The sequence below is a fragment of the Plectrocnemia conspersa genome, unplaced genomic scaffold (genome assembly GCF_051122295.1).
Source record: "Plectrocnemia conspersa isolate PC_06_02 unplaced genomic scaffold, ASM5112229v1 ptg000001l, whole genome shotgun sequence".
NCBI lineage: Eukaryota > Metazoa > Arthropoda > Insecta > Trichoptera > Polycentropodidae > Plectrocnemia > Plectrocnemia conspersa.
The window spans coordinates 10,763,794-10,833,256 of NW_028277165.1; the positions used below are offsets into that span (position 1 = coordinate 10,763,794).

Below are 69,463 nucleotides of genomic sequence, written 5' to 3' on the forward strand. Positions count from 1 at the left end.
TGTAGAATAAATACTATGTCATGCATAAGCTGTAATAATAGTTACTAAGTATGAAAATATATTTCAAAGATTTACAGACTGTTCAGTCTGGTGTCTTAATACTTGCTTAGAGTCGCTGCATGTGTTTACTTTGGTGTAGTTGTAACGCATTGGGCTGTCATTCTTGCAACGGAATATTTACATGTAATAAAATTAATATAGACAAATTTTTCTCAAACTTGATCAGTTTAGAAAACATTTTCTTTTTTAATTGAAAATAAACTTAAGACGATCCTTTATAATGTTATTCGCAAATATTAATATATTAAGTTTGTATAAATATTTTTTTAGAAAGCAATGCTTATCATAGGTATCTAAAAAATTGTTTTAGTTGAAAATGCAGGTAAATAAAATATATTTCATTTCATTTCATTTCAATATTAATTACAAAATTTCATTATAGACAAATCAATACGAGATAAATTGAAAATAAAAATTATGTACATTAAAAAAATTGAACAAAAAATACATTAATACTAAACTCAGATGCTTTGTTACAAGGTCAATTCGAAATGATTTTTACCCAAAAAACGAATAATAATACTTGGAGGATTTCATTATCGTGTTGTTTCAAGTTCATTGTTGACATAGGCTCAGTCGCGAATAGAACACATTCAAAGTGTACACGTATAAATATCTGAAACATTTCCAAAAACAGTTCAAACGTTCTAAAAGCAATGTCGAGTATATACAGAATATTTTTGTTCACTTTGACGTTGTGCTATGTAGTAAACGTGGCAAAACCAGCATGGTTAAACAACACAGACACAGCTGGGATAAAAAAGGAAGATGCCTATCTGTCGATCGTGAAGCTCGTGATTAATGTTGTGTCTTTCAACTGTAAATATTAATTGTATATATATATATCATTTAGAATTAGGTTTTAAATATAATTTGCTGTTCGTATATTACTGAAATGCAATAAACTCGTTATTAAAGTTTATCTCACAAATGCAAAATTCTCAAACGAGTTTAATGTTAAAGTTAATGTATTCAGATCAGGAGTATACATATGTGTGTAAGACTATATTTAGTTTTAAAAACGCACAAATCATAAAGAAAAGTTAAACACAATTACAAATCATAAAGTACAATTCTATTGCTTTCGTTGCACGGGCGGATTGACCATAGTGGTAATTGGTCTAGCTCCAAAGAGCCTGGGCCAGAGACCATTATGGATCGAATTGTATTTGAAACACTTTAAACTTCAAAATCGCAGTACGCAGTAATCATATATTACGGTTTGCATTCAAATTTTTAGTTGAGATCAATGTTACATATGGATAAAGGTACACTTTTTTGTTTCTCCGACGAAAAACTAAGATTCCAAATAAATCAGAGGAATTTAATTTTGTTTATCCCATAAATATTATCTTTCATTGATGAAAAATTATGAAAATAAAAACTTATCTTTACAAAGATATTGAGTCAATCTAACAGATAATATAATATATGTCAAAGTGTGTTTTATTTGGTATATAGCGGTTTTTGAGGACACAATAACTGACATAGTTTTAATATAAGCGCCATCAATATTTTCTAATAAATTTGTCATTTAAATACATGTATATTGATCGAGATATTAATTGACCGAGATTAGTTAAATTTATTTATTCCCATCTTCCTTCATCCGAAATTTTACTTAAAAATGGCGGCTTCTAAATTCTATAAAAAGTAGTAAAGAGTTGTCATACATACATATGTATTTTATTTAAATTCCGGGATTCATCGCGATGAGAACTTACTGTTCGATATTTCGACAGTGATACTCCTGTCATGGTGTTTGAGGACTTTCGTTGTTTTAATCAGGTGGACATTAAACTTTTCTAAAAACAGATAGCAAATATCTCAATTAAGTTTGTTAGACACCCTAAACCGCAGTCTTGTTTCAAAATGGCGGCTATTAAGATATTTAAAGAGATAGTAAAAAGGTGAAAAATGAAATAAAAGAAAAACTTTTATACGCAATTTAATATGCAGAAATCTATCTCATATAAATATTCATTTTTACTTTACTTTTTCAATCCTGATATCAGTAGGATACATGTAATCAATAAAAAGCATCTGTCATCCTCGAAGATTTAGTGCAGTTGGTAGATGATCTTTTTAGATTTACCTACTTTTATTATGACTACCGTTAAATAGCAGGCGTAATAATTACTAATTAATATACATATATATTTTTGTGTATTTATATATTGATTTTAATTCTAGATAATTTAAAATTATTTAAAATATTAACCACTGCGTCTGTGATTGCTACTGTGATCAAAATTAACTTTTATGCTCCATTTAAACCAAAATGATCTCTATGTAGATAATTTTATACAATTTCGTAAGCATCATTACTCTAAAATAATGTTATGAAGCAACATAATATACTCATTACATGCATTTTTTAAACTGAATCACGTATAAGACGTTTACAAACCTAACTACTTTTTACATTTCCATGTCAAATCACACGAAAAAGATCTAAAACCACATAAAAGCATGTAACACAAGGTTGACGCCAAGATTTGAACCACCGACCTCGACTTTCATAAGCACGCATCATCTCATCTACATACACGGTATACATATCAAAAAACTTCACAAGCACAAAATTAATACTATATTATAACTATGATTTTTTAATTTAAGGTGATTTTTTCAACTACTTCAGAAAATGGATTCTGCCGAAAGCAGTCACTAAAGAGAGCTTGACTATGATGCTTTATAAATCGGGCGTGTTATATAATTATTCGATGACTACAGCGTTGAACGATATTACGAGTTCTCCGATGTTCAATATGAACGCTAAAACTTTGATTTATGTACATGGATTCAAAGCTAAGCCCGATTCTGATGGCTTATACATCATAGGAGCTAAATTGGGAGATACCGATGGATATAATATATTATCTTTCAATTCAAAGAATTTTACGTGGGGAACTGATTACATATACATATCAGGGACGATATCTTATATTGGGGTTGAACTGGGAGATTTCATATCTGGTTTGTATTTGAAAGGTGTTCCTTTGGCTAACATGTACGTGGTGGGTCTCAGTCTCGGAGCTCAGATTGCTAGTTTCGCAGCTAGAAGGTTTACAACGATCAATGGTGTTTTGTTGCCAAGGATAACTGGATTGGATCCGGCTGCTCCGTGTTTTAGTAAGAATGTAAATGTCGGTCTTAAACCTACAGATGCTACTTATGTGGACGTTATAAGGACAAGCGTCTTAAGTTATAGCAGCAATATTGCTGGACATGCTGAGTATTATGTGAACGGAAGAAGCGGAGTACAGACGGGATGTAGTAAAACAGATTACTTTTGCAGTCATGCGAGATCGATTAACCTGTATGCAGATACGGTGAAGAATCCCAGTGGATTTATAGCTAAGAAATGTTCAGACATCACAGTGTATGATTGCCAAGTTTCAGTTACTTCACTCATGGGATTCGGTTCGGATCCTTCGACAAGAGGGATCTACACTCTTAATACGTATGGTAGTTCTCCGTATGCTATGGGAACTGCGGGTATCTAATATATAATAAAGTAAAAATAAACCAAAGATGTTGTCTAAATTTATTGTAAGGAGTACTTTTGTGATAATAAATAAATAAACCGACTAGACACAACAAAACGTTGTAAATGGACAAAAGGGACTTTACGTTGAAAACTTTGAGGACATGGTTTAAGAAGACTAATCGAAAATGTAAATGCCAAAAAATGTTATATTCATTTCTGTATAATAATATTAATGTATGAAAAGCTAATCTAGTCATTTGAAACCATATACCAATAAGATTTTAAATACTTTCTTATAATTATAAATTGTAATCTTAGTCTTATTAAATTATTAAATAAATATTATACATGGTCATCGGTTTGTTTTCTTACGTAACAACATAACTCATTATGTATTTATATTATGATGATTAGGTTGAATAATTTTTGAAGATCAATAAATACGACCGTGAACTCGATTTTTATATGCAGAATATAGTTTTCAGATTTATTAATTTATTAAAAACACTAAACTACCTTCAGAAACAGTGTTTATATAGTTAACATATTCATTGACATTTACATCATATATTTTTAATTATGTTACCAGTATTAGTAGATTTTATAACAATTATGTCAGGCCAGTTCGTGAATTTTTGGACCTGTAAGCCAAAAAAATAGAGAACTAAAAGAAAACCTATACACAATATAATACAAAAAGAAAAATAGAGAACTAACTAACAGTGGTATAGTTAGGTAACTAATACTTGAAAGTCTATGGTTCTAATGCCATTTAAACCCTAATGTTTTTCAATGTCTATTGTGGCTGGCATAAAGTTAGAAACCATAATAATATAGAAAATAAAAAAATCCTCAAAAAAATATTGTCATTTAATCATTAAATGTTCATTAGTTATTAGATGGTAATTATTACATATAATGGATTTTATATGACATATAATCAGTCATTTGTGAATAGCGATTCTCAAACTGTTAACAGATACAAAAAAAAGAATACTGTTATTATATTTAGTAGTATTTATTGCTATGAATTTACGTGTCTATATTATTAAATAAGTGCGTACGTAGAGCTCTATAATCAGAGGCGTAGCTAGGGTATGTGCCGCCCAGGGTGATCCTTAAATTGCCGCCCCCTCCCCATACATATTTTGCAGGGTCATAAAATCAGCATTTCTTAAAATAATAAATTGGTTATTATTAAGCTCTTGTTATTCGTGAATTTATATATGTTAGTGAATTCAGGGTTAAGAACCACACTAGACGATCCCATCGCGAATATGCCGCCCCCAAGAAAGTGCCGCCCGGGGCGCCCCCCCCCCCCCATAGCTACGCCACTGTCTATAAGACCACATGATCCCCAGGTTGCGAATGAGGGAATATTCTTACGAGTCAATTAATATGGCGAAGCGGTAGCCACGGACAAAGAGACGATCAGGGGACGCGTAACCTCGTAGCAAGGCTCTCCTTATAAAATATCACATTGATGTTACGATTTCAGAATAGTGACGAGTAAATGATAATAAAATAAGCACAGCTATTACACGACAATATAGAGGGCCTAAGTTCTATCAGGCCAGGTGATAGAGACGTAAAACCGTTCAAAATTCTTTATTGAAATCATCAGCAGTACTAAGCATTGAAGAATATCAAACAAAAAATACCTATATACAGAGAGGTGTTGTCAGGGATGTGTTCTTTCTCCTACTCTTTTCAATATATAATCCGAAACTATATTCAAAAAATCACTTCAGGGACAAAAATAAATAAAAGTCAAAGAAGAGACCATTAATAACATTCGTTATGCTGATGACATGGAAATATTTGCTGAGACTGTAATGACCCTCAGAGATTCCTGGATAGTGTAAATATAGAATGTATAAAAATAGATCTACGATAAACGTTAAAAAAACAAAATTTATGGTAATAAGCATGCCCCCCATAGGCTCGGTAAACTTATAATTTGACGGAAAAAGAATTGCAAGGGTGAAACATTTGAAATACTTGAGTAGTGGAATAAACGGCAAAATTGAACCTAGCAAAAAAGTTAAGTTCGCATCGTAATTACTAGAAGCGAGTTTTTAAAACTTCAAATTGGTCTCGCAAACCTAGCCAAAACTTTTCAAACCAAATTTAAATTTAATTTAATATTTTTAATTAACATTTCCAAATTTAAAAGTGCTATGTCTGGTCAGTCCTATTGTACGGACGCCTCACCTGAACTTTAAAAATGAATACAATTATAAGATTGGAAGAATTTAGTTGTGGCATTATATGCGTATGCTAAAAGTTTCATGAACAAAAGTCTTCAATTACAAAATTCTCTTCATGATAGGACGCGATTGAGAAAATGGAATACCTCCTTCTACTTATACATTAATAATGGGAAAAATTGATCGAAGATATATCTTGGTTGCGAAACATAGGCATATGCACGGGGATGACAGCCGAATAGTGTTGGGATATACAATACAATTCCAGACAACGTCTGGAATTGATTGACACCAGAAGGAGGAAATCGTGTCCGAGAGGTCGGAATTAGTAAGTATTATATACTTATAATTATGACCGATCACCACATATAAGGGAGCCTAGAGTGTCCTGATCTCACAGATGAATATAATAACGACAAATTAAAATAAAATCGAGCTAGGTCATTCATAGTGACATATGTATATTGCTTGTAATCTATAATAATAGTTTATAATTAATAAAAAGGATGTTGCTGATTTCTGCCTGGTGGCTCACTATTTACTTATTAGTTGTTGATTGTAGTTATCCCGTGGTAACGCATTGGGCTTACTACTGTCATGATACAACGGAAGATTCGGACAAATATCGTATGTATGTGAGAGAAGATTCCGTTTTTTAAAGTTGGGATGGAACACTGGATTTTTTCTTTTTTATCCAATATTATTTTAAAAAATTAAACTTAGACGAGAACAACTTTTCATACAAGTTTAATCGATAATAGGATATATCTTCATATAAACTATAATTATATTTTTATTTGGACACGTCTGAAATTTGCTTTTTATATATTTTATTAGTGTTTATTTACTTTATATCTAGGCATATATAAAATTTATTACTAAAAACACCATAAATAAATAGACCCTGTGTGATATTGCTTTATTTAAGGTGTCTCATATAAATATATTCAATTTTTTGACATTTATTTTCGCAAAAATTCAACCCTTAATTTGAGTGCCTTAACATGCTTAAAATAATCAGGTCTTCATTGATCCAATAATAATACGTTTTCTAAAAAGTGGACATTAGTTGTTATTCAAGGGGATCTTCAATTTGCAAAAAACTAGTTTTCCAAATGATGCTCTAACAAAATAAATTAAATCCTAAGGTTAAATAACAGAAAAAAAAAAATATTAAGTCAGTTTAGTTGTATCTGTTTGACATGAAACATGTTCTGAGTTACACAAACCAAGCACAAATAGACACATATTACTCAGCAGTGCTATAATGAATACGCGTCGCTTATTGTTTTTCCTTGTGAGTGCTTCATTCTTAACGGAAGTGACCATACACGGACTGATTCGGCCACTATTTTACTCAAGGCGAGATGGAATCCTATCTTTAATAAAACTGGCCACAAAATTTGGAACCAATTTGTGTAACTTAAATAACTGATTATATATTAAGCAAATAAAAATGTATATGTAAAATTAAAACATAATATTTTTTAGGTGATGGAGTAAATCGCAATTTTTTATATAAGTTTCAAAATTCTATGAAAAGAGATCGCATAAGCGTCATGTATTACTCTTCTGATGGATTTCTGAACTTTCCGTTAACACTAGCTCACGAACATATATTGAGAAATCCAGATTTCAACGTCAACGCTCGCACAATGGTTTATGTGCACGGATTCAATGCAAGACCGGCTCCCGTTCCTATTCAAGAAATGGCAGAGATCCTTTCAAAGCAGAGATATTATAATTTCATATCAATCGATATGAGACATTATACATCTAAATTGGACTATTTATATGTGAAACGAATATCGCCCAAACTGGGTTTTGTGATTAGTGAATTTTTAGTGAAATTGTGTAGCTATGGAGTCTCTCCTGATAACATACATATAGTCGGATTGAGTTTGGGTGCTCAAATCGCGGGGCTAGCAGCTAAAACTTTCAAACAAACGTATAATTATCCTTTGGGTCGAATCACAGCCTTGGATCCAGCCGCATTGTGTTTTTCGGTGAATTCAAACTTGGGATTGAATAGCAACGATGCTTCATACGTAGACATTATTTATACGAGTGCCTTAGGAATAGGAATTGATTACACAGTAGGACATGCAAATTTTTATGTAAACAATATATACGGAAACCAACCAGGTTGTAGAAATTTGGATACATTTTGTAGTCATTATAGATCTCTATCACTGTTTGTTGAATCCGTAAAGAACGAATTTGGATTTCCAGCAAAGAGATGCCAGAACATCAAAGCACATATTTGTAATTTAAATGATGTTTCTTATTTAGGATTAGCTTCAGATTCAAGGTCTCGTGGTAATTATTTATTAAGAACTAATAATATATCTCCATATGCACTTGGCTATATGGGAATTGTATAATGATTTTTATAAGTACGTTAAGAATTCATATTATATCATACATCGGAGAGGTTTCTTTTACTTTTAATTCTTAGTTCGCAAATTAAACTGACTATTAAATATATGCAGATAATAGTACAAATAAAATGTGCCAAAATATAAATAGATTGCTTGTATATTAAAATTTTAATTATAATTTAATTATATGTACACCAAGACTTTTGCCACGGTGAGATAATTTGATTTGTAGAATTGCACACTGTTTTCTACGTTTTTTCCTAAAAACCTTGTTCTTTATATTTTTAAATGTAAATATTATTTATCTACAAATTATTTCGTATAATCTTTCGAACATAGTTAACTTAATTTATTTATGTTTTATTTCATTGTGTAATTTATAATATATTTGTAATAATATCTATGTAAAAAATCATATCTTCTTTTTTACTTTTCCCTCTTGGTTAAATAATACAAATTACTATTTTTCACAAAAAATCTATCAATATACTTAGGTATTTGGTACTCATACATAAAAACTTACTCTTTGTTGGAATAAGTTATAATTTAAAACTTGAAAGTTGTGTTTTATTGTATTTTTCCAATTTATAATTTTTATTACTTATCACATTCTTAATGCATATAAATACGAGAAGTGTGTATTTATTTTAAATCATAAACAAATTTTCTTTTAAATCTTTTAAATTGACAAAAAAATATATGATATTTCCTAGCGTTTTGCTATAAATTTGACAACCCAACAGAGTATTTTTTTCAAAAATGCCGTAGCAATATTTACAATGTGACCCATTGTTTATCGTTCCCCTTCGAGAAGAAGTCCATGATCTTCCTATTCGCGCAAAAACCGTCATACCGGAGCTTCGAAGGATCAGCAAACACTTATCAACGACTCAAAAGAAAGCGGAAAATTTGCGTTTAAGTTGTTTAGCCATAACATAAGTTTTGTATGCATGTTCCAAATAAATCAGAGCACCTTTATGAATTTTGATAATTTTAAAAAATAAAATTTAAATCTAAATGTAATTTTACATATACCTAGTAAATTAAATGTTTTGTAGCAAAAATGTCAAATATGTTTTTTTTTAATATTGAAAAATTAAAGTTACGACGGATATCTCTGTTGAATTTAACTCATAATAATATTTATATGTATAGTCAGCTACTATCAAATTAGTTATTAAATAAAATTCCTAAGTTATTTTCATAATTTAATTAATTCTTAAAATATTATGTACAAATTTATAATATATAATACAGTGGATACATATGTGATTATGCGCATAAAACAATTTATGTAAAAAAATATATTGCGCTTTAAAGTACATACGTATGGAAATATATAAGTATAAATGAAAATAATCATTGACAGATCGATTGTAAGAGTCCCAAAATATAACTCCCTAAGTCCTCGTCCTGATTAGTCCACGAAACATAAACACTTTTGTTCACATCTTCGTCTCCTTCTATTTTGATTAGAACCGATTCTACGGAAATATTGTTATCGTTGAGGTGAACGTTCCAAGCCGGCAGCCGCTCTTCCAAGAGTTGCAGAAGCTTCTGAGCCGTGCGAGAGGCCGGTCCTGGCGCTTCTAATCGAACCGTGCTCGTAAATCTGATCGTGTGCCTGTTAATCCCTGCTTCTTCGCATATTTCATCAATGTCTACGACTGATAATTTGTTTTCTTTAACGCAAAGCACTCCGTGGACTATGCGTTTACGCTTTGGATCCGGCGGTTGAGCGTTGTATCTGATAGCTTCCGCTTTCAACAACCTCAAGGATACGTCGACTGGAATCTTAATCGGCGTGTTGATCACGCAAGTTTCTCCGTTTGCCGGATTGTAACAATTGATGTTGAACTCTTCTTTGATTTTATGCATTAAAAATTCCATCTTTTCCGCTTCTCCGTGAACTAACATAACGTTTTTCGGCTCGCAATACTGAATCAACTGCATGATACCCTTAGCGTCGGCGTGCGCCGAAAAGGACATGTATTCGACAGCCATTTTTACTTCGACCGCTTGTCCGTTTTCGAATTCCACTTTTTTGGCTCCGTTCAGGATTTTATGGCCGACTGTGCCTTGTACGCAAAATCCGGGCATAATCACCATGTTGTTTTCATTCGGAGCCCATTTTTTAAAGATGGATAGCGAAAGACCCGCGTGTAGCATTCCGGGAGTAGCGAAGACTACCATAGGCCCGGGATTATCGATATTGGACTTATCGAACGGTTTGATATGCTTGAAATCGAACATGTTCCGCTGAACGAACGTCTTGCGGATCTTTTGATTGGTCCAAGTGATGAACATCTTGTAGTAGTTGTTAGCTTTTTCGGTAAGTCCTACGGCAAAGTATACTGGAAACTTAAGATTCATTCTTTCCCAGTAAGTCTCTAATAGAATGCAAAGCTCTTGAGCGCGCCCCAGTGCGAATACGGGGATCAAAACTTTGCCTCCGTTATCGACGCATTCGTGTACTTTCTTAAGGAAATCTCTTTCGCGGCACCGTTTAGAATCTCGGATCGTCGTGGCGTAAGTAGACTCGGATATGAGCAAATCGGGCCTACATTTATCTATCCAAGCCGCTCCCAAATGGCGATCGGGCGTCATGTTATAATCGCCGGTGTAGACTACAGATTGAGAGCCCACTTTTATCCAAAACATGGCAGCGCCCAATACGTGTCCGGCGTAATACGCTTTAATCTCCAAATCGTTGTCCACCATCACCGATTGATGCAGCGTCACAGCCGTAACCTTTTTCATGCAATCTTTTATATTTTGCGAAGTGAAAAAGTTGGATTCGCCCTTGCGCTCGACGGCGACTTTCCTCATGTCTTCCAAAAGAATGGGAGCTATCGCTTTCGTGGGATGAGTCATGTAAATCGGTCCGGAGTATCCGACTATTTCTGACATGTACGGTAAGGCTCCGCAGTGGTCGAGGTGGAAATGAGATACGATCACGCAGTCGATGTGCCCGGTGATGGGTCCTTCGGGGACTATGTATGAAAAATCAGGGAAACGCCTCTCGTCGTTGAAGCCCATGTGCATACCGCAATCCAGCATGATGTTTTTACCTCCCATCGACAGTAATATGCAACTCCTTCCGACATCTTGGCCCGCTCCGAGCGGAGTTATTTTCATATCGGGCATTTTAGCGGCTTGACGCGAACGCCAAAAGTAAGGTTACAGCAAACTGTCAGTGTAACGACCTAAGTGTAAGCACCTAGAAATTTGACCAACTACGCAATTACCTAATTAAAAAAACACTATTGCAACTAAAATCATTTACGTTTGCAATGTTCGAAAAAAATTTTAAATCTAGAAAAGTGAAAAGCTGAGAAATGTATAATTCGATAATTACTTAATGACGGAGTTGATCTAAGAAACAAAATGACTTGTGAATATTTTTGCACACGGGCGACAGAAGATTTATGTAGCTCATTGATATTATGGCTTTCAGTGCCTAAATATTCTGAGTAACGAATCAACGATCGATGCAGTCGAAAGTATTTCATACGACTCCTATCGGTAGATTTAATAAAAAAAACGTAATTTAACGTCAGGAGAATGTTTATTTGCATAAATCGTAAAATAAATCTTACATCGTCGTTGCCCAGTAGTACTCGTAATATTGGACGAAGACATACGTGTAATTTTTATTCTAGCAATAAAATTACGCGTGTATCGTGTTTTGTTTGTCACAGAGCTGTGTGGTAAATGCATAAATTAATAAAATGCTAGATTGCTAAGCATTTAGAATTTCTGGTTTAAAATCAGGGAAGTCATTTCAGCTTTTTCCAAGGGAGGGGGGGTTCAAACGTTCGTCTGTCTAATATGTGTAGTATTTTAGTATTTTAATATGTGGATTTCAATCCATTAAAATTCATAATATTTTATTTAATAACATGCACTTTTCTAGCAAGATTCAAGAGTTTGGAAAATGCTTCCTAGCCCCCTTCTTTAATGACGTCCTTGGTAATTACGAATTATTTCGCATAAAAATTATTTTGTAAAAAAACATTAAATAATATATTTGAACGCTAAAAATGTATATCAACACTAGCTGCTAGAATGTATAATATGCAGTATTTAGAATATAATTGTATTAGTAGTTACTGCGTCTTTAGGTTTATAAAAATAATTTTCGATCGCTTTGTTTACAAACTCGTTTCGTTAGGTTGGCAGTAGTGACCGTCAGAATGACAGTTGTCCAATGACAAGCAGAGGAGATATTATGCGAACCGATTGGAGCGACTGCGTCAGCTGCGCTAACCGTCCCCAGTGCGGCCTCTGCAAGAGAGCCAGGAACGTATTCTACTGCGAGCTATGCGTGCGTCGCGGAGACTTCTACCATTCCACCACCCTTTTCCCCGACAGGTACGTCGCCATCGCTGCATTAATCAATCGTTTTACGCGCTTCTTTAATTCCCATTGCGAATGTCTTAACGTCGTTTATATAAATACAAATTATTTTACGTTTTTATTATTGCATCATTCGTAATACTTCTTTACGTGTACGTTTTACCTCGAGACTTGTCTTACACACTTATGCTATTCTTCACAGATTACTACATTTGAATAGAAGGGCAAAGTGAAAGCCACTCTTACTCCTAGTTGATGTATAATAATTATGTAAATATTGGCTATGAAAAACTTGAGAATAGATAATAGAATTTCTCTTTCTTTTTATACAACGACGTGTACAGAATATAATCATAATTGACTTCAACTCATTTGACAATAGTAAAAACGAACTAGCATTAACCCTCATTTGTATAGACTTAAACCAATTACAAAATATCCTATAAAACCTTGATAATACACCTCTTATAAATTGATAATACACCTCTAAACCAAAATTTACTCAACACATAATGTCAATACAAAGCGTACTTAACCTCCAGTCCATTAAGCATGCAGACAACTCCTTACTTTTGTACGGTATGTTATGCTGACGCCATCAAAGAAGAACTATTATGAATGTCGAAGGCTATCGACGTTTTTTTAACAAACAAATCCTTGAAGGGAAAAAAAACTTCATTCTTTTTGCATTGATGATATTCCTGCTATGCTTGAGATTAATCTTAAATCTGACAACAAAGACTTCAACAGCACTTCTCTGTAGTTTTAAATAATTTTGGCTAAAAATAGGAGCAGAATATATAGTGCTCTTGAGAGAGAAAGAATTGTATTTATGGGTCGGCTTATCTAGCAGATATTTTTCACCACTTTTATTTTGATATAAATTTCTCCATTCAGCCATAAAGTAATCATTACGACAGAGACATAAATTATATATTAAATTCAATTTAATCCACATTAGCTGTTACAACCCACTGATTACTGGAGTTTAAGAAGTTATTAAATTTCTTTAAATATAAATAAAATATATTTTAGATGTGAGTTAATAAATATTACTCAAACTGTGGATTGCATACCAATAATATAAAAATTTAATTTGTGTTTAAAAATGGTTGGGCGCCACTGACCTACTGTAAACAGGTCGAGATCATTTTAGAACCCAGAAGACCTCTAAGATAAGTTAGGGATTAATGAATGTGCATTGGAAGGCCAAAAGGCGACAGGATGAGGGAAATAAAAAAAGCACTTGAAATGGAAAGAATGATATTGCTTTTTTTTAAATAAATAAATAACGGTAATATGATATTAGTTACCTGTAGCTAAAGGGCTAAATGAAAAGTTAAAATAAATACGCAGTTTAACATTTGTGTTTTATTTTATCAAGTTAAAATGATGAAACGCACAAATTTGTACACTATTCAATGTGTTAAATATATTGAAAATATTATAAATGTATTCGCTGCTTAATTTTTACCATATTAAGAGTGTAAATCAACTTTCAAATATTGAAGTGACCAGATTTTGAAAATATCAAAAGGGGAACACTAAATGTAAAAAGGCCGTCTCGGAAATTTTTGCTCGAGGAGGATAAATTGCTGCATGAGCTAAAAAAAGGTCATCACGAATATTAATGTTTGAGGAGGACAAAGAAAGACAAATTGCTGTGGGAGCTAAAAAAAGGTCACTTGACATTTTTTTCAAATTTGTTCAAGGAGGACAAAGAAAGACAACATTTTTAGGATTACTTGTGGTCACCTTAAAGATACATATATTTTTATTTGTATTATATAATAAATTACATTTATTTACAGATTGCTTATATGCGATCTTGGAGAACCTATTAAAAGTACAAACATATTATCGGTACTATAATGGTAAACAGAATGAAATATCCAGCTGCAATATAGAAATCCAGATTAAATTATAGAGGAGCTTGCATAAGGAAATCAGTAATGATCTAACCTAAATAATAAACAAGTTTTACATTTAAAATCATATTTAAATAAATTATAAACTGTACGAAAAAAGCATTGCGATAATTTATAATATATGATAATTCAAACCTTATTTGTTCATTGAAAAATTCAAATATGGTAGTGCATTTTTATTATGCGAATAATAAATAAATACGGTTTAAAACTTTATATGTCTAAATAAGTATGTTGTATGTTGAGTTTTTCTTTAATATTCTATAATCCATCAGTATTGCAAGATTGTTCCTTATTTTATAAACCCTTATTCTGAAATCGATTTTTTATTATGTTACTCTTCGAGATTTGAAAAATATTATGAAATAAATAAAAAATCATGCCTTGTTGAGTTCACCCCCTCTACACCCCCATAAAATTATAAGCTTTTTCCCCAAAAACAACATATTTTAAACTCATGAAACAAATTAACAATATGTATTAATTTAGATTTGCAGACAAAAAAATGAATCTTATACGCATCCGGTCTTCCTGCAAATTCATAGAAGATAAGTGCTACGATTTATTAAAAAATCGAAACAAGATTGAACAAATATTGACAAAAACCAAATGGTACAAAGACAGGTCGGATCTACTGAATTTGGCAATACAACAGAAAAGGGATAACATTAAAAACAACACTGCCAAATTTACCTCGTTGAAAGAGTGCAACGATCAACTGAGAACCAAATTACCTCTGTATAAGGAAAATGTCGAAACCATCCGTAAATATTCAATCAGCAAGCAGAAAGAGATAGACATCAGGCAAGAGTTTCTCAAAAACAAACAAAGTGCCCTCTTCGAGTTGAGGAAACAGAGATTGAACCAATTAGTTAAATTTATATTTCCTATCAAAGATTTTAATTCCCAAAGGTAATTTTAATTATACGCTTAATATTTGATATTATTCATTGTGATATTAATAATGTTTTTTAAAGCACGAGCCGAGAAGTCATAAATTATACGGAGAGAGCTCTGGCAGAAGCCTCTAGACCTGTAAAAGTTTCCGATAGTTTTTCATCTTTGATGCCAATTCAAATTTTGACATCGCCGTTACCTTTCGACGGAGACTATAGTGCATATTGTCATTGGGGTATTTATAATATTTTTTTATGCATCTTATACCTGATTAATCCATTTATTAATAAAATATTTTAAACAGTGGTCGCTAACAAAGGTTTGGCGGGTTCGACGAGTAATTCGACTAACGTTGAACCAGTTAGCCAAAACCCAGCATATAGGATAAGCGCAGCTTTAGCGTACAGCACTCACCTTATAAAAATGATTGCATTTTATTTAGACGTTAGGCTTCCATATAGTATATCGTATAGGTAATTATATATATTTGTTAAATAAATAACACATAACTTTAACTAATATAATGTTCAATTTTTAGTGATTTTTGTAGCAGCGAATTGGAAGAATGCCGCTTCAAAAGATTAGTTAATAAGCTTCAGTGCTGTGCTATAGTATTGTTAAACGAAGTGAAAATCGATAAGAGCAAAAATAGCATATTATTAAAAGAACCACCCCTTCATGCCCTATTAAGGCTATGTCCCGTTAGACCTAAAAGGTAAAATAGATATATATTTTATTAAATTATAATTTTATAATCTAATAACACAAATTTTTCATTGCAGTGATTTTCAAGATAGCTATTGTAACAATTTATCTTCCGATGATGAAAATGAATTAGATATGTCGGAAATTTGGCAAGCTAGTGCAGATAAAGACTTTTTCAGTTTAACGTTTACTTCTGACGAAGAAGAGCCAGAGCCTCTCGAACATCTGAACTGGGATACTGAAACGGTTATTATTACAGTTTTTATACATTTTTATAATAGTTGATTCACTGTAAATAATTGTATTGTGTTTTAACAGGAACCAGATATATCGAGCAGTTCTCCAAATACCAAACCGGGAATCATGGCCAATGCCACAGCTTCCATTGTTTCCATTTGGCGTGTTTTTACAAAATAATTAATTTATAACAACTTTTTATCAATTTGTAACTTTAATAAATAATGAACCCGATTATGTATTATCATTGTTCAAATTTTCAAGCACATTTTGTGATGTATGAAAAATATAAATAAATGTGTGTTACAATTATACGAAAATTGTCGAATAAATAGTGTCTTTTTTATTCATTTGGGCTGACAATATATGTACATATGTATATAAGACTATAGTATACACACTCAGTAAAGTACTGTTCTAAGACTGAAAATTTTCCTTTATAATTTAAGGACGGAATAGCGTGGCCTGTAACGTCTCAGACTAGTAACTCGGAGGTTGCGGATTCGAGCCCCTGCAGCAGGCACTCGAAGCATTATTATTAAAAAATCGGCCCCAGCTGCAGTAACATTTATTTCAACTGGTTATAAATTATATTACACATAATAATTTATAATTATTAATATAAATGACACCGATCCCCAGACTTTCAGCCTGGTGGTTAATATTACTTGTAAGTATACATTATATCTGATTGACTAACCATATATTTTTTCTAAACTAGGTCAAAACCAAATAATATTGTTGCTAATGTAAACTTTTTAACGACTGATCGATTTGTTAACCTACATCGACTAGTTTAAGCATTTATATGGATCCTTTTACCTCTTTTTTATTAAAATTATCACGAGAAAGTAGAAACATACATAAGATACAATTTAACTAAAATGTAGTAAAATTCAGTCCTTCTATAAGTTAGGAACTAAAAATGCTCACTTTTTTATTGATAAATATTAATGATAAATGATGCAGTACTTTTTTATTGATTTATTGTATATTGTGTTTACTTTTATCCATATTATTGATTGCAAACTATCATAAAATTAGCGATAGCATTGCCTTTCTAATGCAAAAACCACAAATCTAAATGTATTATGTACTTCCAAGCCTTTCAGATGTGGTTATTTATTTTTGGTTTCTATATATACCTAATTCCTTAGATCTCGGATTTTCTGGCAATAATCAACTTACATATAATACGTGTATTGTGTAATTATAAGATATGCAAAATCAATAAACATATCAGTTGACATAAACGTGCATATTAGTATATTTAATATGTGTATGTAATATTCCAAAGTTTTAGTAGCATTTTTAATGCTTCTTTAATAGAATATTATATATATATATATATATATATATATATATATATATATATATTAAGATTAACTTGAGTCGTTAATTCGCTTATTGCGTTGCTTCGAATCAAACTTGAGAAGGACGTTGAATTACTTGATGCTCTGAATGACTTTGTGCGTGAGTTTGACTATTAAGTCCAGCGACAACAGAGCTCTCGTTATTTTTTTAATATAATATACGCAGTGGCGGCAGGTTTATATATGGTTTATATAATTTGAGTCATCATACAGTGTTCTTTTTTGCGAATTTAACATAGTAAAGATCATCCTTGCATAGATGAAGCAATATTATAAGCTTGAATATTGCTGAAAGTGCGGCTACAAACAACTTATAACATCGAAGCCTGTACGATAGTTATAATCTACGGAAAGTTGCAACCGTCGGTATATTGTTTAGATGGAACCATACCGATACAAAATAAAATGATTTGGGATTTTACATAAACATAGCTATAATTCTACCGAAACAAACTGAAACGAAATAGCAAAAAAAAAAGATGCGTCATTAATTGCTATTTTACTGCATTTCATTATATTTGCTACTCCATTTTCAGCTGAAATCAACACGTTGCCTGTGAAGTTTGGCACACATTCTTTAAAATATATTACATTTAAAACCTTTAATGATTTACCAAAATAAACCAGGAATAATTGCAGACACTAAAAAATATTTTTTTATCGAATTCATGCAAGTATAATGAAATCAAATTAAGTCAATAAATAATACATATATCATATCAATATATAATTGTTATTTTTGCTTTAAAATTTATAAATACATATTTTAATTGTACTTATTATATTTTTCTAAATGTATACATATGTATTAAATTTATAATTATAATGTATGAAATTGTAACCGCACAATGAGTTATTTCTTACTCATGCAGAATTACGTAAACATAAATAAATAAAAAACTGATGCGCCACTGAAATTATATGCTGCTCTAAATTGTCAATACAACGTAACAAAACGTCCATTTGCTGTCCAAACCCAAACCTAACCCATACGAATTAGCTAAACTCATTTGGTCCAAAATACATAGTAATCTAACTCATCTCTCAGAAGTTCAGACTATAGACTTCTGATATAAGAGTGCTGGCCGAAGTATATTCAAAGCGAATTTTGGTCAATAGGACCTGAAACGCAATAAAAAATGAATTAGCAGGGCTTTAACGCAAATTTATTGTGACGATTCTTTAAAGAAGACGACATTGACTGTTTTTGAATGAATGTAGATTATTATACATTTTGTTTATTTTACATATAAAATAATAGCACTAAGAATTGAATTGAAATGAGAGAGATTAGATTATGGCCGCGTTCGACGCGAGCTAGGACCGCTGTCAATCGGCGATCGGACGGAGGAGCGATGGGCGGGCGATTGGGCGGTTGCCCCGGACGGCCCGCGACGGAGAAGGAAAACGCGAGCGGCGGAGCCGGAGGACTGCGATATGGAGCTGCCGCCATGCAAGGCTGGAGGGCCACCATGGAGGATTCCCACTTGGCTCTGACGCCGCTGGGCGATGTGCCCCCGCTGGACGAGTGGGCGCTTTTCGGGGTGTTCGACGGGCACGCGGGCGCCTGCGTTTCGGCGCAGTGCGCCCTGCGACTGCCCGACGAGCTGCTGAACGAGGGTGAATTCTGGCTGAGGCCCGGCGACGCTTTGCGGACGGCCTTCCTGCGCCTCGACGAAAGACTGCGCGAGCTGCCTCCGGAGACCCGCCGCGGTGGTTCCACCGCCATCGTGGCGCTCGTCAACCTGCGAGAAGGCGGGCCGGCCGTGTTCGCCAATTGCGGCGATTCGCGCGCCCTGCTCTGCAGATACGGACTGCCCACTTTGAGCACGCGCGACCACAAACCGGCTCTGCCCGAAGAATCGGCGCGCATCCGCCGAGCCGGCGGCGCCGTGCTCGTCTCGAGGCTCAACGGCTCGCTGGCCGTCAGTCGCGCTCTGGGCGACTTCGACTACAAAGCGGAGCGAGCGCTGGGAGTGTGCGAACAGCTCGTTTCGCCCGAGCCCGAGCTGTTCGCTTGGAATCGTCGCCCCGAAGACGAATTCCTGATCCTGGCTTGCGACGGCGTCTGGGACGTGCTGAGTAACGAAGACGCCACTTCGTACGTGCGACGCATGCTCTACATCACCGACGACCTCTGTGAAATATCCAATCGGCTCATCGACGCTTGCCTCGCCAAGGTTGTCGATTATCACACATACTCATATGTATATATTAACTTATTTAACCGCTTATTTATCCCTTTCAAATTTCAGGGCAGCGACGACAACATGAGCGTCGTAATCGTCACTTTCCCCGGAGCGCCCAAACCGACCAAAGAAGCCCGAGACGCCGACCGCCGCTTAGACGAGAAGATCCGCGAGCGCATCGCAGGTTGTTTCTCTTTCTCCGATCGACACTCCCCGAAAACCCGAGCGAAGCCAATCGCGTGATCCATCTTTTATGTTATATATTTTTGCATGCAATTTTATGTTCGTCCTCGACAAATATTATTATTTCAAATAAAATATATTTATGTGTTTATTTTTTTCTCTCCGTAGCTTGTTTATAGTTAATTTTACGCCCCGCTTCCTCAGAAGTCGAAAGAGACGTCCCTTATTACCCTTAAAGATTACCTTTAGGAAGTCACGAGAAGCACACAAAGCAAGTCTACATTTTTAACACGTCGGCGAATGTCTATTTTGTCTCGTCCGTATGTTCTAACGCTCTTATTTATTTATATGTACAATAATCCTCTATCGCATCGTAGTGTCGGAATTAGTTTCTTCGTCCAATAACAAAACCGTCAATTGAAGCTTGTTGAAAGCGCTTACCGTTCTTAATTTTCGCATTCTTTCACACTTGACGGTCTTCCTGTCGTACTTTGTATTCAAGGTTAACGGAATATATAGGTATTGATTTTTACGACTTGTACCAAAATTAACCATTAATATCGCTTAATACTTACTACCCGTATTATCCACTCGTTTTTCAATAGATTTCAATTTACAGAAATGATACACGGAGGAGAACAATTCAAAATGTCCATATACAAACAAGTCCAAACGATTCCGGACTTCCTTCCCGGCGGCGGAATACACGATAAGTGAGTCGAAGACGCGTAAACCGATCGAGTCACAAATAAACATTATTACCGTTTTCAGATGGACGCTCATTCAGAACACCATGGAAGAACTGGGCTTGAAGAGCGACGACGAATCCATGTCGGACACCAACTGAGTTAGACGGCTTCCTCGCTTCCGTAGGAATAGACGTAGATCTAACGGGTTCGTTTATTACCTCGGGTTGTATACTCTTTACTTGTGTTTGTTTGTTTTAGCGTTCCGAGTGACGGTTTTAATTTTATCGTGTCCGTTTTGATTGAGATGTTCCGTTGAACAAAATTACTTCGTTTTCTTGTAAACCGTTGAAATGTTTCACTGTCTCGATTAGTTATGCGATCGTGGGAAAACAATCGGGTGAGAATGAACTTTGGATAAATAACTACATCTCGATTAATCTGTTTATGCTAGGGAAAAAATCATTCATTCGTTACTTTCTATAGCATAATCACCGTTCGAAAGAAATGCATATTCCATAGTTCTTTCTCGCCCAGTCTTTCGCATCTCTAGTGTTGGTTGTTCGACAAAGTTTAGTATACAAGACTGAAATGTAAGAACAAATACTTAAAAATATTTTATATAGTCATTTTTACATTTTAAATTCACTATTATATTTTACAATCCATCTTGAAAGTGAGGAAGCTTCGGTTTAAAATTATTTTTTTAATATCCCGAATATGTATAATATATAACGTGGAAAACGACAATGGCATAAACTCGATGAGTAAATTAAAAATTTGAAAGCAGTAAGCTCAAATCGACCGCAGCGTTAAGTTCCTATACAGTAGAAATATTTATACTATGTCATAAATTCACATAACATATTGTTTATCATGAAATACTTTGATAAAGATTTGATTTTGCCAATGAATCTTATCTCAAATTTTTAACGCAAAGTGACTTTGCCAAATATATCTTCGTAGCGTTTTGCGATCGATCGATTAATACTTGTTAATATGTACAAGATCGATTCGCCATAATTATATATTTTGTTACAGATCCTTTTTTATATATAAACATATGTATTAGTACCTGAGTTTTAAATTTATGAGTGTCTGTAAAAACGTGTACTTGTATATTTTATATAAACCATTGAACAAATTTTCTAATGCAATATTGCCATATATCATTTAAATAAGCCGATTAAGATTTATCTAATATTGGAACGTATCTATATATATATATAAAAAAACTATCAATGGAACAACAATAAGGCTGTGTAAAATTATTATATGAATAAAAGACGAGACGCTCTTGTAAATATACTATTATATATCTAAATTGAATGCATTTTGCTTATCATATAATCGTGGAAAAGTTTTATATGTACAATACATACATTATTAAATTAAAATCGGCCATTTGATATCGATTAGAAGACTGTTTTAAAGCCTAAAGTTTTTTTTTTTACTTCAATGCAAAAATATAATATACGTATATATTGATTATTTATTTTAAATATATGTCCATTTTGTGCACGTAATTTTATTTTTAAAATTAGCATGCCGTTTAAATGCATGTGTACTAAATTTTTCCTAAGTCATAATATCATATTAAAATATAATGTGTACATATTTGATTTAAGATTTTTTTTAAATAGTATCGCTGTATTTTTTTCATTATTCCAGAAAGTTTTTACAGAAATATGTTAAGATGAGAGTCAAGTTTGAAAGATCTCAATTTGTTTCATTATGTACTTAAATGTTTAAAAACAATGTATATATAAAATATATGAAAAATACTGAATAGTTTCAGAAGCTCCAAATGTTTACTATGTATATATATATATGTATTTGTATTTGTTTTATCGTAAACGAGAAGATTTCAAATCATTCGAAGATCTTCAAGCGTAATGTAAAAGAGCTTACTGTATATTTCTAACCATGGCTTAATTTTAGAACTGGCATTTGCAAATACTATGCATGCCAATTTTATTGTCAACACAAGGCTATTGATTATAAATTCCTATTGTATATTTTTATCATATTATACTTCCGATGTTTTTATATAATTATTGATATACTATTATGCCATTCGTTGAGATGTATCCATTTACATAATTATATTTCTATATATGTTATATATATTATTATTATTATACGTATAAAATCTTTTGTAAATCTATATATTTGTTAGCGATTAACTTCCTGTAGTATTCTTAGTAGTTAAAGTGACCTTCGAACTTAGTTCAAAATTAGTATCGTGTTTAGGAGATGTTATTCTTTTCAACTTTTTTTATTTTAATTTCGTAAACGGTATAACGATGTGTATTACGCGCGAGTAGTGATGTGTTAGGATGCGCTTGTGATTGTCGCGTTTTCGTTTTGTGTCGGTGTTGGTTGTTGTTGGCAGTTCGGTCGTGTTTAAAGCTGCAACGTTCGTCGCTGACGATTCCTATCCCAAGTTCTGATGACTTGTACGCTTTTTATTTTTTCGTGATTGACCAGTATTTGTTGATCGTTTATCTATATTATATTATGTACATAGATATGCAGAATCGGGCAATCGAGTTTGATCTAAACTTTGTGTAATTATTACGCAAATTGCTTCTCTAAGAATCTAAAAAAAATGAACAGATTCTGATGCTATATCGAATAACTCGATTGTTTTAATAATGTACTTACAAGTTTCTATATTGTTGCCAAATACTTTTTCTGTGATGAAATCTAATAATAGCCGAATATTGAAAAATAAAAAAAAACTACTCTGTAGTCAATTATTTATGAAATGAATTTATGAAAAAAAACTATTATTCATACATATATAATTATGTATTATACTAAAATATAATGACATGGTAATTATTACATATATAGATATTTTATTTGTTGATTTTATTATGTAAGTATATGTGTTTTTTTTATTCACTATTATTGCAATGTTTTTTATGCTTATTTTTAAAAATTATTTGCAATATTGTTGTGTGATGTATTAATAATAAAATAAATAATAAAAATGTTAATGGAATTTTATTCGTAATTAATTACATGAAAGGCATAAATTTCAAAAGAACCATAACACCCATGAAAATTGTGATGAAGTAACCGGAAGCCCATGCGATCGCTCTCGCTGGCTGCGGAATGACGACGATGGCGTAAACGAACGTATGAAGTAATCTAGCCGCTGTGAAGACTCGAATCAAAGTTGTCGCCAGGAAAGCCGAAGGACCAGTCATCAAGTAGAATGCGCATATAACCATGAACACTGGGATGTTTTCCAAATCGTTTAAATGAGCTCTGAAATTATAAAATCAAACATTATAACGTGCATTCTTTTTATTTTATATTCGTTCACTTATTAAGAATGTGGTGAATTAACCCTGTGGTTGCCAAAATCTGATATATAGGCTTTTGATGTAATACTTATGTAGGAATTGCTGATACATTTTTAATGGGCGTAAATATTATTTTTTTATACAATACGTCGATATTTAGATGGTAATCCTAAGACTCGGAAATCAAAAGGTTATAGGCTACACACAGAAAGCGGGAAGCGATATCTGGCCGATGCGGTCTGGTTGAATAATGCAATGTTATATCAGCAGTCAGACAGAACGCGGTCTACCGAATTCTGCCAGATTGTCGCGGCGACAAGCGATTCGGTAGTACAAAATTACAGTTTTTTCTAGTGACTGTCTAAAAATGAGTGACAAAACTGAATTATTCATACGAAAATACTTGAAAAATTTATCTTCAAGTGACTCCAGTCCAATACATAATCGGTGGTATTTACCCAATTGTTTTTTTTTTCTTATTGATTTCATGCACCCAACATCGTCTATTTTTCTTTTTGTATTGCAAAGCTAACAATAGAATGAGTTGTTCTTCATCTGAGCTCATACTCAATAGCAATATGAAACACAAATTATTTTGAAAATGCACTACTCAGCCTCAGACTGGAGCGTTCACACAAGGTATCGCGTCCTATGTGACGTCCCCATATTCCAGATCGCCGTGACAAACGCTGGATCGCCTCCCGCCACGACAGACCGCTTTCTGTGTGGCCGAGCCTTAAGTCAACAGTTGACATGGTAAATTATGCCAACTACCACATTAAGTACATACTTTCATAAGAGAGTATATAAAAGTAGTATATATTATATTAATTGAGAGTGAAAATATAATCTATTAATAATACATAAAATTTGATAAGCTTGATTAACTGTTTCACTGCGGATGACTTCTATAAAAGTCATCAAGAAAATCCAGGGCCGGCCAAAAACTAAATTTTCGTCCGTCCGTCCCCCTATTAATACTTTAATAACTCATTACATGAGCTCAAAAATATAATTCAAATTAAAGTAATCCAATATTATATTTGACACGATACTCTTTTTTGCGATTGTGGGTATTTAAGAGTGTGTAGTTTTTTTTCGTTGGGATTTTTACGCGTGAAATAATCTAAAGAGTACACAGTAGGGTGTACCGAAAAATCGAATATCCTTAGTAAAACTCACAATGAGAAATGTTAAATGCCAAGTGAGAGTACAAAATCAAAACCATTGTTAACACTTAACAGCCTACGACAGGGCGATGCTCTAGCGTGCAATCTGTTCATATAAATAATAAAATAAAATAAATCTGCGGCAAATAATATCAGATTTTATTCTTAAACAATATTGTTTGATAATTTTAAGGGAATATTACGCCTTTATTTTGTATCATGGTGCCCCAGGCGATCACCTGTACAGCCTGCCCCTCGGGCCGGCCCTGAGAAAATCGCCCGTACTCATTGGGAATCTAAAAGTGCCATAAACCTTTGAGCCTAATATATGGTTATTTAGTATAATTTAAGGTTGTAAATCGCTTGAATTTATTGAACCATAATATTTTTTTAAATACGGCATGAATATGTGCCCCTCACATATTAACAAATTTCGAAATGGCGCGCAAAAACATCATCCACGGTGTAAGGGTTAATTGCTTTTGAAGGTGCAAGTCGAAATATCGATTAAAACTTAAATTCTAATAATTTTCGATATAGTATTGTTAGTATCAAAGAATAAGTGAAAATAAATTTGTCTTACATACATACACTTGAAAAAATAAAACGTAAAATAAATTAGTATTTATTTGAATAAGTACATATTATAAAATATGTATGTGCATATGTTTAAGTACAAACTATATATTAAATATAATTTGTCCCTTGTAGCCAGGGCTGTGGAGTTGGGGTCGGAGCATTTAAACCAGAGTCGAAGTCGTAAAAATCGACTGACTCCTTTTTAACCCTTTCCACGCCATGCGTTTTAAGTTAGTAATATGAAGTAAACAAAAGTTATTATGCACTTATTCAAATACCCAACAATAGCCCACCGGCAGACGTGGCGCGGCACTAATCCAAGCGAATGACATCCAGGGTCATGTTTCTACACTGGTCATAGTTACATATGAAATTAGATATAGTATATATTTTCTAGTTACTTTCACACCTAATTCGCTAACACATCATTTGACTCACATCCTGTCATAAAAATTCAGAACTCGACAACATTTCCAATATGTATATTTTTAAATTCGGAGTCGGAAAAAATTTCCAACGACTCCACAGCTCTGCCTGTAGTCCTTTTTATTTTTTCATAAATTAATTTATAGCATGCGATGGCATCATTAACTGCTTTGACACTTTCGCAAAATGTTCTCAGTCATATCTAAATACATCTTAAACCATTTTCTTGGTTAAAAACTGTGTTGCTATTCTTCGAAGAGTTATTTTCTATGGTTTTTAAGTTGAATCAGAACTTCTTCTTCTTCTAGATTTAGATTCAGTTCTATAATTATTTTAACAAGTTCGCTAATAACCATCCACTTCTTCAATTTGCAAAATTATTATAAAAGTTTATTTCATACGTTACTGATTATGGATATTTCTGACTCTTCTCTGTTTTCTAAGTTCAACCGTTGTGATAGAGACTACATACTCTCATGCAAACACATGCACAATGAAATTAATACGAAACCATGAATTTTATGCATTGTGGTGTTTCTTATATTAACTTGTAATACAAAATTTCGTGACAAATCTTATCAAATGTAAATTAAAGTCTTAGCATAAATATGTATTAGTTGGAGATAAGTTGTGGAGCCGAAATCGTTATCATTATTGGAGTATTGTACACAAACAAGTTGGAAAATGTTTTTACCATATCTGCTTGTTACAAAATATAATATGTTATTGTAAGATGTATACCTTCTGACTCGTTCTACGTCTTCGTCTTGTCCAACTTTCGATTTTTTGGTTCTAGCATCTTCAGGGCTGGCAAATATCTGTAATATAATAGTGAAAATAATCATTTTATAACTTTGACACGCTTTTAATTTTCCACGAGAAAAACATACAAGCAGTAAATGAATCAGATTTATATAAAACCATTAAATAAAAGAAGGAATTTCTTGAAGTGTGATAAGAATTAGCTAGTAATACACTAATCGATTAATAATTGCTGATCCTTTACAATTTATATTACTGTTTTCAAAATGAAAAAAAAACTTGAAATGCATTTAACCTGTAAGTGTTTTATAATAATGTTATCTAAGTTATCAGTTCTTTAAATGTTTAGCAATGATAATCTTACTTATATATAAATATTTGTATTTTTTGTACATCCTTGTTTGCATTTTCGTCGTTGTTTTCGAAAACTATACTGATATTCTAACCGCGATCGTTAATCTGTATTAATAATCGTAATCTGATAATTCATGAGTGAAATATCTCAAGTGTATTTCGGTATTTATTTTTAGGGTGGCAGCAGCGTTCAAAAAGTAGTTGAAATTTGAAACTTTTACAATTGGTAAAGAATGTAACGCATCGAATATGCAAGTCACGCTATAGTTCCATGGCGGTTAATAACGGTACAAAGATCAAAACAACGAACCTGTTTCCTAAATCTCTGCCGGCCGGTGAGAATGGACATGAGCAGCATCTTCAGGCATAGTATGGAGCAGTAGAACACGTAGGTGTTGAACAGAGGGTTCGAAAAGAAGTTTTCGGTTGTCATCTTTATCGCTAACGCAGACGCTCGCTTGAACGACAAACGATACGGGCGAGCAGAAGAGCAGAACTGACGGTCAACTGGAATATTCGATGCCCCTCATACACAGTCGATATTGTAGTTATGCAATCTGCCTACCTATCGACAACTATAACACAATATTAATAACAATCTATACCTTTCAAAATTATGATTAATTGTTATAGATAACTGATAAAATATTAAATAGCGAATTCACTTACTTTATTCATTTATACAAAAAAAACATACACATTCCGCATTTCGTTAAAACTAAATACATACATACATATGTACAGCCCGTCCAAGTTTGAACGCTCATCGTCATAGTATTGGTGAGAGAATATAATAGGGTGACTATGTGAAATTTCAAGTGCAATTAATTTTTACTTTTTTAATTTAATTTGTTGAGGAAAGTGTAAAATATCACTTTCTTACTTTTTTGTTTATTTATATACATATTTAACTTAAAAACATGAGAACAGTTTTGGTATCACTCTCCAGGTTGAATATCTGTTCAATATCATATTTTTTAAAATACCAATAAAATATTACAGGAATTGTTTTATTGATTACAAAATACCACAACATGACAATAATTTATAATAAAAATATAACACATTATAATTTTTAATTCAATTTCCAACGTATGGTCACCCTACCCTTAAAACAGCCCTGATTTAGTATTTGTAACGTTCTCCTATCGGTGTAAACAAATTCGCGGAAAACTATGTATGTATGCATGCATGCGTACACGCACCCTTGTTTCCAACGCAACGATGATGAGCGCTAACATTTTGGACGGGCTATATGTATCATGTATGTATACTATTTGTTTTTATTATACTTTTTTATGAAACGATATTTGATCGAAAACTAGCATATTACATAGTCAAATTAAAATTTTGATTAAAATTAGTATTTCAAAATTAATAACTACGCCGGCTAAAAACATTGTTTGTTGTTACAATACTATTATGGTTGACAGTTTTATCAGTTGTCGTAGAACAGATAAACAATCTGATAACTTATGTTTCATCGTAGATTAAACTAATGTAATTTTTATAGAGTTGTATCTAAGAAAGATTTAATTTCACCTATAATATATACATTTTAAAGTCCACAGTTGAGATTAAATTTTGTCATGAAACCAAAATAAGATAGAAAAAAATGTTTAAAGTAGTTTTTACGTTTTCATAAAATAGTGCAAACGTTAAGAATGGAACGAACTATTTCTGCCTGAATTTTACATCTCCAAAGTATTTGTGAAAAGGCGCTCACGAACGAAATCGGAATACTCCGTATTTAACTGCTGTTTATCACAAAACATATACATACATATGATAAACGAGTAAATCCATTAATAATAGTATAGGTAATATTATGAATTATATAAGACCACTTAACTTTATCAGTAATAAACATGCGATAATTCTCATACGGTTTATTATTATTAACATGTTACGAAAATAGCAATATTACATAAAATCAAAGTTTATTTGTGCATAAAGTAAAGAAATACGTTGAGTCCCATATATCCAGTGACTGCAGTCCCAGTCAAAAATGAAATAAATCGAGCTGGCTGCGGTAAGGGACGAATGGCGTATACCAAAGTATGGATCACCCTAGCGATTGTGTAAGTTCTCATGAGAAAGTTCAACTTAGACAATTCAGGCCCAGTCAATAAATACAATCCGGATACGAAAAAGAATGGTATAATGTTCTCCAAGTCGTTGCGATGAGCACTATAAAATAAAAATTGTAATTATATTAGATATATCGTTAAGAACTTATATTTAATGTGAGAAAAGAGATGTTCGTTATTTATCTGTTAACAGTGAAAAAATTCAATGTTAGTAACAAATAGAAGAGAGAATCTATAGCATGGATAATCAATCAAATAGATGTAAACAATATCTTGCGGGCAGTTTTTAAATAAGGTAAACTAATACAACTAAAAACAAAAAATATTTATTATTTAAAGATTTTCATGTATATTTGATGTAAAATTCATATTTTCTAATTATAGAAGTACATAAGCTAAACTAGATTATTTATTCATTTGACTTTTTAATATAAATATTGTACCAAAAATAACTTGCAGGCTTATGTCAAAGAGAAAATTATTTGTATATCTGGCGCTAGATATAACAATTAAAAATTGCTTTCTATTTTATCATTGTTACCTCTTTTGCGTTAGTTTTATTTGCGTTTAATAATCGAACATTTTCAATTATTTAATGTTAATTATAAAAAAATATTTAGGAAAATTGTACTATCCCCAAATAACCATCGTATTGCGGAATATAGCATGCATGTTACATGCAGGCAGAGAACCGGTCCAAGCACAGTACTTTAATACACTCCCTTGCAAATGTTAAGCAGCATCCAGGAATATTTATAGACATATGTACATGTTTTTATTCAAATGCTTTTTTAATATGTGCTATATTAACCTAATCTATGATCGATTGCTCTTCCCGAAATCAAAACTGTTTAGACATAATTTGCTGCTGATATTTAACTAAGTATTTAAAGCGATATTTCTGTTGCCTTTCATAGTTATGGTATAATAATCACGTCAGCCATCTTCCACTGATTATGCGCATTTGTCATCCCGAAGACAGTGTTGAACAGATGGATAATTTTCACAATATTTTTTAACCATATCCAGGTGCTTATGTTGCATTTATTCTTATTTTTTCTTTTTTTATGTAGAATAATTAAGTGGAATGTTACATATGTTGTATATTATAGTCAGAGCCAGCCCGAGGATATTCAGCCTCCCAGGCTCAAAGAAAAAAAGGTCATCACGGATTTTTTGTTGTAAAGCTGACCTTTTTTAGCTCTCGCCAGCATCCCTGAACGAACAAAAATTTCCCAGATTACCTTTTTTCTTTTTTAGAGCCCGCAGCATCCCGAAACGAATATAAATATACGATCGCCAATTAGACAGCGCTGCTTGTGCTTATACGAACTTCCGACACCGTATTAAATATAATCAAATAGCGTCCCTATTCGGGGTAAACGGCGCCCCTTTTCAGGGCTAGTGCTTCGGGCGACGGACCGACTTTATATTTTTATATTTGTATCAGCTGCCTGTCTTTGAAGTATTATTGCCCAAGTACCGTCTTTTTTTCGAACTGGCTTTGAATCGAGACCATTGATCTCTTTTTAGTAGTGATCTTTGATTACTGCATCAGTACGGTAGTGGGATAGAAGGGGGAGCTGGCAGTAAAATAAAAATATTTGTTCTGCTGGAGCTGCTAGCGTCCCAGTGGCGCATTGGCTTATCCAGTGACTGGCATTAAGCGTTTACACGGTGCTAGTCGTCATTGGCATCCAGAGAATGGCAACCTCAACTGGCACGCCGACTGGAATCGTGTAAATCAGCCTTTAACAATAGTTTTTCCAGTAAGACACCAGAGAACTGGAATGCCAGTCGCCGCATGCCAGTTCCAGCTGGCAACAGTCAACATGCAACAGTCCATTACATTACAGTCAGATTATAGCTATGTTTGTCATGTTCTAAAATAATCAGACCATTATAATAAGAATGAGATATAATTGTGCGTTTACGATGGCTTTTTGGTACCTCTATAGATTCTCTGTCCTTCGATGTTAGCAAAAAATATTAGTATAATAATCCCAGCGGAGCCCCTTTTGCGGCGTTCGCGTGCAACCCTTTTCGCCCCGCCACAAATATTTATAAATAAGTTATTATTTACGTAAATTATTATAAATATATACTGCTTACTTTCTAGTACGTTCAACTTCCGGATCTGTCCGCAGTTTTGGATTTATAATTGCTTTGTACATTTTTATATCTTCCTCGTTCACGTATGCCTATTAATATAAAAAAAATCTTACTTATGAATTAGTTTATTACAATGACGCAAGCAAGATGCTTCGTAGTTTAATGACTATATATTTTTTTAAATTGCTTAAAAAATTGAGATAAATCTAAGAGTTAAATTGGATAGGCTCATTATTACGTCCGCATATTAAAGGATCCCGGAGACGATCAATCGTCACGTGATTGACTGTTTCGAATGATTCTTGGTCCGTTCGAATATTTTTTTACAATCATCGGGCCAAGTTTCTTGTAGAGTTGTTTGCAAATGCTCATGTGTGAAGCGGTACCTTAATTCGTTCCAACGTCTGATTCTTTTCAATTTTTTTCTGAGTAAAAACCGCAAGAGTAATTGCAGTAAATGCCATATCTGCGTCCGAAATCATCTTGACAGATCGGCAGGTAGTAGAATCAGAGATTATCAACCATCCCTTCTTCCTTCGACGGCGCAACAAACCGAATGAGTCATAGCGATTGACGCAGCGTCAATCGCTAATCATTCAAAACCGTCAATCACGTAACGATTGATCAATCGCGATTGATCGTCTCCGGGATCCTCAAGGACGACCGGAGGGAGTTTTTTTATCCAACATGGGCCATAACAAAATATGTAATGGGCATGATCCAAATAATTCACAGTCGCGCTCCAGTAGCCGAACCGAGCGGCAGTTCTCACGAGCTCCGAACGAGTCGACAACTAAAAGCGGACACATGGCACATTCTGGGTCAATCTTTGGCACAGAAGGGCCGCACTAACACCTGACCCCATCAAGACATCAATCGGCCCGACAAGAAACCGATAAGTATCGATTTTCTTCGGTGCACTTTTTGGCCCGGCCGCCGGCAAAGCCGAGACCTTGCAGAAATTTACTTCGGTCCCCGAGACCCCTGCACCCCCCCAAAAGGGGTCCCAATAAATAGGGAAAAAAACATAAATCGATTTACCGAACTTTCAAATCGATCCGACGACTGCGAGCCGAGATATAGTCGTCGGAGTTTAAAGTGAATCACCGCGTGCTCACGCAGCTCGAGCGTGCATCGGCCCACGCTCGAACAGCAGACCCCCCCCTCCCGCGCGCAAACGATCACCTCCTCCGCGCTCCAGCGAACGTCAACCAGCGGGAACCCTTTTTTTATTTATTTAATTTTGTTTTGTTAAATTTGAGGCGTTGCGAGTGATAGTTTTCTTTTTATTTCTTTTATTTTTCATTTATTTTTTAGTTGTAATTAGTACCACTCGTGATGCTTTCGGGCACTTATAAGAATTAGAGTGATGCGAAAGCGTCACGAATGAATTTCTGTTTGTATTTATTTAAGTCTTATCTCGTGGTGTTTCTTCTGATTCGTATAAGTGTCAGAAAGCGTCACGAGCCATATTTTAGTTCTGATTTTAATTTTTATTTTCTTGCTATATTTTATAAGTCTATAAACTAAATTTTTGAATATGTCTAAACAGCCGGCCCCCAAAAAGGGGGCCCGCTCCAAAACTGGTGATGAGTCAAACCCGACCTCAGTGGCTGAGGCCCCAAGAAGGGGTCCAACTACTAGGTCGGGGGATCCACGAGTTACGGCGGCCAAACCTACCTCCTCTGAGGATCCAAATGCTGCTCAGACGGACGCCCCGGGTAAGCGAGCCATATCGGTGTCGCCGCAAACGGTGCAAGCGGCCCCCAAACGCCCAAGAGAGGACTTTCCACCTCTAATTAGGTCCCAAGAGGACAGTTCTAATTCCACTTCATGCTCTGTGGTTGCCATCTCCAAGGAGCTTGACGATTATGTCGACTCCTTGGAGAGGATCTCTAGCTCTCAAAGACGAGAACTGTATTTGCTTGTGGCCCGTCTTACTTCTAGCGCGATATCAGCGGCTCCAGTCGCTTCTGAAACGCCTCAAACTGAGGCATTCAGAAGACTGGAGCTTACCGTTGCCCGAATTGAGCGTCTGGTGTCGCCCCCTAAGCCAACAACGGCTAGTATTGTCAGTGAATTGAGGGGTAAATCCCCAATCACTCCTAGACCTCAAACACTTTCATCGATGGTGCGTCTGACTTCCCTGGACGATAAGATTAAAACCTCGGCGGAGGCTGTTGCTGCCTTCACCAAGGTAGTAGAATCAGAGATTATCAACCATCCCTTCTTCCTTCGACGGCGCAACAAACCGAATGAGTCATAGCGATTGACGCAGCGTCAATCGCTAATCATTCAAAACCGTCAATCACGTAACGATTGATCAATCGCGATTGATCGTCTCCGGGATCCTCAAGGACGACCGGAGGGAGTTTTTTTATCCAACATGGGCCATAACAAAATATGTAATGGGCATGATCTAAATAATTCACAGTCGCGCTCCAGTAGCCGAACCGAGCGGCAGTTCTCACGAGCTCCGAACGAGTCGACAACTAAAAGCGGACACATGGCACATTCTGGGTCAATCTTTGGCACAGAAGGGCCGCACTATCACCTGACCCCATCAAGACATCAATCGGCCCGACAAGAAACCGATAAGTATCGATTTTCTTCGGTGCACTTTTTGGCCCGGCCGCCGGCAAAGCCGAGACCTTGCAGAAATTTACTTCGGTCCCCGAGACCCCTGCACCCCCCCAAAAGGGGTCCCAATAAATAGGGAAAAAAACATAAATCGATTTACCGAACTTTCAAATCGATCCGACGACTGCGAGCCGAGATATAGTCGTCGGAGTTTAAAGTGAATCACCGCGTGCTCACGCAGCTCGAGCGTGCATCGGCCCACGCTCGAACAGCAGACCCCCCCCCCTCCCGCGCGCAAACGATCACCTCCTCCGCGCTCCAGCGAACGTCAACCAGCGGGAACCCTTTTTTTATTTATATAATTTTGTTTTGTTAAATTTTTTGTTATTTTTTTTAATTATATATAAAAGCTCATAATGAGCAAAGCATCAGCCCCCCCATAAAAAGGGGGCTGCCAAGGCCTCGGTCCCGAGACCGAAGACTGCAACACCCGCAGCCAAAAAAACATCCCTCTCGACACCGGTCACAACACCCGCGACACCGGTCATAACTCCCGAGACACTAAAAAAACCGATGTAAAAATCGAAACCAGAGGCCCCCTCAAGGGAAGTTCCCTCTACCTCGCGTCGCATGAGCTCCTCAAGCTCCTCCAGCTCTATCCAGGAGCTTATGGACAGGGCCGGCCCGAGGGGCAGGCAGTACAGGCGATCGCCTGGGGCGCTAGATTTTGTGGGGCGCCGTGATACCAAATAAAGGCGCAATATTCACTTAAAATTATCAAACAATATTGTTAAGAAATATAATCTGATATTAGTTTTTATACACTACTGTGTACTCTTTAAATTATTTTACACGTAAAAAGTCACAACAAAAAATAAATTATAAATTCTTTAATACCCACAATCGTAAAAAAGAGCATGTTGTCAAATATAATATATTATTTATATAATTTTAATTATATTTTTGCGCTCATCAAGTATTAATAGGGGAGGGGGCGCAAATTTAGTTTTTGCCTGGGGCGCCAAATAACCTAGGGCCGGCCCTGCTTATGGACTGCCTTTCGGCGCAGCCAACGCGTAAGCGGCAAACATCGCCCCCGTCGCCCCCCAAATTGTAATTAACTAATAATATTTTAATTAAGAAAGAATGTAATGTATAAAAGGAGATGTTCTCTCCATACATGGCCAGTTGCAATTAATCGCAGAAAGTCTAAAGACAGTCAGACAAAACTGAACTCATTACGGAGATTTAGCCAAGCGATCTCTCAGGTTTAAATTGTATTATATAATTTTATTCTATATTTTATATTATGTATATTTACTTCTTGTAACCATTTTTTCTTATGTTCATATGAAATATATTTCTAAATTGTTATATGTGTATTTTGTAACAATCCTGTGATACTAGTTGGGATCCCGAGTTATAAAAACTGTTGTGTCGTTGGACTGATCCGGCGACACAGCATAATTGGTGGCAGCGGTGGGATTGACTATGAACAACAGGAAAGCTTCAGGCACCTTACTTCACGGAAAATCCAGAACCTCGAGATTATAACAGCTGTGAAACAGGATTACTATAACAAGTAACGAATTTTTTTTTTATTTTTTTTTTTTTATTAGCGATCATTCAAAATTCCACTTTTACGAAGTCATAATAAAAATAGTACCGGTAGTGAATCCCGTAATAAAATAGCAACAATGACTAACGATAATAGTACAAACGCGTCTAGTTCATCAAAAATTACCATTGAAATGGCAGAACGCATGATAACCCGATTTGACGGTGATAAAAATACCTTAACCGAATTTATCGCGAACGCTTCAAGATGACCTTACAAAGTTTTCACAGGCTTACCCAATTTCTAATCATGAATCAGAAACAATTGCAAAGGTCTTCGTTAATCAATTCATTTGTAAATTTGGAATACCTTCTTCAATTCTCACCGACCAAGGTACGGAATTCACATCAGACTTAATCAAGAAAATTGCTAAACTTTTTAAAATTCGGAAACTTCAAACAACCGCTTATCATCCACAAACAAATGGAGCATTAGAAAGAAGTCATGCTACTTTGGCGGACTATCTCAAACATTATATAAATAACCAACATTCTGATTGGGATGAGTGGATTGATTTAGCAATGTTTTCATATAACATTACCCCACACTCCACAACTAAGCTAACACCTTTTGAATTAATTTTTGGACAACTACCAGAACTGCCTTCAGCAATTACAAAATCACCTGAATTTAAATATACTTATGATGATTATTTAGAAAACTTAGAATTTAAATTAAATACAAGTCAGAAATTTGCACGAGATAATTTAATTGATAATAAACATAAATCAAAAAAATATGATGATAAGAAATGTAAACAGATAAATTTTAATATTGGTGATAAAGTATTTTTGAAAAACGAAAATGTTCGAAATGCAAGAAAATTTGCTGCCAAATATAACGGTCCTTATGACATTATAAAAGTAAATAGTGCTGTTAATTACACGTTAAAAATTGGCAATAAGGAAATAGTAGTACATGTAAATAGATTAAAAGGGATTTCTAACTTATAAACTAATATTGTATTTGTAACAAACTCGTTCATAACAATGTGTCAAAATCAATATGTATATATATATATTTGTCTTAAGATGATAAGAAATTATTTAAAATTTTAACAAACCAAATTTGATATTGCAATGTATAATCAGTAGAATAATAATTATCATGAGGAAAATCAAATATGTCACACCACCCTCGCATATAAATGGACAGTAGGACCAACAAGTATAACCACTTGGAAACCACAATAGCAACTATTAGAGCAAGAATTGATAGAGCAATTGACATCTGTCGGAAGAAGCCGGAATACGCTAAATTAACAATAACCGGAAGACTACCCAAATGCAATGCATTGGCCCACACAACACCCTACGGTCGGCTGATCAAACCGAATCAGTTCCAGCAGAGGTTGAGCTAGCAGCGTGACTCTACCACAGGCAAAAATCCAGGCTCACACACGACAGCAATCATAAACACTTTGAAGATTACCGCCTGAAACCACTTCTAAACAAGGAAACAAAAGGGAGAATGCCATACACGGAGTACTAGGCAACAGAATACAAACTCCTAGAATACTTGGACATGGATATCAGCCGTGTCGACCAATTTATTTGACCCAACGTTGGATATAAGCCTCCACAAGATGACCCTAAATACAAGGATCCGACCCAGATCATGAAGTTCACCTACTGGAAACAAGACTCAGCCAGCTAAATGCCTGAGAATTTAGGACAGAATCATTGTTGAACATCAACAAAGCCAAATACAGGATCATTGACGAATGTCAACAAAGCCAAATACAGAATCATTGATGAACATCAACAAAGCCAAATACAGGATCATTGATGAATGTCAACAAAGCCAAATATAGGATCATTAATGAACATCAACAAAGTGAAAGAACAGCTACACTTCCCCGACTACCTATGAGAAGAAAAAGACACCAAGCAATATAAGTGGTGAAAACCTCAGACTATAATTATTACGCAAAAAAAAAAAAAAACTATATTATTGTAAAATCATCTTATAATTTTACTCTTAAAGGGGGAGGGGTGTTATATCCCACCCTTATTGTTACATTATTGATACTATTGTTAAATTATTAATTACTTGATGTGAACGAACTTTGTATGTGTTATCATTAAATACCAATCAAATGTAATGTACTTTATATAATGAAATTGTAATGTACTACATGTACTTTATATAATGAAATTGTAATTAACTAATAATATTTTAATTAAGAAAGAATGTAATGTATAAAAGGATATGTTCTCTCCATACATGGCTAGTTGCAATTAATCGCAGAAAGTCGCAGACAGTCTAAAGACAGTCAGACAAAACTGAACTCATTACGGAGATTTAGCCAAGCGATCTCTCAGGTTTAAATTGTATTATATAATTTTATTCTATATTTTATATTATGTATATTTACTTCTTGTAACCATTTTTTCTTATGTTCATATGAAATATATTTCTAAATTGTTATATGTGTATTTTGTAACAATCCTGTGAAACTAGTTGGGATCCCGAGTTATAAAAACTGTTGTGTCGTTGGACTGATCCGGCGACACAGCAGCACCTTCCCGGACACTTGGAAGCCCGGGAAGATGATAATCATCAAGAAGCCGGGAAAGTCCAATCTTTCGGATCCTAAAGAGATGAGCCGCGAGTCCGCTACTTAGGTTACAATATAACTTATAGATTCGACCCCGCCGCCCACCTTAGACTGGCCGCCCAGAAGAGTCGCGACGCGATGGGAAAACTACTAAGATTGGGGGGCCGCAATTGGGGGTTAAACTTTCGCGCAAAATTGACTATGTACAAGGCGATTTATGTGTCAATAATAACGTACGCCGTCGGTGCTTTCGCCGAGAGGGCTTCGCGAGGCCACCCTCAACTTCTCTTGCTAGGATCTCAGACGGCACCCCTGAAACAGGTAACAGCGTGTTACAACACGGCTCCAAATTCGGCTCGCCTCATTCTAGCCGGAGTCGAACCCATAGATTTAGTCGCACAGCGAAGGTCGGCGATCTTCCACTTAAGAAGGAGCCGTTCTGCAACGGTCGGATAAGTAACGATCCAACCGACGCTGAACGTGTCTAAATTGCAGGATACGGAACGAGCGATCCAACACAGCGTTCGAAAGGCCTCATTGGACGAGTGGCAGAGGCGCTAACTTTTAAGTTCTTTCCGCAGGTGAAAACTCGCCTCGAGAAGCGCTGGATGAGATGCGGATTCGCAACCACACAGTTCCTTACCGGACACGGAGCTTTCGGAGCATATCTACGTCGTTTCAAATTAAGAGACGACGCCGACTACCCCTGCGGCCACGACGACCAGACGTCAGAGCACATCCTGTGGGATTGCCCACTCCTCGACGAGGAGCGTACGCACCTCCACTTCGCTCTTGAGCTAGAGGGCGAAGGTCCCTTAACCCATCAAGACTTCGTTGCGTCTAAAGAGAACTTTCGGGCTTTCGAGCGCTTCTGCGAGGCATATTCCGCTCGCGAAGATGTTCGCCCACATTAGAGCGCTCGTCGCAAATACTATATAATTCTTTTTTTTTTGTTTTTTCTATTCCCGATTAATTGCTTTCTTCTTTTAGCGCTCATACATGGTTCAACAGGGCGCCGCTAGGAACATCTCCCGGAGACCCAAAGAACCACCAAAACCTTCTTTAACCGCTTCACTGTGTCCTAATGCGGGATACTTTAAAAAACAAACCCTTTTTAGGACCCCCACACGTGCTCCTTCGATCGGAGCATGCCTAAGCCGCCAAACTAAAAAAACTTAAAAATAAAGAGTAGATGATAAAAAGAACCCCTATTTCTTTCAGGTTGTCTTTTATTATTCTCTTCCGAGAGACCCAAGGTAAGCGGAGCGCGACTGTCCGCAAACCACCCTCTCCCCTCCATTTCCCCTATCCAACTCCGTCTCCAACGGTTAGTGATGCCGGAGACCATCAACAGCATTTCGCGACGGTAGACCCGTCCACGGTCGTCAATCGTGACGACCAAGGAAGGAGGTCTGGCCTAGCGCCGGAGTGCGCAGTACTCCGGAGCGAACGCCAGGCTGGGTCCGATCTCAGTTGCCCATGGGCTGAAACTCCCGAGCCTAATGCAACTGCGGGACGCGGGCGTGGTGCCCGAGAAGTACCCGATCCAAATAAATCAGAACAGTGCTAATAGAATTGTTAGCTTATTTTGGCACGGTTTTTTTAATATTACTTGCATATAAATATAAGATTTGTATAGAATATGTATAAGAATGGTGGGAGAAAATTGCCTTATTGTTTTTACCCAAAAGTTAAGTTAGCTAATTCACTTAAAACTATCAGAAAATCATTCACATACATATATATATATTTAGTAACGTATTATTTTTACTAAATATTGGTAATTGATGGACGTTTTAAATTAAAAAAAAACAAAGTTTTTAGCACATCTTGCGTTTATTAAAAATCAAATTACGTATTAAGTATTTATACAGATAAAAATAAAAATGATGTTTATATGGTTAAATAGTATATTAAAAATACAACGCCTATTTAAAGCGATATATGACACTTCCGGCCATAAAGAGAGTAATTCCGTATCCTATAAACCAGGATATGCCTCGTGCAGGTTGTCTAACTTCGCGGAAGGCGTACACAAACGTGTGAAAAATCCTGCTCACGGTATAAGTCATCATCAAGTTGTTCATGAGGCTCGGAGAAGGATTGGTCAGCAGATATATGGCTGAGACGAACATGAACGCTGGAATGTTTTCCAAATCGTTCAAGTGAGCCCTGTAATTTAATATATTGCCGATTAGTTGCCAGATTGAAATGGCATAACAAACAATAATACTTGTATAATAATATTTGATACCTTCTGACGCGCTCCACCATCGGATCTGCGGTTAATTGATATGTTTTGGCTTTGGAATCTACCAAATATTTGTAGTCTTCTGGGCTGGCGTAATTCTGGATAGTGATATATAAATATGAGATTATATTATTTGATAACAGTTCATCTGACCGAGGCAGTCTTACGATCGACCCTAGAGTTAACAGATATCCAGCCCTCCTCCGACCTGACCCGCCGCAAAGCCAAACGGCTATTATTTAAACTGGAGTCGACGAAATGTATTCGGCACGTTTCACGATATTTGGATGTTACATGAAAGGGAAAAAATATAGCACGAACTGACTAAAATAAAACAGCAGCAGGTTTCATTAGTTCTCAGAAACAGTAGAGAGACATTCTTATTACAACCAAAAGAGATATGTACAATGGTTAAACAGTAAATAACTCCATGCTGCCAAGCCAAGCTTTTATCCAAGAAATAAATATAATGACAATATAGTGGTATTCTAGGGATTAAATGGATTGACCATTTCTTAAGCTGTACGAGACTTTTATAGCGGAAGCATTGCAGGGAAATTGTAATCGTTGAAAATTAACCATAAAACATCAGATCTTAGACAACAGATGAGATCTTAGATAACAGACTTGAAGCGATATTACTTCAAGATATTGCGAAAACTCAATCCTTACTAATTTTCTCGAAAAATTAAACGAATTAGGATTATAAATTTTGTCTCATCCTTATATTCCGCTGACCTTTTCCCTACAGAGTATTATCTGTTAAAACAATTAGATTTATTTCTTCGAAATACGAAATTCCTTATTATTACTTTTTTGATTGAATTGTAGTTTAAAAATATAGGGTTTTATATCTTTCAATATATTAGTAATTATGTTATACAAAAAACAGTTTGCAATATTAACAATGGTCAATATAGCGACTGTAACAATACCATTATTTTAAACCCTAATACGTTTCGAGCGAGTAAATGTGATTTTTGTAATAACAGTTTAAAATCGATTCTGCAATACCAATTTGATAATAATATGACACTTTAATTATTACTTACGATTAATCAATGTATTTTTTTATTATAATTTAATATGGTAATATTTCTTTCATGATTGTTTTGTATTCACATCACATGTGCGCGTGAACGGTTCTTCTTAATCCACATTACGCACGTTCCCTCGACTACACTACTCGGTGAATCAAATCAAAACAATGTAATAATTTAAATGAAAATACATTGGAAGATATAGTAAAAATTAGAGGAAACATTCATATTTTTTAATTATAAATAAACATACCTAAGAATCCTGTATACTTCAATCGTAAATTAAAATAAATTGTATTGTTTTCATATAAATATTATATATTATACACATAATTATTATACCATTAATTAATTATTATAATTTATATTTTATTATTGTAGCAATTAATATATAATAGTTTGCTAATAAACAATAGAAAAAATAAAATGTTTTAAAATATGGTAGAAGATATTTTTTATTAAATAATTATTCGGAGCTGAACCGAAAACTAAAGACTAAAAATCGATATTTATTCCGGAACGAAAACTGGAATCGAAACGATATACATATGTTTAATTGAACCGGTACGAAAACTGGAAGGAAAAAATAACGGTTTGATGCCCTGTTTTATACAACTTATAAGTATTTGTGAAAGAAAACTTTCACACAAACCGTACTTGAAACGGTCGAAATTATATCCGCTTAATCCCAAAATACAAGTGAAATTATACGTCATGTTTGTGATAAGTTCATAAGAAAGTTTTTATCTCAAAGATTTATGAACTAACTGTTAAGCTAACTAAAAAATAAAATTCCAGCGAAAGCATGAAAAATGATTGAAGTTTATATGCTACGCTTGACGCAAATATTTTTTTCACAAAAGACAATGAAATTTATTTTACAGCTATGGTAATTTATGTATTGTATTGTATCATAATATTAAAAATATTTTTTTTATATTTATTTAAAGCAAAGATTGCTTAGAAACGAAAGTGGTCGATATAACATAGAAATTATTTATCGAAGAAAATAAATATAAACCATTATTGGAATTTTTCTCTCGTATGATAAATATATTAAAAAATCACGCTACGCGGTCAAACGGATTTTAGATATTTCTTGAAACTGGCAATTTGTAACTTTGCTTTAATAAAAATGTGTTTTTGCAACAAAATACTTTATAACCAGTTTTTACGGTATTGTGATTACACAACTGGTCATGATCAGAAAAGTCGTTTTGTAAGTTTTACTCACGTATCTTAAATGCTTATAGCAGCTTTAAAAACATATATAACTTATCGTAAGCCATTGCACTCTTAGCTATTTAAATATTATGTTTGAATTGTTTTTATTTATTTTTAATAATATGTACCTACTATTATTACTATATAGATAAGATAAAACGAATGACTTACGTTTCTAGTCATCCGGCGAAATGTTGTCAAAGGCGCCATTAATAATATTTTAATAACCAAAATTGCTGAATAATATGCATAGCTTTGCAGTGCCAGATTTTCAGAAGACACAACCGAACCCATGTTTGATAAACAACCGGCCTCTTGACACCAAACAAGCAACGCCGCTAGCGGGCTAAATTGGAATGAAGCATAACCAGTGTGTTGTCGTTGGGCGTGGATTTTTAATTTACATAAGTTCAAAAGTGACAACTCTTACTGCGCAATTTCAATATTTATTAAAAACGCTGCCTATTTAAAATATCAACAGAGATCCTTAGACATAATGCATACATCTTGTATAACGCATGTAAGTCCAAGTTATATTACACAAAATATCTAAAAGAAGTTAAAATGCACGTATGAAAAAAGGAGATAGGTTCCATTACTTAAAATCAACTCAAAATATAAAATTCTCGAATTCAAAAATAAATCGAATTATTTTTTTATAAAAATAGTTTCATAAGTTACATATAATGCATAATAAGTAGTAAATTGACATGGTTTGCAATTTAAATTTAATTTAATATAAAAAAATAGTATATTCATACAATCTCACTACTTGACAATAAACGCATCTGTTTACTGCTGATTTTCGGTGGTGAAAAATCACTCTCATCGCTGGAAATATTTATTGGCGAGACATTCTCGAGAGTATATTGAATAATATTAATAACTTATGTTTGTGTTTCACTGATTTTGAATATAAATTCGATTATCATTCGCTGTGATTTTACTTTCCTTAAATACATGTATGTTTTCTGATAACGTGACCTAATCTAAATTAAATTTTCAGTTGATCGAACCACTTCATCATCAATGTTCTCTGAAACAATCTCTAGAATTTGTTCTTAATTAAGTACTTTGTCAGCTGTCAATTCTGCAATATCTTCAATTTTTAAGTCTTCAAAGGCGTCTCTGCCAATTGTGTATGGCACAAGATATCAGAATGTCGTATTTATGGATACAAGATTTTTGAATTTCACACTTTCTGACCAAAGTGGTCTCCAGCGTGCATTTAATATTCTTTAATTCGGATAAAACTACGATAACACAGTTTATTATGGTATTTTTTCCATGCCTTAATATATTTTTTAATCGTGATAATGAAAAAAACCAGAGTAAAAAAACATGCAAAAAGAGAATTGGGTGTAATTAATAAATGTTTTATAATAAAGAGTACATTTCTACTCGATATAAAACTCATTTTTTGCGAACTTTGAAATGAAACATTTCTGCCTGAATTTTATAATCTCTAGTTTTGAAAAGGCGCTTCTGCATAAAATTAACAAATTTAACAATTAAGTTGCTTCATTACTAACTATTGTTATGTTTAAAAATTGTTAAAAATTCAACATTGAAAAAGACACGGGAATGTTATTATAAGATACCGAAAAAGCACTCGACACTGTATGGTATGACGCTATTGTACCATTTTATATCATATGCACCATATATGCGTATCTGAGAAACAGGTAATACACCGTTACTATCAATGTATCTCTACCAACACTGCAAGATATCTCGAAGGGAGTACTCTATAGAGATTTCGTAAAAGCCAAACGAGAAAAGATCATTCGTCATTCAGCTTTTAAATTCAATTGCATGGAATTTCTTTACTTATTAGTGAGTTGTTTTCAAGTCAGCCTAATACAATCGTCTGGCACGAGAACATTCAGCGCCCCGAACTCTAAAAAATAAGGCATCTGAGAATTTCATGTACATTTTGTAAGGTACCAGATTTTGAAAATATCAAAGAAGGAAACTGAAAAAGAGTCACCTTATCACAACATTTTGAGAAGTACAATCCAGGACAAAGGAGAAAGACTGATCACTTTAAATGAATGGATGCTGGGAGAGCTAAAAAAATCATATGAGAAAGTTTTGTTTGGTTTACATTTTTACCAGTGAAAATATGATTTTTCTGGCAGGTGCTATAAGGTGAATAAGCTGAAATGACGTCCCTGTGTGACCAGACGTCCTCCTTTTGTCCTTCTTTGTCCTCCTCAAACAAAAATGTCCGAGGTGATAATTTTTAGCATCCTTCTTTTATTACTATTTTTTATTATATAAACTTCAGTAGACCAGTACTACCTGCAGAATGCAAACGGCCGGTGCCAAAATAAAAAGCCGATGAGTCAATGTATGCATCAACATGGAATACGCCTGCAAAAATTCGAAATATTGTATTTCATAGAAATCGCGTCATTGCCAAATATATTAATTTCTCATTCATTGCCATAACGTAAAAAATATTAAACTAATTATTTAATAGGTAATAATAAGTAGTCATCCCAAATCGTCGCATATTATATAAACTAAGCTCACATTCATTAAAAACTGAAAATTTCTACCACTTCGCTTCTGACTTGGAATACACGAGAGTTCCGCCGAACTTGCCGCAAGCAGGGCTGCGTCGAGTATCAACCGATACGACCCTTACAAGGCTGAGAAAGCAGACGCTTTCCACTTTCAAATTGGAGTTCAACCAGATATTTTAGACGGCTTAAAGACGACGTGTTGAAAGACTAATAATAAACACATAGATATGTATACTAATAATTGAGTTAAAATCGAATTCAGCATCTTTTTTGGGACTCCAATGAGCGCAGATTATGAGTAGGAAAAGTGAAGATTGCAGACGGGTTCTCAGAAAATAATACAACTATTTAAAGTTCTGACGAATGATTATTGATTCTCTGATTAGAGTACTGTCTTTCGAATCTCTTTATTTGCTTAATTACTCCATACTTATAGTAAATGTTTAATTCGATACACGTATGTATAATGATAATTACATATTAATGCACAACACGTGTAAACAATTAATTACATACAATTTGATTAATTTGTAACACTTGTCTATAATAATTTATTCGTTATATTTAGTGTTTTATTCATTTTCACATAAATAATTCATTACAATAAATTGAAAAACAAGTTTAACTTTGCACATTGTTCTCTTAGCAAACTGTTTTTTTATTGTAATTTAATATTTTATAATAATCTGAAGGTAAAGTAACTTATAAGTATATGTGAATAATCAAATGACAAAAAAATACCTAAAAAACATCTATCTGAAAATTAAAACTGGATTTAATTATGACAATATTTGTCACTTCCGAGATTGCCAGCATACTAACTTCAAAGACTATTTAAAAGCATTTGGGCCTTGGTTAGCCAGTTCTCATTCAGTAGCTGCATAAGGCTCAGGAGCAGGACGTCACTTCAGCTTGTCAGTGGTCGTTTTTATTTAATATTTTGATTCTTAGTATTTCATTAAACGACATGCATTTTTCTGGCCAAATTCAAGAGGGTACAAATGTCTCCCCCTCCCCATATGACGTCAATGCTCAGGAGTTTCGACTCATCAGCACCTACGACCCACAGAGGCTAAGCCCGATTCCCTCGTTGGGCTGTCGCGAATAATTGCCGTGGGGTAAGACGGTGCAAAACAGTTAATGGTCGACATTATTACTAATAAATCTAGGGTGACAAAAGAAGTACCATATTTTTCGCCTTCAATTTCTCAAAAACATAGTGAAGGTCAAAAACTGTGATCGTCGAACTATAGACATCCCATAGTATATATATTCGAGCAGTTGCCGTTTGAATCTGAACTTGTCGAAGCTGCATCAATAACTGTTTGGTAGTAGCCCTCAAATGCATTCACCGTCTCCCCTTTATATGTATAATATATAAGTTGCAACTTTCAACGTCAATAGATTTTATTTTAAAAGTTTGTTGAAAAAAAAGGTAATAATGTGTCGATTAATTTATTTCAAACTATAAGAAAATATAAACATTACAAATATATATTCAAAAGACATACATTCATGATTAAATCTGGTGAAAAATATAAATTAATTTTATAAGTATTACTTTTGAATTAAAATAATTTATTGTAAACGTATATATGTATATATACGTTGCTAAACATTATACCTTATTTAATAAAATTAAGTATGATGAAGTAGTTTATTAAAGGCATTGTAAGAAGACTCCAAATCAAAAATCAATTGACGCACTTGCGTTTCGGACAATTCGTCAGATGCCTGCATTTCATTTAGTATATTCAACCACGACTGAACCTAAAACGATTTTATTGTAAAGAAAGAAAAAGTAATGTAACAAAAGAAAAAGTTGAAAGCCTACCTTTTGTTTACCCTCGTAATTTTCCGGCAAAATACTTAATCTATTCATTGTATCGCAGAGATCTCGCAATTCTGGATGAAGATCGTCCATCGCTTTTATCTCCAAACGTAACTTATCCATCAAAGTTATAAACAGCTACAAGACGAAAAATAAAAATATTATTACTTCATTGATTGAGCTAAAAATAGATTTAAATATGATTAAAATTACCGATACGATATCAGCTATGCACTTGCTGGTGTTGCCTTTATCGTCTTTGATTGTGATCGGTCTGTCTTCTTTGATCCTTTCTAATGCTGCTGGACAATCCAACTAAAATTGAATCAACGTTTATTATTTCAACTTTTATCAACAAAGGGATTGGTAAAATTAAAATATAACGTACACGAAACTTCTTGACAAACGAATCGATGGTAGGATACTCGTCTCCTTGCACTTGCCTAAATGCTACTTTATATTGCACCAACAGTTTTGAACATGCAGCAGTGTACTCTTGAGGAGTGACACAGTCTCGAATGTAAGCCTTTTCCAGATTTTGTAGAGTACTTACTACAGCATACAAATCGGCCATATTATTGTGCCTAAAACGCACAATTTATTTAGATGACGAAACTTAATTAAATGTAAAGAAAATAAAAGTGCGTACTTATCGCGTTCTCGGGCATTTTTGTACAGTTTTACTTCTTCGTATAGTTCTGGTCGATGTGATTCTAAAAAATAGTGCATTAGTTAAATAATAGCTTTGTAGCGAGCCGTGTAATTATCCACTTTTATCTTTACATTATCGACGTTACCTTGCATCGCGTCCAATTGACAGTCAGTGTTACCAACGAAAAATTCTGACTCATGCTCCAAACTAAGCTAACCTAACAAACAAATTTACGACCATAAATTGTATTTTATCACCTCTTTGAATAAAAACTCAACTTTTTTGTTTATTTCTGATGCACTTTTCATATTAAATATTATTCTTCCACGATATATCATGTAAATTTAAGCAATGAGTCTAAATCTTTATTTAATTTGCCGCTCACCTTTGATATTAGGCAGTTTTCTTATTTATGTTTAGTAGTGTTTTTTTTATCTGAATTTAATTACATAAAAAATTTCAATTGAATAAAATAACTATTTGGAGCTAGACTAGGACCGAAAATACTAGGCATTACTACTTACCGTTATATTATAGTATTATAAAAAATCTTTATGTCTCTTATATATATATATATCTGTGCATGGTCATTCGCTAATATATTACCATTTAGCATAAAAAATGTCATTCCGTGAATAGTAATCGATTTCAGTTTCCTATTATAAACGCACTTTATAGCCCACAATATGTATTTAAGATAACCAGATTAAAAAAATATCAAAGAAGAAAACTAATAATTTAAAGTTTATTATTGACGAGAGAGTTAAAAAAATATCATTTCGAAATATTTGTTCAAAGGCCATCTCCGATTAGAAATTGCTGCAATAGCTCAAAAAAATGTCTTTGTAAAAAAGTTTCTTCAAGTGAGGAGAACGCCTGGTTACCTTAATGTATTTTAATACTTTTTGTATTACTATAAATTTATATTTTATTTTCAAATTTTTCCATTATTAAATTTTGATAATTTATTTTACATGTTTTTTTATATATTATTCTGTTTTGTGAATATTTTTATATCAATTCAGAAGCTCTCAATATTTTTTTATAAAATGAATATACAAATATAAGTTTATTCTGTTAAATATTGGTTTTAGGACCTCAATAGCAGAAAGCTCTCTAAACCTGAGTTCTGCGATGCTTAAATTAACTCCAGGTAATTAAGGCTCCATTTAATACCGTTTCCATGTTAATGCATGTAAAAATTCATGTAAGTTAATTGGAATGTTTGAAAAAATGGTATAAGACATTATAGTACACGATATTATAAGAACAAGAACAAAAAGAAAACATGTTTTTTATTCTGAAAATAATGCATATATACATAAGTATATACAAAATTATAACACACTACTAAATTGATATCAAAGTATGAAATATTGTAAATATCTGTAATATATAAAATTATAAAATAATATATAAAACTTAGCACACAGCTCAGCAATTGATGTCTAATAATGGTAAAAATACAGCAAAAGCAGAAAGGCAGATCAAACTTTGTTTTTTCTATAATTATTATTTTTTGGGTTCAATTGGCTTAATCATGTTTTCACGTGTTATATTTTACTGAACTACAATGCGCATATAAATGTAACTGTTGAAACACTGAACAACATAATAAAGCGACAATATATAGCTAGCTACTTATAAAAAACTGCTATTTTCTTGTATATGTCTCCTTTTCTTCACAACTCAGTTTGAAGTATGTCAACAATTGTGTTTCAGGTGGAAATACGTTTTTTTATCTGGCATTCAGATATTATATTTCAGGTCCATCATTTGTGTATTTTTTTCTGCTTTTTTACATTCAAAGTCATGAATATCTCTATAAGTATGCTGCAGGCTGTTTTATATTTAAATGTTTTTTCACATTTCTCACATTCAAAGTGACGAACATCACTATGAATTTCCTAATATTGTAAAAGATGAGATTTTATTTTTGAATGTATTTTGACATTTGTCACATTAGTCACCAACTTTAATATTACTTGTCGTAAGTCGTGAAAGACAGCCTTAAATTTGTATGCTTTTCAACATGTCTCACATTCCAAATCACTAACAACATTATGACTTGTCATGTGTACTGAAAGATGAGTTTGACATTTGAATGTTTTTCCACATTTGTCACATTCAAAGTCACAAATATCGCTATGAGTTTGCATATCCCCTGAAAGGCTCCTTTTATATTTTAATGACTTTTCACCTTTCACAGATTCAAATTCACAATCATCATTGCTAGTTAGCATATGATTTGTAAGATATTTTTTAGAGTAGAATGCTTTTCCACATTTGTCACATTCAAAGTTACAAATATCACTATGAGTTTGCATATGCCTTGAAAGGCTTCTTCTATATTTGAATGCTTTTTTACATTTCTCACATTCTAACTCACAAGAAGCATTGGTAGTCAGCATATGTTTTGTAAGATATTTTTTAGAAGAGAATGCTATTCCACATTTTTCACATTCAAAGTCATGAATATCGCTATGAGTTTGCATATGCCTTGAAAGGCTTCTATTATATTTAAATATTTTTTTACATATCTCACATTCAAACTCACAAGAATCATTGGTAGTCAGCATATGGTTTGTAAGATATTTTTTAGAAGGGAATGCTATTCCACATTTTTCACATTCAAAGTCACGAATATCGCTATGAGTTTGCATATGCCTCGAAAGGCTCCTTATGTATTTGAATGCTTTTTTACATTTTTTACATTCAAACTCACAAGCATCATTGCTAGTTAACATGTGTTTTGTAAGATATTTTTTAGAATGGAATGCTTTTCCACATTTGCCACATTCAAGGGCATGAACGTCTATATGAGTCTTCGTATGTCGTAAGTATGAACTTTTAATTTTGAATGCTTTTCCACATTTTTCACATTCGAAAGCACGAACATCGCTATGCGTTTTCATATGCCGTGAAAGATGGTTTTGACATTTGAATGCTTTTCCACATTTGTTGCAAGCAAAGTCACGAACATCACTATGAGTTTTCATATGTTTAGAAAGTAAAGTTTTAATTTTAAATGTTTCTCCACATTTATCACATTCAAAATATTTAATATCGCTATGAATTTTTATATGTTGTGAAAGGTTGTCTTGACATTTGAAACCTTTCCTACATATCTCACATTCAAAGTTACGAACATCACTATGACTTGTCATATGCCGTGAAAGATGGGCTTGACATTTGTATGCTTTTCCACATTTGTCACATTCAAAGTTACGAATATCACTATGACTTGTCATATGGACCGAAAGATGAGCTTGACATTTAAATGCTTTTCCACATTTGTCACACTCAAAATCACGAATATTTCTATGAGTTATCATATGATTTAAAAGATACCTTTGACATTTGAATGCTTTTCGACACTTTTCACATTCAAAGTCACGAAAATCACTATGAGTTTTCATATGTCGTACAAGGTGATCTTGACATTTAAATGCTTTTCTACATTTGTCACATTCAAACTCACGAACATTCCTATGAGATAGCATATGTTGTGTAAGATATTTTTTAGAACTAAATACCTTTTTACATTTGTCACACTCATTTTTATAAGAATTACTATGCATACGTGGAACTCTGATCAATTTTGCTGTTTCTGGTTTCTAAAAATTAAATTTTATTACTTAGATAATATTTTAAAATTGAAATATACATATATAAGAACCGAAATCTACTCAACTATTACTTTGGTAGCATTGTAAGTTTCATGAGATAAAACGTCCACATCGGTTATATTTGGCTTAAGTATGTCTTTAACGTCGTGCATTTCTGAAATTATATAATAATCAATAATTAAAATTGAAATATAGCAGTATATCGAATTATTTGATATGTCTAACCATATTCGAACATGTCGTCTACATTGTTTGTGTGTGTATCTTCACTGCATTCATATTCGCATTTTACATTTGAAATCTTAAAAAGAGAATCATTGTTTTAGATCACATACAAGAGTAACATATTACGTTTTATTACCTCGACTTTACATTGAACCATCTCTATGGAAACATATCCTTCTACGTTCTCAATGCCAGCTTCTGTTAGTATAAAATTTGATTGTGAAATGTACAAATAATGTAAATATAAAATGTTTATTTTTAAATATCATTTCAAAATTAGTATTCTTGATAAAAATTACAATTTTTACTTTCAATTTAAAAACTGTAAAGAAATAAACATATTTACCGGTTTTGATAAACGCCATTGTAACTCAACATCAAATTGACAGTAGGCGTCAAAATCGCTTTTTATTAGTGTCTGGTTCAAAAACGACAAGTTTCGAGCATGACAGAATAAATAGGAATTAATTATCAAACGCTGCAAATTTTAAACATTCGTTTAGAATAGTTGTATTACAACAAATAATTGTTTATTTATTTTTTAAATTTAATTTCAAAATTATATTTTCATTTTACCTTTTTTTAAGGGAAACAATTAAATATTTATTTAACCTTTCCCTGACTTTGCCAAATAAACCCACGCGTTACTGTGCTTTGTAATATATACAAATGCAAAAATAAAAGATTTCAAATCGGAATATTAATAAATATTCCAGATTTTCGACAAAATATCTCTGCTGCGCCGATGAGGGTTAATTATTTTATTTAATGCGTACTATTAGCACGGAGGAATACTTAAAATTCTAACTTTATATTTATATTGATATTTAAATTAGTTATGTACTAACTACACATCACAGAGAAGGAACGGTTAAAAATAGTTTATTATTTGGTCAAGCAATAGATCTTATCTATTAAAAATAAAATAGGTGGTTTTATATTTACATAGTTTGTATATTAATGCGTCGTGTCATACCATACCGAAAACTTTTTCTGTATCAAGCGTTAAAAGGCATTTGCAACTATTTTTATTAAAATTGCCGGAAAGGTTTTTAGGGTCTGTGATGATGGCAGTTGGCAATGAGACACAGATTGAACCGCTGCAGTAATATTTATTTAAGGTTACAGTGATTACATTACAAGAACGGGGCGGACGCGCGACGGCACGCGTCCGAACCCTTACAAGCTTGCCGGAAGAGAGATAGCCGTCACAACACCGCTACTTCTGCGCCGACCAGTTTTGGCCATAACAAATCTATATTGGCCCCCATAGGTTCATTGATTATAAACTTGAACATTGATCATTATAAAGCATTTACATATTTTCAAGATTTTTTTATTTAGATAGTTTAATGCAGTTTTTTAAATTGCTGGAAGATACCCAAAATATTTTAGTTAAATAGTGAAAGCAACCGACATTTCAATTCATCTTGATTCCTGGAGCTTTTTGTTCTTTAAAAGAATAACTATGATAATGTTTTTAATAGAGAGATTTCGACGATTGTATCTCATCAAACACTAGTCAACTTTATCAAACCTAGTGCTTTCTAAGTATTATTTATGTATATAACAATTGTTGAGTTGCTTTTGAATAAATAATACCACAATTTATTATTATTTTTTTCATTTTTCTTTTATTATCTTGTATTTCATCATTAGGACGAACATTTTTTAAGTTTCATTAATACTGGAAATACATATTAAAATAAATGACAATAAGAATGGAAAGTTCGAAAACTGTTATAGGGCATTATAGTACACAACTTTACAAAAACAATAATAAAAAGAAGACGTTTTTACTCCAAATACAATACAATACATAGTATATACAAAATTAAGACACACTATTCACTTTATAACAAAGTATGAGGTATTTTAAATATGTATTAATATATCAGTTGCAGTCTGCACCGAGCTGAGTGTTAAGAATAATTTAAAAAAAACAACAAATCAAGTGTCTATATCCAGATAGATAATTTTTGTTCTCTCTTGTAAGAAACTTTTTTTAACGTTCGGCATGATTTAATCTTGTTTCACATTTTTTTATTTGTACCCAAATGAGTGAAATTATCGAAGCTCAGCTGAGAAATTAGTAATTGATGGTGGAAATACGAAAATTTTATCTGCCGTTCAGATATATTTCTGGTATGTATCCGATCATAAAAGATGAAAGAAAGGCTTGTATGCTTTTCAACATTTCTCACATTCAGTCTCAAACTTCATTATGACTTGTCATATGTACTGAAAGATGGGTATGACATATAAATGCTTTTCCACATTTTTCACATTCAAAGTCACTAATATCGCTATGAGTTTCCATATGCCTTAAGAGGCTCCTTTTATATTTGAATGATCTTTCACATTTCTTACATTCAAACTCACAAGCATCGTTGCTAGTTAGCATATGTCTTGTAAGATACTTTTTAGAATTGAATGCTTTTCCACATTTGTTACATTCAAAATCACGAACTTCACTATGAGTTTTTATATGTTGTGAAAGGTGGTCATGACATTTGAAAGTTTTTCCACATTTGTCACATTCAAAGTTACGATCATTGTTATGAGTTTTCATATGATTTAAAAGATACCTCTGACATTTGAATGCTTTTCCACAATTTTTACATTCAAAGTTACGAACATCAATATGACTTGTCATATGGTCTGAAAGATGGGCTTGATGTTTAAATGCTTTTCCACATTTATAACATTCAAAGTTACGAACATCGCTATGAGTTATCATATGCTTTAAAAGATACCTTTGACATTTGAATGCTTTTTTACACTTTTCACATTCAAACTCGCTAACATCTCTATGAGTCAACATATGTTGCTTAAGATACTGTTTGGAATTAAATACTTTTTTACATTTGTCACACTCATTTTTATAAGAATCATCATGCATACGTTGAACTCTAAAATTTTTTTCTGTTTCTGGTCTCTAAAAGTGAAATATTATTTATTAGATAATTTATAAAAATCGAAATATATTGAATCTAAAATCTATTCGACAATTACTTTGGTAGCTTTGTACGTTTCGTGAGATAAGACGTTCACATCGGACATATTAGTCGTAAGTATGTCTTTAACATCGTGCATTTCTGAAATCAAATAATAAACATTAATTGAAATATATTAAAATGTAACAGTATGCATGTTAATTATGTCTAACCATATTCAAACATGTCGTCTACATCGTCTGTGTGCGTATCTTCGCTGCAATCATAATCCTGTTTTACATTTGAAATCTTGAAAAGAGAAATATCATTAAACCACTTTAATGCGAAATAAAATGAAATCCAATTCGCAGTGCGGAAATATTTTTATTTAAATTCATGTTCTGTCCAAATGAAGATATCACGTCAACTGTAAGAATTAATCACAGGAAATTGAAATATAAGGTATTCTCAAGTTGTTTTAAAATCAAAATAAACTATTGAATCAAGCGATTTTACAGACAACAAAAAATGTATTTCGCGTTAGATGCATGCACACACGGGTGCATGAGAACTCTATATTAAAAAAACTCACTCCACGGAATACTTTTTAATTCTACGCGCTTTCTCATTTGTGTTTGTATTAGATTCTAATTGACCCTAATAAATCAAGCAATTAAACTGACACTTTATGGTCCTAGAATTTGTTTTAACACTTTTTGATTCAAGCTACGCCTACTAGCATGGATTGCGCAAATTATCAAAAGACAGTTTCAACTAAGTTTTAAATAGTCCATGAACTAAAACTATATTTTTAGTTTTTAAACGGTTTATTTATTAAGGGTTGTTTTAAAAAAAGCATTACCCAGAGATTCACGAGAAAAAATAAAAATAAAATATAGCGACAGCTCTAAGCGAAGAGTCTAATGCTGGAGATATCAACGGTTGAAATCGTCGCACCGATACTTTCCTTTTTTACGCGAGTTTTTGTCGGACGAATATACACGTCCTATCCAGTTAGGTGGATTATCACGTGTATTAGTTAACAAGCGTTATATAGTACTTTCATTACCTCGACTTTACATTGAATTGTGTCCATGGAAGCAAACGTTTCTTCGTCGTTCTTTATGTCAGTTTCTGCAAAGATGAAGTTTAATACTGATGAATGTCGACGGACGTGTGAAATGTATTTTAATAATGAAAATACAAAATATTCATAAAAAAATATGTTTGTAATAAATAAATTTACCAATTTTGATAAACGCCATTGTAACCCAGTCAAGTTGACAGTAGACGTCAGAATCGCTTCTAGCCAGTGTTTGTTCCATATACGATGAATTTTGAGCATGACATAAAAATAGGAAATTTGGAAACTGCAGATTTTAGCGTTGCCCTTACTGTGCCAAATAAATCAGCATGTAGCTGTGCTGAGTAATATACACACATGAAAAAAATGTGATCTCAAATTGGAATATTCATAAATAATTATTTATAACTGAGGTAAACATATAATAACCGCGGATTCACCTATAGAATTCATCAAGAAAATCGCCAATATGGATTAGGCACTTAAAAATGTCATGAATTTTTGAGTCATGTAATATGTTTATTTTTATATAATTTAAGGTTGAAAAATACGAAAAACAATAATATATTAAAAGCAAAAGGCTCGATTATCTAACGTTCATATTAAGACTTTTTACAACAATATTACGATTTACAATAAGGGAGAATCAAATGAAGTTCTTTTATTATTTCGATTTCATCAGAAGCTACAGTATTTCATTAAATTACATGTATTTTTCTGCCCATGTTAAAGGGGAGGTAAGGTCCCCACCTGCCTTCCCCTTTTAAATGTCGTCCCCCTTCTACGCATTCGTTCTCATTAGCCGGTACCGTGTCCGTATCATAAAAATATTCAGCAAAATATTGCGTACGTAATGTCATCGTTAATTTCAAATTTGACATCACTTTCATATTTATCTTCCTTCGACATATTTTTCAACTTTTTTTTCTAAAATTAGAAGCTATTTTATAAATATAAACAAAACTGAAAAATCAAAGCAAAATAAAAAGTCTAGCATACCCAATAGTTATTGTTTAATTTTGGCCGAGAAATGATAATGTTCTGGTGGAAGTTTCTGGTGCAGCAATTTGTTTTATAAGTTTTTAGCAATTGCATCATATGCAGCCTTAGCACTGGGTTAATATGTCTTAAAATTCTGCTTTTCCACATTAGTCAAATTTAATGACACAATCACCTATTTATCCCTACTACTTTAATTTCATATAAAAAACTAACGCTATATACCTAAATTATAGTGTATTAGTAAAATAAATATATTCCAATGAACAAATTTATTTTTAAAGATCTGGAATAAATTTAAATTTTTAATCTGCAACAGTTCTTTTTATTGGACAAGTTTGAAAATAATAATTTGCATGTATATTAGGTTTATTCAAAATGTACAAATATACTAAATTGAAAAATATAAATAAAAAAAATGCGTGGTATTTTTCGAAAGATGATGCACAACAAGACATTTATTCCATTCCTCGTAGTTTTGCTTGTTTTTTTATGTTTTGTATATAATTTACACAATCTTGAGTTTTTCTGCTTTTTATCTGTTAATATAACGCCTTGCAAAATAGCTCCAATTTTTATATTGCAACTGAAGTAGTATATTTTTGTGATGAGTTTATTCTTCAGTTATAATTTAAAAGGGTGACAATCACAAATAGCTACTCTGCGATATCCACACGAAAGAAAGCATATTCTTTCTTATTTTCTTTTTAGCCTCTGAGAATGCTGTTTTGCTTGTTTCAACTTGCTTTTCTGATTTATTTTCTTTTATTATGTGCAAAATAACGTATTACCTTAAAATTTTCATAAAGCATTTAAAAAAGCAATAAATTTCACGATCGTTCATGTCTGCCCGATACGCCAGGTAAACATGGCTATGAGTAACACCTGGGATTTTATTAAAAGATGTTATTTTCACTGTATGAGACATTTTTTTTATTAATTGCTTTTCCACATTTTACACATTTAAAAACACTAACGCAAACAAGTTTTCTATGTCCTAAGATAAGGTGATGAAACGTTTCCTTAAAAAAATTGTCCCACTTTTGTCCTCCTTGAACAAAAATTTCCTATAAATTTCCAATAATGACATATTTTAGCTCCTGCAGCAATTTGTCTTCAAACAAAAAAAATCCGAGATCAGGCTATTGAACAAAAATTTTTAATTTCTGAAATAAGCCTTTTTTGGCTCCCGTAGCAAATTGTCCTTCTTTGTCTTCTTCGAACAAAAATTTTCGTGATCCTCTTTTTAGCTCCCGCAATAATGTATCCTACTCAAACAAAAATTTTCAATATGGCCTTTTTATTTTTAGTGTCCTCCATGAAATTTTTAAAATCTAGTCTCACCAGATTTTGACAATTCGTACTGGATTTACCAGTATATTACTGGTTTTTTGGTCAACCATCCTGATTGTGAGATGTAACCAGTACACTTCGAAGGCAAAATAGATAATTTATCAACAAAATCGCAATTTGAGTTTTATTTTACACGTCGGTTCTGTTTAACTTTCGTAATGTGACCAGACGTCCTCCTCGAACAAAAATGTTAAAGGTGATCTTTTTTGTATTTTCAGCTCTCACAGCGTCCCTAAATGAACAAAAAATTTGTCCTTTGATATTTCCAAAATCTGGTCATCCTACCTAAGAGGTATTTATTAAATTTAAATACTTTTTCACATTCACAGGCACATATGTTGCTTATTTTTCGTAAGTTGTGTAATATATTGTTTAGATTGTGATACTTTTTCAAGTTAAAAGTCACAAACTTCACTATGAGTCTTAATATGCCTTAAGAGTGAGGTTTTATTTTTGAATGCTTTTCCACATACATCACATTCAAAGTCACGAACATCACTATGACTTTTCATATGTCGTAAAAGGTGGGCTCGACTTTTGAATGCTTTTACACATTTGACACATTTAAAGTTACGAATATTACTATGAGTTTTCATATGCCGCAAACGGAGGTCTTGACTCTTGAATGCTTTTCCGCATTTCTCACATTTAAAATTACGATCATTGCTATGAATTATTATATGCTTTGAAAATGAGGTTTTACTTTTGAACGCTTTTCGACATACTCCACACTCAAAGTCACGAACATCACTATGACTTGGGATATGTACTGAAAGTGAAGCTATAGTTTTGAACGCTTTTCCACATTTGTCACATTCAAAGTTACGAATATCACTATGACTTGTCATATGCCGTGAAAGGTGGTATCGACAATTAAATGCTTTTTCGCACTTGTCACATTTAAAGTCACGGACAAGGCTATGAATTTTAATATGTTTTGTAAGTGTGCATTTAGTTATAAATGCTTTTCCACATTCATCACATTCAAAGTCACGAACATTTATATGAGTTTTCATATGTTTTGAAAATGAGTTTTTATTTTTAAACGCTTTTCCACATTTTTCACATTTAAAGGCACGAATATTACAATGACTTATCATGTGATCCAAAAGATTTCTTTTATACCTAAATGCCTTACTACATATCTCACATTCAAAGTCACGAACATTGCTATGAGTTTTCATATGATATAAAAGATAGCTATGACATTTGAACGCTTTTCCACACTTTTGACATATAAAGTCACGAACGTCCGAGTGAGTTAGCATATGTTGTACAAGATGTTTATTTAAATTGAATGCCTTTCCACATTTGTCACACTCATGTTTATAAGCATCACCATGCATTCGTTGAACTCTAGCAGGTTTTTTTCTTTCTGGTTTCTAAAAGGTAAATTTTATTTGTTAGATAAGTTGTAAAAAAATAAATATATAGGATTTGAAATCTATTCGACCATTACTTTCGTAGCCTTGCAAGTTTGGTGAGGTAAAACGACCGTATCAGTAATATTCTTCTTGATTATGTCTTTAACATCGTGCATTTCTAAGATCATGTAATAATCATTAATTAAAATATATTAAAATGTAACGGCATGATGAATTATTAAGTATATCAAACCATATTCGAACATGTCGTCTACAACGTCTATTGGTGTATCTTCGGTGCTATCGTATTCGAATTTTACATTTGAGATCTTGAAAAGAGAAACTTTATTTAATAGTAATCTGGTGGAAACCTATTTATGCCATAATTTTTTTAAACTTCAATAAATTAATGTAATTTTCATTCTTAAATTACATAAAATAACCATAATACAGTCCTCAAAAGTTCATGGCACCTTTAGGTGTCAAATGCATACTGGTGATTACATTTTACGTTTTATTACCTCGACTTTACATTGAACCGTCTCTATGGAAGTAAATGCTTCTTCGTCGTTCTCTATACCAGCTTCTGCAAAGGTGAAGGTTAATTAAAGTTACGATGAATATTGTTTAATGTATGTCTATAATTTAAATATAATATGTTTATTTTTAACTGATATTAAAAAAATAATTAATCCATTGGAGAAAATATGAAATTTTTACTTTCCATCATAAAACAAGAAAGTGATATAGTAATTTACCGATTTTAATCAACGCCATTGTATATAAACGTCAAGTTGACGTGACGTTAAAATCGTTCGGTTCAAATATGATAAATTGTCGAGCATGCCAGATTTTAAGTGTACGTTTGGAATGATTATTTTAAGTTGCTATTTAACAGGCAATTATTTTGAGGGATACGTGCATTCAAATAAACACGTTGTTTCATAAAATTAATTGTTTCTGCATTTCTGCAAGATTAATTTAAAAAAAAAATATTCGTTGCAAAGAGTTTACACAGGTAGCCCAGAAGCGCAAATCAGTGTAAACAAATTATAACTTAATAATTAGATTACCTACATTTACATGCATCTACCGAGAGGTGGGTTTGTAGGTTCCCATTTATATTTATTTATAGGTTTAATAATGCCCAAAACTTGGCTGCACTCTGGTAGCACTGACGTAATGGCGGTGCTGCCTCGTGCACCAGAGAGCCACCAAGTTTTGGACATTACTAAACCTATACATAAATATAAATGGGGACCTACAAACCCATCGAGATGCCATTGTGTGCAATAAAACGTTATCAACATTTAGGATAATAAGTTACATAGATATTGTATGATATTAATGAGATCGGCAGACGAGATGCCGCCGCTCTTTGTACTCTCGCATGCTAGAAACCCATCCACTCCTACAACAATAAGGGATCCAGGTGAATATTAAGGTATTGGTTTCTCATTCGTATCGTCATCAAAACCTAATAACTCTTATGTTATCGCCTAGAAACTCTCTTCTTTCCAACCCTCGTTCGCTGTGAGATCGCTGAGCCCCCCCCCCCCCTTTCCATCTACCTCAGCTATTAGTGGTATAACAAAGCAGTTTTAAGCACGTTACCCTTAATTTACGCAATTCAAAACATGGCACAATTCAGAAATTATTTAATTTCATGTAAGGGTGGAGAGAGGCTAAAGCAAAAGGGAAGTTCATGAGTTTAGAGATTAGTTTGAACAGTCCATTTTATTTAACTTAGTAATCTCTTCCTTTTTATACACACATCTCAAGTGTACTGTTATTTTAAATCTACATCCTCAGTTATAACACCACGCACAACGGAGAATAACTTTTGAACAATTTTACAAGAAACAAGAAACTAAATTATACAAAGGATGAATTATATATTTAAGTTTTCAAAAAAAATTATATATTTTTTATATGTCAATAAAATAGCAAAAATAAACAGTATTGTGACAAAACATATGCAATTCTTATACTGCACAAATATATCTATGAATTTGTTATAATAAAATAATGTGTCTCAATATGCAATTTCTGTTATCTATTCAGTATATAAAATATTACGATTACGTAAAAAAATAAATTATTTCCGTTGCATTTTTTTTATTAAAATTAAAAATTCTGAAAAATGTAAATTTTATACAATAATTTATGATTAATCTAAATATTGCCTTCTTTTTTGCTTATGGATATTTATATGCTACGCCAGTAATGCTCTTCTTCTTGTATGTGAAATAAAGTACGGACATACATACCTTTATTTATAGGACTAATGAATACTTTAATTTAAAAATATAGGAAGCTCCATAAATAGCCTAAAATAAACTATGTCACATCCCGTTTTCGTTTTTATGAATAATTTTCAGCTTATTGACAAAAATAAATGTGAAATTTATAATTTTCTTCTCTGCGTTCGAAGAAAATTAACATACACACTCAGTCCCCTTTTTTCAATAATTCTCAGCAAAGATTTATACAACCTAAGAAATAATAATTAAAAATCTTTCATTGTATAAAACACGTTTTCTTTATTGAACATCAATTACTTATTAAAAAATCATTAATATATGATTTTATTTCTTTTTATAATACAAAATTTCTAATTTATATATACATTTAATCATTGATATTCATAAATATGAGTAAAATACAATCTTAATTATGTCCAGCTCAACAAAATATCAAATATAAATAAGTTTTTTAATCATAAAAAATATGCAAATAAAATTATCCTATATATGCACACATACTGTATTTTATATAACGTCTATGATAATCAAAAATAATAATATATTATATTCTAAGTCGGTTTAATAATATCACACGCTTCATCGAAAGTGGCATCTCTTGCATCAACACCTAATGAACGCAAATAGTGATAGAATCGGTTGTTTCGCTTTAAGTTCGTATCGGAGCGATATTTTTCTAAACGGCAGATATTCCTGAGTGTCGAAACATAGTCGAGTGCAGAACTAGTACGATCTAATTTTCCCAATAGTGACACAGCTTCTGAAAGATCACTATAGATTTGATGCTGCTTTGTAATCCACCTAAATTCAGTCATCAATATTATTTACGGTTGAAAATTAAAAAGAAATTATATAATTCAATATTTTATACCTTTTATTGGAATGTAAAATCGAATGTACGTCGCAAGTTCTATGATCATTAGTTCTTTTAATAATTATATAACTCATATCCATGAAGCTCCGGCACCATCTGGATGATAAACATTCGTAATACTTGTATTCGTGATCGTTTTCATTGACCGATAATGAGTCTGAAGGCTTCGAACTCCATGAATAAATTTTATTTTTGTTATAATGTTGATTGTGACTCTGCATCATATCAATCATTGATAATCCATCTAACATTTCAGATAAAGAATCTATTTTTTCCGGATTGCTCGAATCAGAACTATTTATCGTACATAAGAGATGTTCGTGAAACTTGTTTATGTTTAACGATACGCTACTTTTGGAAAATTGTTCTAAACTATCGAATAGCTCAGATTTGATGTACGAAAATCTCGTTTCGCCACTTTCATTCCACGACGTGTTTGAATCGTCATTGTGGGAAATTTCTTCAATAGTCGAGTCTGCTTCATTTTTTAAGTCTTTCCTATCAGTCCAATTGCTATTTTTATAATTAGAAGTACAGAATTGCACCTGTAGAATAGACTTTCTCATATCGCAACCGTTCGAATCAATTATGTGCGAAGACATTTGCGGGACGAACAGTCCGCTCTCTAAAAAAATCATAATGTCTAACCACGGTGCTATGAATTTTCCCGATAAACGAGAAAATTTTAAAACGTTATTGTCTCCGACGATCCTTTTTATGGAATTACACTTGATATTGGACACAACTACAATTATAGGCCTTTTTGTCGTTTGCACGATCTGAACGAGAGCCGATTCGAAGCCGTCGTCTTCTTCGAAAACAATATCAGCGTCTTCGATTAGCATCAGAGACATTTTGTTATCGTTATTTTGAGATGCATCTTCACTATATTTTTTCATAAGCTTCTTATGTTTAGAACCGTTCAAACGAACAACGGGTAGATCTTCCGAATTGTTTTTAGTCAAAACTTTGTGCGATTGCGTGGCTTCTTGAAGCACAGTCAGAATTCTTTTACCGGTTCTCTTCGAGCTAGCGTTCACTTCTAATACGTTCAAATCGAGTTCGTTTGCGATTGAATATACGGTACTAGTTTTTCCACTGCCGACTGGACCGACCACAATCTTTACATTATTTGGTAATCTAATAGCATCGTTACTATCTGAATCGGATGTAAAAAAATCATCAGAGCTCGAATTGCGACGCTTTTTAGTATCGAGCTTAACAAAAGCTTGTTTTGTACATTCTTTCCAAGACGACAACCAACTTTTAAGAGCATTGATGCTTTTGAGATTTCCAACGATGTCGTCGGAACGCATCGGTTTATACTTTTCAGTCCAAAGGACGCCTTCGTCTTGGTTATTTATATGTTTTTGGGAATTCACACATTTGTCTCTCATCGATCTAAAATATTTATAAACAGGAAAGTTCGGATAAGTTTTCTTCATACACCGCAAGCCCTCTTTAGTATTTTTATAGTTAAAGGAATCGAATATTTGATATATTGTTTTGTCACTTTGTACATCGTTCGAATTTTTAGCATCATTTCTCAAGAAATATTCGTATTTAATTTCATCTTCTAATTCTAATACATCACTAATTAAATTATTGGAATTTGAAAAAAGTGGCAAATTCCAAGCGTTATCATCAGTTGTCGGAATTTGTTGAACGTGTGATATTTCTGGAAACCAAACTATAGTCGAAATAGAGTTTTGAATCAATTCTATCGGCTTCTCTATCATCTTTGGTGATTCGCTATACAAAAATTTTTGCCTCGCTTCAATAACCGTGGGACATATCGAAGGTTTTGACGCTGGCTTTAAAAATAACGAAGCAATTTTCATTTTTTTCTCCGGAGGCTCTGTAACAGCAATTTTCGGTGATCTTACACATTTCATGTCATTAGACGATTTGATATTCACAATTTTAATCGGAGATACAGTCTTAATAAATGGATTAGACATATTTTCTTTATTAACATCGACGGATGTTTTACTCAAAGATTTTTTACTAAATTTCTTTTTGGTAGTCGCAACTTTATCTTCCACAATAACGTCTGAATCTGAATTCGAATCGGACTCGACATATACTACTTCCTTTCTTATCCTCTTTGAAATGTGGACGTTGATCCCTTTATCGACATCGTCGTCGTTCGTAACTCTCTTCAATTTATCTTTTTTATTTTTGATAACTTTTATTTTATTTTTTTTAACGACTGTTTGCTTTAAACTAGTCTCGACGATCGGAATTATATCAAGCTTTTTAAAATAACGCAACATATTTTTTTCTTTCAACGATGGAGAAAGCTTAGAAAGAAAATCATCATCCTCGTCGTATTTCTTCTTAGTCAACATTCTGTGGAACTTTTTCGAACCATCTTTTACTTCACTAACCAATTCACTAGTACCATTATTAAGATTCGCTTTATCAACGGCACAAATCGATATTTTATCAGTAACGATACAACTATCTGATGTTAAAACTTCTTCACTACCCTTAGCGTTATGAAGCAACATTTTAGTAAGCCGTTTCTTTCGCTTTTTAAGTTGATTATTTATACTTTCTGAATGAGCAACATCCAATTCTTTATTCTTAGCTCCTCCTTTTTTCTCAGCCCATTTTTCGAGGAATAATTTTCTTTGACTTTTCAATCTTTTTTGTTGAAATGCATCTGTATTATCGTCAGACGAAACGATCTCTTTGCCAGTTGCATTATCGCCGATTACTTTCTTTCTCGAATCCATAAGTAACTGAAAAGCGTCCAACTTCGGGAGATCCTTTTTTCCTATCCGCTTCTTACCGACAATTTTTCTCTTCGCTTTTCTTGAACCGCTATCCAGCTTATCTTCTCGATTCGTCTTCGCACGTTTGGCTTCCATGTCTTGACGCTTGCCAGTAGGCGTTTCTTCTTTAATAGCATCATTTTTTTTACTCTTCAGTTTTGGACCCATATGTTACATATACTATTTTTAGCAATAATCACTAAGAATTCATCACTAGTACTTATATGGTACCTTAATATGTAATAAAACTGTTCAACAAGTCAACTAAATAATTCACCCGTCAGATCGACATGACAGTTCAATAAGCGGGAAATGTATTAACATACCTTTTTTTATTTTTACAGTAACAATGTTAATTTTGACCATATACCAATTAAAATATTTACAATATTTTCTTAAATTATCATTCAACAATATTTAACCCGTTATCTGATTTTTAAATAGTTTAAAACTTTGCTTTATTTAAAATAGTTAATAATATTTTTAATTCAGGATTACTTAAATATGAAAAATTAAATTTTAATGTGTACACAAATATTACACACCTATCAACAATAATAACTTTTTAAAAAAGTATTTATATATAAGTTAGAAATAATCAAAAATATAGATAAATTTAATATTTAAAAAAAATATAATTAAACGGTCGATTCCCTATTAACCCTATGGCAATTATAATAATAAGAAAAGGAATACGAGCAAGGAAATATTGCACGGCAGCGTGAATTTTCATAATAATATTCATTAACCCTTAGACCACCGACCGGTAAATTCTTAATTACTCGCTGTACGCCATGCGTTTTTAGCGATATAATTTTTTGGCTACTTACTCTGTTTAACACATCATTACAGCCAAAATACTCAATTTTTATATCTTAAAATTATATATGTATGATTAACATGATTTAAACATTCTAATTATATCAATAAACAAACATTTTTAGTCGTATTGTTGGAAATATGAAGTGAATAAAACTAAATCAATTGGTCGGTCCGCGTGTTGGCTCGCGTGTACACACCTACACACACATGCACGCGCGCGGCACTATACAAGCGAACGACAAGCAGGGTCATGCTCACACTGAGACAATTTTAATATATAAATCTGCAACGTATTTTTTCTTCGTCTGACCTACATCCTGTTATAAAAATTTACAAATCGACAAGATTTCTTTGATGCATACAAAATCACATATATCGTACACAAAAATAACCCTAATAACCAAACCGTTTGTTTTTGATCAATGGTGCTTGCAATTGGTTCTTGTTGAAGGTTGTCATATTTCTTTATATATGAAAAATAATAAATAATAAAACTTGATAGCAAGATACGATGTTACATTTAACTATATATAATTATATGTATAATTTATAATATATACATATTCTTCTTCTTCTTCCACGGCGCTACAACCGGTGATCGGTTTTGGCCTTTCCACTTAATTTCTTGTAGGGCTTCTAGATATATCTTGAGATTTAGTATTTCTTGCGCTATTGTTTGCATTTTTCCTGGTTGTAATATTGCACATTCCAGCTTCCAAAATTGAAGTCCTATCGTTTATCTAGATTTCGATCGTCTAGGTCATTATGAATCGGGGCGGATTTATTTTTTCTTTGTGATTTTTTCATAACTATTTAGATTTATCCACGTTGGTTGGTTTGCTCCATGATAGAAACCCTCCTCCTTTATCCGGGCTTGGGACTGGCAAGAGTGCAACATATCTACACTCCAGGCGAAATATGTAATATATTACACACACACACACACATATATATACAATAAATAATAAACTTTTCGACCATCGTGACGCATTGGGGTAACCTGTTAGGTCACGATGTTATTAATTTAATGTAAATAAATAAACATATTACAAATAAATTATAAAATAATAGAACAAGTAAAATAAAATGATTCTACGACAAAGAATCGTTTTTGTTATTATTATTTAATATTTACTAAGAGTTAATATTGATATTTTATTAATTATATCTTATTTATATTTATTAATAAGTATTTAATAGTAATTAATATTATTATTATTATTTAATTATTACAAACAATAAAAACCAATCACAAAAACAGTTGACAATATTAAAACAGTCGAAATAACGTATAAATATATTCACAAGTATATACAAATCACAATTATCATTGAAATATTGATGACATAATTTAATTTCGATTCATAAATTAAAGTATAAAAAAACGAATTTCCGCGATGCGTTTGTGCTAACCCTAAAAATGGTCTAAAGAAGCACGACCGAAATCGCGCGCGAAATACAAACGACTAAAATTAAGGCGTGACTTTATAATTATATATATATCACTGTTTCATCGCAAATTCTATAAATAAAATCACTGAAATCGTTTACTAGGAACTCAAACTGATTTTTAAAACATATATTGCCAACTTTTACCTTTCCGTTTCTTTAAAAAACGAAGGTTTCGCCTATGGTCAGCTCCGATCGTCGTTACAAAACGCTCGGCACACGCTGAATTCAATAAAACTTACATAGAATCACACGTATTTTGGATTTAGATCTCAGAACTAACCAGTTCACGTATCCCAATGCACAACACTTTAAGCAATTAATAAATAAATAAAAAAATAATCAAATGTACGATAAAAAATGTATGTAAAACTGATGCGCTTCAGCGAAATAACTGCTTTTATGTGAATCCCAACATTGTTTTTCTTTAGAAAATGGCACTTAGGCTTTTAGACAATAAGTTTAAATGGTAATTATATTGCTCTTTTGACACAATTAAATGCTTTGAAAACAAGCTTCGAAGCCAGTGGCATAGCTAGGATATGTGGTGTCCGAGGCGATCCTTAAAATTGCCGCCGCCCCCCTCCCCTATACATTTTTTGCATGGTCATAAAATCAGCATTTCTTAAAATAATGAATTAAAATAGTAAGTTAAAAATAAAATATTAGCAATTTATGGGTAAAATATTTCAACGTTGTGTTACTTGGTAAAAAACAATTAATAATCTTTGCAATTTTAACGACGGGATGCTGACGAGTGGCAATTAGACACAGTGATATGAAGTTTACATGTTTATAAATATACGGGACGCAAACGAGCAAAATATTTGAATTATCCGGCTCTGGATGTTGTCACATTACATATTACATACACGTGTAACAGATTAATCAAATTATCATTATGTACAATTATAAATATATAAATACAGAATAATTAAATGAATAATGCGTCAGTCGCTATAATTACAGGATCATACAGTCGTATTATTCACGGAGCACCCTTACTCATATTGCTGTTTCAAAAAGTGGCCAGATTTTGAAAATATCAAAGAAAGACAAGAAAAATGTTATCTCAGAAATTTTTGTTTACTTAAAGATGCTGCGGGAGCTAAAAAATAAGTAATTTCGGACATTTTTTTTCGAGAAAAACAAGAGGAGTAACTTTTTATGTTTACGCTACAGTGTAATATAATTTCTAATTTAATGTGCATTTTTTTATCAACAATTAATCGAGTGCCGTTGCTGGGATTAGAGCCCGCAACTTCAGTGTTACTTGTCTGAGACATTACGGACTGCACTATTCCGTTCTTAACCCTTTCCGGCATAGTGGTTGCACGGTGAGACCACCTCTTTGGGATTTATTTCCGCGACTTGTATTCATATCTCCGGATGAAGCCACCAATGTGGACTTGGCCTATTACCTCCTCTAACCAAATTTTAGAGCGACATCATCGATGGTCATTCTCGCTCGGGAGTGACACATCATTTCTTATTTTGACTTTCTTGCTGGGACATATTTCTAAAGTGCATATTTCGAGTTATTTTTTTTCGTTTATATCTTTTTACCATATCAACATAGGTAAGTTAGTTTTTAAATATACATTATATGAAATGTATAGATTTGGAATATATAATAATTTGAAAAGATTTTTGTATATTTCATACATTTATTTACTCTTATGCTTACATAAATTTTTTTTTTTTAATATTAAAAAAATTTTTTCAAATATTTTTTTATTCAATTTAAACATATATAAGGCAATTTTTTAAATATATTCTGCTAAAAAAACCCAAAAATTCTAGCTGCATCTGTTCGTGTGCCGCAAAGGGTTAATGCTCGAATATTTGTCGTATATGGGCCAGCGTTGGTTAGCGTTCTGTCAACTT

The 69,463-nt window shown here is 33.0% G+C and overlaps 12 protein-coding genes across 24 annotated transcripts in view; 5 read left to right on the forward strand and 7 right to left on the reverse strand.

The window, feature by feature from the left end:
* Positions 1-626: 626 nt before the first annotated feature.
* LOC148238811 (pancreatic triacylglycerol lipase-like) lies at positions 627-3,908 on the forward strand. Of its 2 annotated transcripts, none has more exons than XM_088185626.1 (2): positions 627-879; positions 2,683-3,908. In XM_088185626.1, the coding sequence occupies exons 1-2, from the start codon at positions 717-719 to the stop codon at positions 3,567-3,569; spliced, it is 1,050 nt and encodes a 349-aa protein (XP_088041752.1). In that variant the 5' UTR covers positions 627-716; the 3' UTR covers positions 3,570-3,908. The 2 variants fall into 2 exon arrangements, with proteins under 2 accessions (XP_088041752.1, XP_088041760.1); XM_088185634.1 differs by lacking the exon at positions 627-879 and adding an exon at positions 907-2,612.
* A 574-nt stretch (positions 3,909-4,482) lies between these two features.
* Positions 4,483-8,300, forward strand: LOC148238812 (lipase member I-like). The gene is made up of 2 exons (XM_088205777.1): positions 4,483-4,554; positions 7,410-8,300. Exons 1-2 carry the CDS (start codon positions 4,483-4,485, stop codon positions 8,145-8,147), a joined length of 810 nt encoding a protein of 269 aa, XP_088061903.1. The 3' UTR covers positions 8,148-8,300.
* A 1,039-nt stretch (positions 8,301-9,339) lies between these two features.
* IntS11 (integrator complex subunit 11) lies at positions 9,340-11,362 on the reverse strand. Its single transcript, XM_088185772.1, has one exon. It carries the CDS (start codon positions 11,289-11,291, stop codon positions 9,504-9,506), a length of 1,788 nt encoding a protein of 595 aa, XP_088041898.1. The 5' UTR covers positions 11,292-11,362; the 3' UTR covers positions 9,340-9,503.
* A 983-nt stretch (positions 11,363-12,345) lies between these two features.
* Positions 12,346-16,602, forward strand: Atg14 (autophagy related protein 14). Its single transcript, XM_088182934.1, has 7 exons — positions 12,346-12,518; positions 14,921-15,343; positions 15,409-15,563; positions 15,633-15,801; positions 15,867-16,043; positions 16,111-16,279; positions 16,352-16,602. Exons 1-7 carry the CDS (start codon positions 12,355-12,357, stop codon positions 16,448-16,450), a joined length of 1,356 nt encoding a protein of 451 aa, XP_088039060.1. The 5' UTR covers positions 12,346-12,354; the 3' UTR covers positions 16,451-16,602.
* Positions 16,603-18,938: 2,336 nt separating this feature from the next.
* alph (protein phosphatase alphabet) lies at positions 18,939-21,858 on the forward strand. 2 transcript variants are annotated; one of them, XR_015811624.1, is made up of 4 exons: positions 18,939-19,823; positions 19,899-20,016; positions 20,184-20,286; positions 20,635-20,664. XR_015811624.1 is itself a non-coding variant. In XM_088199835.1 (4 exons), exons 1-4 carry the CDS (start codon positions 18,999-19,001, stop codon positions 20,860-20,862), a joined length of 1,113 nt encoding a protein of 370 aa, XP_088055961.1. In that variant the 5' UTR covers positions 18,939-18,998; the 3' UTR covers positions 20,863-21,858. The 2 variants fall into 2 exon arrangements, 1 of the variants encoding a protein (XP_088055961.1); XM_088199835.1 differs by lacking the exon at positions 20,184-20,286 and adding an exon at positions 20,787-21,858 and having other exon boundaries at positions 20,635-20,728.
* Positions 21,859-23,694: 1,836 nt separating this feature from the next.
* Positions 23,695-44,405, reverse strand: LOC148238816 (microsomal glutathione S-transferase 1-like). 5 transcript variants are annotated; one of them, XM_088199905.1, is made up of 5 exons: positions 42,955-43,139; positions 31,511-31,599; positions 29,355-29,498; positions 26,934-27,011; positions 23,695-23,980 (listed from the first exon to the last, which is right to left on the reverse strand). In XM_088199905.1, exons 1-5 carry the CDS (start codon positions 43,075-43,077, stop codon positions 23,728-23,730), a joined length of 687 nt encoding a protein of 228 aa, XP_088056031.1. In that variant the 5' UTR covers positions 43,078-43,139; the 3' UTR covers positions 23,695-23,727. The 5 variants fall into 5 exon arrangements, with proteins under 5 accessions (XP_088056031.1, XP_088056013.1, XP_088056005.1 ...); XM_088199887.1 differs by lacking the exons at positions 29,355-29,498; positions 31,511-31,599; positions 42,955-43,139 and adding exons at positions 27,619-27,883; positions 28,043-28,109 and having other exon boundaries at positions 26,934-27,010; XM_088199879.1 differs by lacking the exons at positions 29,355-29,498; positions 31,511-31,599; positions 42,955-43,139 and adding exons at positions 27,619-27,883; positions 28,039-28,082 and having other exon boundaries at positions 26,934-27,010.
* A 2,348-nt stretch (positions 44,406-46,753) lies between these two features.
* Vps28 (vacuolar protein sorting 28) lies at positions 46,754-47,999 on the reverse strand. 2 transcript variants are annotated; one of them, XM_088199852.1, is made up of 6 exons: positions 47,943-47,999; positions 47,795-47,858; positions 47,534-47,729; positions 47,359-47,460; positions 47,149-47,283; positions 46,754-47,084 (listed from the first exon to the last, which is right to left on the reverse strand). In XM_088199852.1, exons 1-6 carry the CDS (start codon positions 47,947-47,949, stop codon positions 46,953-46,955), a joined length of 636 nt encoding a protein of 211 aa, XP_088055978.1. In that variant the 5' UTR covers positions 47,950-47,999; the 3' UTR covers positions 46,754-46,952. The 2 variants fall into 2 exon arrangements, with proteins under 2 accessions (XP_088055978.1, XP_088055987.1); XM_088199861.1 differs by having other exon boundaries at positions 47,929-47,988.
* A 1,339-nt stretch (positions 48,000-49,338) lies between these two features.
* LOC148238818 (uncharacterized) lies at positions 49,339-52,140 on the reverse strand. The gene is made up of 5 exons (XM_088184354.1): positions 51,998-52,140; positions 51,788-51,849; positions 51,652-51,727; positions 51,492-51,580; positions 49,339-51,414 (listed from the first exon to the last, which is right to left on the reverse strand). The coding sequence occupies exons 1-5, from the start codon at positions 52,014-52,016 to the stop codon at positions 49,825-49,827; spliced, it is 1,836 nt and encodes a 611-aa protein (XP_088040480.1). The 5' UTR covers positions 52,017-52,140; the 3' UTR covers positions 49,339-49,824.
* A 1,291-nt stretch (positions 52,141-53,431) lies between these two features.
* Positions 53,432-55,888, reverse strand: LOC148238819 (uncharacterized). Of its 2 annotated transcripts, none has more exons than XR_015809382.1 (5): positions 55,834-55,888; positions 55,657-55,721; positions 54,821-55,014; positions 54,667-54,749; positions 53,432-54,589 (listed from the first exon to the last, which is right to left on the reverse strand). XR_015809382.1 is itself a non-coding variant. In XM_088184690.1 (5 exons), exons 1-5 carry the CDS (start codon positions 55,850-55,852, stop codon positions 53,864-53,866), a joined length of 969 nt encoding a protein of 322 aa, XP_088040816.1. In that variant the 5' UTR covers positions 55,853-55,888; the 3' UTR covers positions 53,432-53,863. The 2 variants fall into 2 exon arrangements, 1 of the variants encoding a protein (XP_088040816.1); XM_088184690.1 differs by having other exon boundaries at positions 54,821-54,896.
* Positions 55,889-57,583: 1,695 nt separating this feature from the next.
* LOC148238820 (uncharacterized) lies at positions 57,584-60,204 on the reverse strand. Of its 2 annotated transcripts, none has more exons than XM_088184568.1 (5): positions 60,146-60,204; positions 59,909-59,973; positions 59,641-59,716; positions 59,483-59,565; positions 57,584-59,405 (listed from the first exon to the last, which is right to left on the reverse strand). In XM_088184568.1, the coding sequence occupies exons 1-5, from the start codon at positions 60,162-60,164 to the stop codon at positions 58,419-58,421; spliced, it is 1,230 nt and encodes a 409-aa protein (XP_088040694.1). In that variant the 5' UTR covers positions 60,165-60,204; the 3' UTR covers positions 57,584-58,418. The 2 variants fall into 2 exon arrangements, with proteins under 2 accessions (XP_088040694.1, XP_088040612.1); XM_088184486.1 differs by having other exon boundaries at positions 59,477-59,565.
* Positions 60,205-61,928: 1,724 nt separating this feature from the next.
* elg1 (enhanced level of genomic instability 1) lies at positions 61,929-65,644 on the reverse strand. Its single transcript, XM_088192419.1, has 2 exons — positions 62,523-65,644; positions 61,929-62,452 (listed from the first exon to the last, which is right to left on the reverse strand). The coding sequence occupies exons 1-2, from the start codon at positions 65,471-65,473 to the stop codon at positions 62,203-62,205; spliced, it is 3,201 nt and encodes a 1,066-aa protein (XP_088048545.1). The 5' UTR covers positions 65,474-65,644; the 3' UTR covers positions 61,929-62,202.
* Positions 65,645-69,423: 3,779 nt separating this feature from the next.
* Positions 69,424-69,463, forward strand: part of LOC148238822 (uncharacterized) — a 2,774-nt gene continuing 2,734 nt past the window's right edge. For all 4 annotated transcript variants that reach the window (XM_088192502.1, XM_088192518.1, XM_088192512.1 and 1 more), the window contains exon 1: positions 69,424-69,463. This exon is cut by the window's right edge and continues 33 nt beyond it. The gene's annotated coding sequence lies outside the window, so the exon portion shown is untranslated.

What these genes read in the sequence shown, in the direction of transcription:
- LOC148238818 (XM_088184354.1), bottom strand. An exon ending in AGACGACATGTTCGAATATG is followed by an intron (nt 51,581 to 51,651) that starts GTTAGACATATC and finishes ATATAATTTCAG; the next exon opens with AAATGCACGACGTTAAAGAC. An exon ending in ACAATGCTACCAAAGTAATA is followed by an intron (nt 51,415 to 51,491) that starts GTTGAGTAGATT and finishes TTTAATTTTTAG; the next exon opens with AAACCAGAAACAGCAAAATT.
- LOC148238811 (XM_088185626.1), top strand. Translation starts at nt 717, where the DNA reads ATGTCGAGTATATACAGAATATTTTTGTTCACTTTGACGTTGTGCTAT. An exon ending in TAATGTTGTGTCTTTCAACT is followed by an intron (nt 880 to 2,682) that starts GTAAATATTAAT and finishes TTTTAATTTAAG; the next exon opens with GTGATTTTTTCAACTACTTC.
- elg1 (XM_088192419.1), bottom strand. Translation starts at nt 65,473, where the DNA reads ATGGGTCCAAAACTGAAGAGTAAAAAAAATGATGCTATTAAAGAAGAA. An exon ending in ATTTTACATTCCAATAAAAG is followed by an intron (nt 62,453 to 62,522) that starts GTATAAAATATT and finishes GACTGAATTTAG; the next exon opens with GTGGATTACAAAGCAGCATC.
- LOC148238820 (XM_088184486.1), bottom strand. An exon ending in CGGTTCAATGTAAAGTCGAG is followed by an intron (nt 59,717 to 59,908) that starts GTAATAAAACGT and finishes TCTCTTTTCAAG; the next exon opens with ATCTCAAATGTAAAATTCGA. An exon ending in GCAAGGCTACGAAAGTAATG is followed by an intron (nt 59,406 to 59,476) that starts GTCGAATAGATT and finishes TTTACCTTTTAG; the next exon opens with AAACCAGAAAGAAAAAAACC.
- LOC148238819 (XM_088184690.1), bottom strand. An exon ending in CAATTCAATGTAAAGTCGAG is followed by an intron (nt 54,897 to 55,656) that starts GTAATGAAAGTA and finishes TCTCTTTTCAAG; the next exon opens with ATTTCAAATGTAAAACAGGA. An exon ending in AGACGACATGTTTGAATATG is followed by an intron (nt 54,750 to 54,820) that starts GTTAGACATAAT and finishes ATTTGATTTCAG; the next exon opens with AAATGCACGATGTTAAAGAC.
- Vps28 (XM_088199852.1), bottom strand. An exon ending in CGTTTGTCAAGAAGTTTCGT is followed by an intron (nt 47,461 to 47,533) that starts GTACGTTATATT and finishes ATTCAATTTTAG; the next exon opens with TTGGATTGTCCAGCAGCATT. An exon ending in ATTACGAGGGTAAACAAAAG is followed by an intron (nt 47,085 to 47,148) that starts GTAGGCTTTCAA and finishes AAATCGTTTTAG; the next exon opens with GTTCAGTCGTGGTTGAATAT.
- LOC148238816 (XM_088199905.1), bottom strand. Translation starts at nt 43,077, where the DNA reads ATGGGTTCGGTTGTGTCTTCTGAAAATCTGGCACTGCAAAGCTATGCA. An exon ending in GAAGTTGAACGTACTAGAAA is followed by an intron (nt 29,499 to 31,510) that starts GTAAGCAGTATA and finishes TTTATTTTATAG; the next exon opens with TGCTCATCGCAACGACTTGG. An exon ending in GACGTAGAACGAGTCAGAAG is followed by an intron (nt 23,981 to 26,933) that starts GTATACATCTTA and finishes TTATAATTTCAG; the next exon opens with AGCTCATTTAAACGATTTGG.
- IntS11 (XM_088185772.1), bottom strand. Translation starts at nt 11,291, where the DNA reads ATGCCCGATATGAAAATAACTCCGCTCGGAGCGGGCCAAGATGTCGGA.
- Atg14 (XM_088182934.1), top strand. Translation starts at nt 12,355, where the DNA reads ATGACAAGCAGAGGAGATATTATGCGAACCGATTGGAGCGACTGCGTC. An exon ending in TAGTGCATATTGTCATTGGG is followed by an intron (nt 15,564 to 15,632) that starts GTATTTATAATA and finishes TATTTTAAACAG; the next exon opens with TGGTCGCTAACAAAGGTTTG. An exon ending in TGAACTGGGATACTGAAACG is followed by an intron (nt 16,280 to 16,351) that starts GTTATTATTACA and finishes GTGTTTTAACAG; the next exon opens with GAACCAGATATATCGAGCAG.
- alph (XM_088199835.1), top strand. Translation starts at nt 18,999, where the DNA reads ATGGGCGGGCGATTGGGCGGTTGCCCCGGACGGCCCGCGACGGAGAAG. An exon ending in GATCCGCGAGCGCATCGCAG is followed by an intron (nt 20,017 to 20,634) that starts GTTGTTTCTCTT and finishes TTCAATTTACAG; the next exon opens with AAATGATACACGGAGGAGAA. An exon ending in GGCGGCGGAATACACGATAA is followed by an intron (nt 20,729 to 20,786) that starts GTGAGTCGAAGA and finishes TACCGTTTTCAG; the next exon opens with ATGGACGCTCATTCAGAACA.
- LOC148238812 (XM_088205777.1), top strand. Translation starts at nt 4,483, where the DNA reads ATGACATATAATCAGTCATTTGTGAATAGCGATTCTCAAACTGTTAAC. An exon ending in ACAAAAAAAAGAATACTGTT is followed by an intron (nt 4,555 to 7,409) that starts ATTATATTTAGT and finishes TTCAACGTCAAC; the next exon opens with GCTCGCACAATGGTTTATGT.